Source organism: Triticum aestivum, chromosome 4A (assembly GCF_018294505.1).
Source record: "Triticum aestivum cultivar Chinese Spring chromosome 4A, IWGSC CS RefSeq v2.1, whole genome shotgun sequence".
Classification (NCBI taxonomy): Eukaryota; Viridiplantae; Streptophyta; class Magnoliopsida; order Poales; family Poaceae; genus Triticum; species Triticum aestivum.
Window position 1 is genome coordinate 737331498 of NC_057803.1, and position 72089 is coordinate 737403586.

Here is a 72089-nt window from a genome sequence, read left to right on the forward strand (position 1 = left end):
CTCCATCTCTCCCAACGGCAAGCCAAATACTCTGAACCAAACCGGGATCTCTTCGAACACATACTGCCCGATCAGCTTACTCGGCACAAAATCCACCATCACCACCAAATCATTATCAAACATCCACGGACCATCCTCCAGCGCTTTGCACTTCCCTGATTCTTGTTTGAAAGTGAAGAGGAAGATGTTCTTGCCCAGCTCTTTGCAGTCAACTCCCTTCAAAGGACACCAACACTTCCCTAACGACAAGCAGATCGCATCCGGGTACGCTGGTCTCTCCGACAACACCTTCCCAATCGCCTGGATTTCTCCCTTGTCCGTCCTCGCCCTCGCCGGCCACCTAATCTTCACTCCCTTTCTTTCCTCCTCCGAGAGCTTCATCCTCTCCATCAGACCCGCTTCCTCCTCCATGGCAGCCCGGACCAGCGCCGTGACAGAAAAACCCTAGATAGGTGTATTACGATCGTGTGCCCTAGGTCGCACACCAAAGGCTTATGTAGGGGGAGTAGGAATGCCTGCAGGGCAGGCAGATCGGCCGCGCCGCGGATCGGCGCACCTCTCGGCGGCACCCACTGGCGATTGGATCTGGCGCCGGGGCGAAACAGTGCGGGAATCAGGGGCAGCGAGTCGCCTCTGTGATCGCCGGACTCTCAAACCGTCACCACACGTGGGACGGACTAACTGTCGCGCCCGCACCGCTGTTCTTTCTACTACAGCAGCAGTTAGTTTTCATTTGCACCGCCGCGCCGCTGTTCGCTCATGTCGCTTTCCTTGGTTGCTCTGTCTTGCATGCATACACGTGACACATCCCATCAAAAGAGTTGTGCTTTATTTTGCCAGCCTAGACTCTGTAGGCATCGGTCGCTAGTAGCCGGCTTGATAAAAAAATTAAGAAAAAAAGAATAAAAAAAGAGTGAAAAAAGGAGAAAAAAAGAAAAAAGAAAAAAAGTGAAAAAACAGAGAGGTAACAGAAAAAAAAAGAAAAAACACTCCGGCCTGTTAGTATCTTTTGGAATATCTCTTTGTTGTCCAGAACCTTTACTTTGCTCATATACGTGGCTGCTGGATATTTTTTTCTTCGAAAAATGTATTTGGCAACCGTGTGGCAGATTGCGAAACTGCCACACGCATACAGCGCCGTCAGTTTCCTCCCGATCTCCTTCCTTCCCCGCACGTCCTCTTGACTTCTTTCCTTTCCCGCACGCCTCCCGATCTCCTTCCTTTCCCGCACGACCTCCCCCGATTTCTTTCTTTTCCCGCACGCGCTCCCCGATTTTATCGTGCACACCCGCTCGTGCCTTCCTAATTTTCGTAAACGTCAATTATGGCCCACGTGCCTTCCCGATTTTCAGCAAAAATAATGCTTGGACTAGGATTTGATCTCTGTTCTGTAGTTAATCAACAAAGGGAGCTAACCACCTCACCTATGACACTCATTGTTGAGCAAGCTAAGGGAAATACTGTTTTTGACATGTTCGTGGTAACTTTGATCATTGGAAATAAATTTGTTGAACCTGGCCCCCCGATAATTTCTGTAAATAGCACGATAACATTCACGCCATAGAACTGATAATTTAGATACAAACATCGTGGTAACTTTAACTATTGGGGAAGACAAATGAGAAAAGATACCCGATAATTTATGTGTAAATAGATGGTAATATACGCAGCGCACATCTGATAACTGAGGTAGAAACACCATGGTAACTTTGGCCGTAGGGATTTTTTTTGAAAAGATACTCCGGCATAGCACAGTAGTATACCTCCCTCCCCTGGCATTTTTACGTGTAAATAGCATGAAAACATATGCACTGCGATAACTAAACACCATGATAAGTTTTTGACCCGTGGGGGAGGGGGATTTGCTAAAACATACCCCTAATAAATTTTGTGTAAATAGCATGATATTTTAAGCACTACGGGCTTGATAGGTTACCTAGAATCACCATGATAACTTTTTGTCCCGGAAAAAAGTTGTTCAAAACATCCTCAATATTTTTTGTGTAAATAACATGATAATATAAGCACCGCATAACCGATAACTTGCAATATAAACATGATGGTAACTTTTTTATCAAAGGAAACTAAGTTGTTAAAAACATACACTTGCCTCGCGCGTGGGCCTCTTGGATGAAAGAACGCATGGCGTGCCACGAGAAAGTCACATAATGTTTAGTGTCATGAGGGGCACACGTGCTATAGGCGTGATAAGTTACGCAAAAACTTCGTGGTAATTTTTGACCTATGAAAAAAGCTACCGAAACACACCCAGATTTTTAGGTGCAAGTACCATGATAATATACCAACTGTAGACCCGGTAACTCATGTACAATCCCTCATGATAACTTTAACCAGGGGGAGGTTGATGTACATATACCCTGATAACTTATGTGTAAGTATCACGGTATTTTACACATCTAAGACCTTATAACTTGTGTACAAAACACAGTGGTAACTTTGAAGGGATGTAGTTGTTGAAGCATAGATACCTGGTACATTCTATGTAAATAGCACGGTAAGTTATGCAACACAGGCCTGGTAACTTGCATACAATACCATGGTAACTTTGTCCTGAGGAGAAATCATGTGGTAGACGTGAAGAAGTGACAGTTTTCTCAGGGGTGGGCGCCCGAGATGTGCGGGAGAAGCAGGTTTCTCGGACGAGCCTACATGATCGTTTGGGAGGAGGCGAGGTCAAAGGACGAGGAATCGTGTGGTACTTTGAAATGAAAAAAGTAGAGGTGTGGCAGTTTTGCTTATATGGCACACGTGTGCCAAATATCATAGTCCTTTTTTCTTTTCTTTCTCCTCTAGGTTGCCATACACTATCGATTATACCTCACTTATATCTAGCTATTTAGAGCTTCCATATTTTCATGGGCTTCCACTCATTTTATTCAGAATCTGGGATTAGATTGTTTTGTCTCTTACTAGTCGACTGCCAGCACTAGTTAGGAGTTTGAGCAATTATTCAACTTGCATTGCTTTTTGCTAAGTTGTGCCACTGATATTGTGAGTTGAGAAGCCTTTGCCAAGCTACACTTTTTCCTACCAACAAGTATATGTCTCTGTTCTACTGATTTTTGTTTATCGCTCCATCCAATCTTCATCGGTAGTTTGAAGCCAACACCAACGGGCCGATCACCACCTGTTGCATTGGTAAGAACAAGTAAGAATTTGATACTAACCCTGAGTGTGAGCGTTTTTCTCCACCACGTCCTACTAGTTGATAGGGTTTATACACAATGTGGTTTTTCTCTTTCGCTAACAATGGCATAGGAACAACCCAGACTTGAGGGCCTCACCACGGATGTGAAAGTCATCAGCGAGCGTCTCGCCCAACTTGAGGGTGCTTAGATTGTGGCCGAACAGAGGCTCAAAGCCATAGAGGATGCACAGGGTGTTGCGAACAAACATCTAAAGGACATTTTGTCACGTCTGGGTGAGTTGCAGACTGCACCCCCCGTCAACAACAACGTTGATCCTCGCAAGTCCACGGGTGGCGCCGCTATTTCACGAGCTCGGCGTGTTCCCATGGGTCATCCACAACACGCAGCTACAACCACTGATGCCACCACCATAAACCAGCACCAACACATTCATCCCCGTGCCAACGATGAATATGGGATAACTATGTGGATTATTCCGGTGACACCGAGGAGGACCAAGCGGTCGATCACCAGAATGACCGTGCTCATCAACAACTGTGTTTCAACCGTCAAGGTATGGCACGAGGTCCACCCAGGTATAATGTTCGAGATTATGACCACTCCAGTGCTAAAATTAAATTTACTATGCCTGCTTTCAATGGTAAATATAATCCAGATGTTTATCTTGATTGGGAACTTTCTGTTGAACAAAAATTTGCATGTCATGATATTCCCGAGAACCAAAGAGTTAAGGCAGCCACTAGTGAATTTACAAACTTTCCTTCCATGTGGTGGAGTGATATTGTCGTATTAATGCAAATAATATAGCTACTACTTGGGATGCTTTAAAGCGAGCTATGCGACAGCGTTATGTTCCTTCATATTATGCTCGTGATAAACTACATGAATTGCAACGTTTAAAACAAGGTAGCAGTACTGTAGAGGATTATTATCAAGAATTGCAAACTGGCTTAGTGCGATGTGGATTAGTTGAAACCGAAGATGCTATGATGCCTAGATTTCTAGGTGGTTTGATCGTGATATTCAGGATATCTTGGACTATAAGGAGTACAATTCTATTACTTGTTTGTTTCATTTTGCTTGTACAGCTGAAAGGGAAGTACAGGGACAACACAACAAGGGACGAGGTAACTTTTTTGCATGTCGCCGCTCATCATGGACACCCTCTCCTACTGTTCCGTCCACTATTGAGTTCTACACCACCTATCTTGAACAATGGTGTGCTCCCAACAAGTTCAAAATCTGCTCCACAGTTCTTTGAAGCTTCGAAAGCAATATCTCTAGCACCCACCACTTCATTTGGATGCACAAGGGACATGAAGTGTCATATATGCAAAGGTGGCGGGCACTTGATGAAGGACTGCCCAAATAAACGTACTTTCATTGTGCGGGAAGATGGTGAGTACTCCTCTGCTGGTGATTTGGATGAAGATACACGGGCTATGCTTGCCACTTATAGTGCAGGTGTCATTAAGCAGCATGACATAGAGGAGATACATATTAATGCTGAGATGGCCGATCAGTACCCAAGTCTTGTAGCCATGCAAGTACTTAGTGCCCAGGTGCGGCATACTGAGATGCCTCAACGTCATAATCTTTTTTAAACTAAGTTTGTTGTCAAAGGGCATTCTATTCGTGTGATCATTGATGGAGGAAGTTGCAATAATTTGGCAAGTATGGAGATGGTCGACAAACTTTGCCTCACCACTACACGACGCCCCCATCCATATTATATACAATGGTTAAACAATTGTGATAAGTTGAAGGTAACATGTCATGTGAGAGTACATTTTACACTCGGGTCATACCATGATTTTGTTGACTGTGATGTCGTTCCGATGCAAGCTTGTTCTTTATTGTTAGGTCGACCTTGGCAATATGATAATAGTGTTACCCATCATGGTAGAACAAATTCGTATACTCTCGTGTTTGAAGGGAAAACCATTAACTTTCTTCCTATGACCCCCCAATGAAATAATACATGACGAGAAAGCAAAATCAATGGATCGTACTATGCATAGTATGCTTGTTATCAATTCTGGGCTTTCTCCGTTGAGAGTTCTAACTTCTGATTTGTCGCATGCTCAGATAATTCATTTGCATCCCCATAATTTATATATACACTCTATGTGGGATAAAATGACTTGTTTACTTGATATTTTTATGCTGCCGCAAGCTGGAATTTATCATGATATTAGTTATGATATTACGCTTTTGCCTGCTCCTCATGAGCTGACGCCCGTGAAAGACCATATACATGCTACACCTATTTTTGCCATGCCCTATGATGCGTTTCAGGTAGATGAAAGTCGAGGACGATTTTATTTTCAAGGAAGAGAGGATGATGAGGACATCATCTACACGAATATCATCAAAGATATTAGGTGTACATTCATTGTTCAGGTAGCTTCTGTTGATAATCATATAATGTTATATTTTATTATTGGAAACAAAAATACTACACAATTTTATTTTCTGTGTAGAATTATTGAAGGCATTTGCAAACTAAATATGAAGATGAGAGATTATGTTGAGAATTACATGAGCCATGCAAGTGCACACGTTCTTTCATTGCTTGCATGGCCATCATTGATGCTGCACGTACAATCAACCAAGGCCCTACATACAGGCATCAGGAAGGAGGAGGCAGCCTTGTTTGTTTCAATCAGACACGTCTGTAGACGAGCCCATGATACGGTGCATGGAGCCGGCTACGAGGACAAATTAGTGCGTTCGTACATCAGTTCGGCCACGTCTTGTCAACAACCAAAGCAACCGTCACATCTTCCTGGGCTGTGTAGTTGGGCTAGATAAAATTAGGGTTTTGACTTGGGTTTTATTTAGAAAAGTTTAACTATTGCTATTTTTATTTGTCTTTGCTCGTAGCGGCTAGTGCGACTGACATGTTCTTTGATTTGTTTGCAGGAAAAATATTTCGTGGGTAGGTCGATCGCGCCGTTGGCTCGGTCAATAACGCCGTAGAGTTGGTTCAGTGATTGATGTTGATATCAGTCATTTACGGTTCTCCCTGTACGGTTGGTAGCCGGATCGTGAGGGTCAAGTCCCACACAAAACCGTAGTTATCTCTCTCTCATCGAAAGATTGGCCCCAATACACATCAAGTCTGAACTCCGATGATATGATTGCCGCATACCTACCAAGACATGACAATTTTTGTTCTTGTATACAAAAGAACCCATCCACTAATATCTGTTTCACTGACAGATCTGTAAAGTAGAATGCAACCGAACGTCATGGAAACATCCCTAAACATTCGGCCGGTTCAAGAATAGAAGCGAAGATGAGGAAACTAATAAATAGGCTAATATTGAAATTGGTGACAAAATAATCACAATAAATTTCTTATACTCATGCATTGTGTAGCATCCTCCATCAAGATATTTATAGATAAAACATGTACAAAAGCACTACAATATATATAGAAACGCCAGGTACACTGTGTGTGCAGGTCATCCAAACTAGATCCAACATAGGTCATGCTTCTCTTATCTCTAAACAAATGGAATAAAATACTCCATTGATGAAGGCATGCGATTTTTTTTTGTTTGCTGTCTTTATATTTAGATACACATACTTTATTTCAACAAAACAACATGGAATATTTTTTGAAAGTACAACATAATTTTCATGATGGAAGTTTGTATTGCTATGTGAATAAATGTAATTTAAAAAGTAGTTAAATTTTTCGATAATGAGATGTAAAAAATAAAAATGTTTAGTATAATAGTCCCACTTTGATATTTCCATCTGTAGGGTGGGTTCATTCGAAATATCTTATCTTTACATAATAATAATAATGATAAAGCAAATTGGGTTTCTGGTCGTCCGTAATCGCTAGCAATTTTGCATAAAAGTCCCTCGGTTTATAGGGAATTAACCCGGTCCGGTTTTAAGTGGATGTTCAGGAAAACGCTTCATTCTTGCAAAAACAACCCTACATTTGACTATATTCAACCAATGGTCCGTTTAATTGAGAAAACACACTGGGCGGTGCAAGGTGGAGGGCAGCCAGGCGCGTGGGAAGTCGAGAGGCCAGTAGCGACCATCGGGATGGTGGCAAGGTGGTGGCACAAATGTGTCAAGCGGCGGGCAGCGCACACGCGAGGTCGGCTGGTAGGAGGCAATGTGCAGAGAGCTGGGAGGAGATCAAGCGGCAAAAGGAAAATACATGCATGCTCAATTCATCCTGTACTCCTGTATGAGAGAGAGAGAGGCGGGGGGAGGGGTGGGGGGGTCCGTGGCGACTGTGGTGGAGGGACGCCCGCCATGGCCACTGGTGTCCTGGTGGAGCAGGGGCACGGCAGCGCGGGGTAGCGGGCGTCCCGGCGGTGGGCAGCGGGGGTGGGGGGTCCAGTGGCGATGGGCGCGCATGCGACAACGGTGGTGCATCCCGGGGTGGTCTTGTGGTATCAGGGTTGAGGATGGGGATGGATAGCTCTGGTGACGGTGCTCGTGGAAGGGAAATCTGAAGAGCGAAATTTCTAGAGAGAAGGCGTGTTAGCTACTACGCGCCAATGTGTAGTAGCCCACGGCGAGCGCAACTATGATTTTTCTTCGTGGTCGTGTAGTAGCTATGAGCCGAGGTGTTGACCGGAATTCTTTCTATTGTTTTGTAAAAAAGGTGGTGCAAACGGGGACGTGTCAATGTGCACACATGTGTTTGTATTTGTTTTCCGAACTACGTTGTCGAGTTCGGCGCTACATATTTTTGTTTTAATGTTGAATTTAACTACCCCTCTTCCGCAAAATAGAAGAATTTAACTACCCCTCACGGATTCATATTAATTAGCTATTAGAAGGCGAAAAATATATCAATCGATCTGGGATAATGACCATATCCCGAACTAAGTAAAAAACACACCCTCGGTCAGTTAATTGTTCTTCACATAGATCAATTGATTTGGGATCATATCCCCACTAGTGCAGAACCGAACTATAGCCCCGGTTCGTAAGGGGCATTAGTGCCGGTTCTGTAACTGGCACTAAAGGGTGAGGACTAAACGTCCCCCCCCCCCCCTAGTACCGGTTCGGCTCGAACCGCAGGTAAAGGGCCACCACGTGGCACGAGCCAGGGCCGGGTGTGGGGAGAGCTTTAGTACCGGTTGGTGTTACCAACTGGTACTAAAAATTTTGGGGGGTTTTGGTTTTATTATTTATTTTTCCTTTAATTCTGTGTTTTCCATTTAATTGTTTTTCGTTTGCTGGTATTTTACGATACTACATATTGTACACATTATGCATATATATAAATATAGTTTCTCGTAGAACCGATTATATATATATATATATATATATATATATATATCTCACAACCGCATCATTAATTCACACATACACATGCATATACATACATATACAGTTTTTCCTACATGTAGCCTTCAGAGCTAGTGGCATTTGACTTGGTGCCTTCGGAGCACGATGACAATTGGGAGTAGTTCATTGGGGCGGTAGCGGGTAGTAGAATTCCCCTTTGGGATCTATGACATCGTCGAGCAAAAATCCCGCTATTTCCTCTTGAAGTGCTCGTATGCGCTCCACTGGTAGGAGCATCACCCGCACCGATTCGAACTGTTAAGAAGGAGATCAATATGCATGTGTATTAGTTATGTGACTAGATATCGATAATGACGTAAAAATTATGAATAGTGTTCTGTCAAACACGTGTACTCATAGCTGTCTCTCAGTTTTGGTCCTTTCGGACGTCATCTTGCGAATGTTCTCGAAAACGCAGTATGCACAATGATCTCTCCCCTGCGCCTGCTTCAGGGCCTTTACGAGAATAGAATTTAATCAGATAATAATTAATCAAGCATGATAATTAATGGTATTGAAACTAGAATTAAAGAGATGCATGTTGGTAGCTAGATAATACTACTTAATTAATTATACCTTGGGCCAAAACCAATGCAGCCTTTCTCTCCATTCGCCTGGAACCTCTTTCGAATTCCTGAAATTTTCCCAAGCCTTGCCCGCCGGCAAAGAAAATGAATAAACGAGTTATTAAATAGTTAATATCAGGAAATGACGAACTAAAGAGGCCGACATATAGTTAATAACGATTGAAATTACCTGTCGACTATGCCCTTCACGGTTGTGTACTCTCTCTTCTCTTTAAGTAGTGAGTCCAGTACTTCAACTGTTCCTTCGTCAATTTTAATGATTAACAAGATCCAATAGTAACTGCATGCACACATGTTTGCATGTCTTAATTAAGCGGGCATGTGCATAACACTCATCAACTATCCTAAACCCTATACACTTAATTATTAACATCTAGCTAGCTAGTAAGTAAAAACAGAATTTTTAGTACAAGACAGTGTGACTCACGTGTAGTTGTAAGGAAGTAGTATATGTTCATTCGTATTGAGGCGCTTCAAGAACTCTAACGTGTTTTTCTCTACCTCTGTTTGATACCATGGTGTCCATGTTTCTTCATTAATGGTATTTTGGTCAATGAACCCAATGCCATAGCGTCCAGCTTTTTTTATTTCATACATCTTCATCATGCATAATATACCACAGAAAAGAATATAGTGAGGATAATTACAGGTAATGATCAATCAATGAGCACTACAGCTAGCTTGAGACTTGAATTACAGAAAAAAATCACTTACAGACAATACAAACTGACGATGGATTTGTCGAGTGCGTCTTGATGGAAGAACTGAAATAGTTCTGAATAGACAGAGCTAGCTTATGGAAGTAATACACTTCCTTGACTTTCACCATGAGGCCCTCTCGATTGCTACTCTGGGTAATTTTCATGTACCAATCATGCAATTGATACATTCTCGTTGGAAGGTTCTTGACCTCCTCGGGCCTTACCAAAGGTTGGCCACGGGAATATTTCCATTTTATCCCCTCCTCTTTAAGCTTAGGCATGGGCTCAATCTCGAGGAGTTGTCCAATAGTGATACCGAGCTATTCAGCGTTCCGTCTATGCTCCTTGGTTATTACCAACTGACCAGCTCCGGTACTCTCATGTGTTGGTACAACAAGCGAGGGGGTCGATTGCGCCGCCTGTTCTCCTAGCCGGGAAATGGTTTTCTCGCATTTTTGGCCAGCTGCTTGGCTCGAGCTCGAGCTCGACCCTTGTTGTCGTGCTCGATGTGCCTTCCTGATTTGGCGCTCATAGTCTGAGTCAACAGGCTTGGGAGCTGGTGGTCGCGCCATACGAATAAAGTGGTCAATCTTCTCCTCGGGCACTTTCTTCCTTGGCGGCGGTGCCGGTTTTGATGTGAAATGGGCCTCCACTTGGGCCTTCACTATGGCTTCGTTTTGCTCCTTGGTCATGTCGTAAGGCCTCTGCGGAAGAGGCGCGAGGCTTTTTGGACCATATTGAAATCGCTTGCCTCCGCCTGTACCTCCTGTACTACCTCGACTTGTAGCACTACGCACCATAACTGCGGCAGCTCTCTTCTGCGATTGCTGAGGTAGCAGAGACGGCTGACGTGGTGTCGGACTTGGAGGAGGAGTGGCACGCGTTGGTGGACTTGGAGGAGGAGGAGTGGCCTCACGCTTTGGCTGAGTTGAAGGAGGAGGAGTGGCCTCACGCGTTGGCTGAGTTGAAGCAGGAGGAGTGGCCTCACGCGTTGGCTGAGTTGAAGTAGGAGGAGTGGCCTCACGCGTTGGAGGAGCGTGAGTCGTCTGCTCCTCGTCACCTCCTGGAATTTCAAGCTCTAGCTGACGCGGTGTCGGTAGCCTTCGAAAGATGATGCAATCCTTTCTTCATAGGATGATACGATGTATGGCCTCTCCCAGTGTGTGCTCCTCGTCACCTCCAGGAATGTCAAGTTGTAGCCCTGAATAATGGTCCACCACCTCATCAACCACGACACGAGCATAGCCGGCTGGAATCGTTCTGCAATGGTAGGTTGCTCTGGGGGATTTGTATAAGCAACAGCGTCCGCCGCCTTCACGGATATGTTCTTTATTTTGAAGTGTAGCTCACAGTTAGTGTTCTCCATGATGTCATCCATAGGGTATCTATCCAGCAATGCGTCGCCCGGGGCAGAACCCACAATGCTTCTCGGTATGGGTGGGACGGTGCTATCCAATGCTAGATCATGCTCTAGCTGCGGCCGCTGCTGAGACCCCCTTTCATGGCTAAGTGAGTCGATCTGCTCCTGCTGCCTCTGCAATTTTAGTGCCAAGTCCGCGTGCGCTAATTCTAGGCCTTGAAGCCGTTCTGCTTCCTGCTTCCTCTGCTCGTCCTCCAGCTTCTTCTTCGTCTCCTCCCCCATCTTCCTTCTCGCACGACTTCTGTAGTCAGCGTTCCACTCAGAAAAGCCCTCATACCATGGAACAACGCCCTTGCCTCGTGTTCTTCCTGGGTGTTCAGGATTTCCCAGGGCACGCGTAAGCTCGTCATTCTCTCTGTTGGGCGTGAACACCCCCTTTCGAGCTTCTTCTATTGCTTGAACTAACTTTTCATCGGCTCCTTTAAGACATGCCTTCTTCGAAACCAAGCCTGTCTTCGGGTCCAACGCCCCCCATGCGCATAGAACCAACTTCTACACCTGGGGGGCTAACTCAATGTAACTGGAGTGACCTGTGCAGCCAGCATCTCTTGTTCAGACTTATACCACTTAGACATTGCCACCGCGTAGCCACCTGGCCCTAGCCTATGGAATTGCTCCTTTTTGCCGGCATTGGCCTTGTTTTTTCTGGACCATTCCTTAGATAATCCTGATTCCTTGAATTTCACGAAATCGTCCCAGTGTTCTCTTTGGTTCTCCAGTGTTCCCTTGAATTCTGGAGTCTTCTTTCCTGCTTTGACTTAGTCCTTCCATATAGTTTTCTTGTGGTTGTTGAATGCAATTGCCATCTTCCTAAGAGCAGCGTCCTTGACTTTCTCCACATCTGCAGCTGTGAAATGATCTAGTAGGGTGAAATGTTCCATGAGTTCTTCTCAAAGCGCTTTTTTTGCTCTGTCATTGACAAAAGTAAGATCTGGACGGGGCTTTGATGGCTTTTTCCATTCTTGAAGGGAGATCGGGAGTTTGTCCTTCACAAGAACTCCGCACTGACGAACGAACTTGTTCGCAATGTTCTTAAGCGCTAGTGGTTCGCCATTAGTTTTGATGGCATCTAGGTTGTACTTTACGCCTTGCTTCAACTTTTTTCCCTTGCCTCGCACTCTGCCTGTAGAAGATTTGCTCTTTCCGGAGGGCTGAAAAGAAGAAAGATCAATTCGTTAATATATCTTCAAATCATTTAAAACATGTGATGATCACTAGATGCATACTTATATAAATATACCTCGCCGGTCTCTGTTTTCTCAAGATCAACATTTTCTTCGCCATCATAATCATTAATTTTGTCACCATCATAATCATTAATTTCGTCGCCATCATAATCATTAATTTCTTTGCCATCATAATCCATGACTTCATCAATTCGGTCGTCGCGATCGAATATCATATCATCACCCTCCCCAGTATTGTTCAGATATTGGGAGCCGTCATCTTCTTCATTTCGATTATCTGGCGCGCGAGGGGAGCGTATGATATCGAACATGTACACTTCTCCCTCTCTGCCGGTATTGTCCGCCATAGCTTTTATTTAACAAATCCAGAAGAAATATAGAACAATTTAGTATTCAAATTACAATATGCATGCATGCAATCAATAAGAGGAAATCGTGAATCATAGTACATAATATGCATCGTCTCAAATAATATATAATCTCGAATACATCGTATCGAATATTATATATCGAATACATCACTACCTAGCTAGCTACTAAAGATCGAATACTACAGAATATTCTAGGCCACTAGCGGTTCCTGAGGCGTGGGCGGTGAACACCCAAAGAGAAGGAACCATCACATGATCATAGCTCCGGTCATATCCCCAAAGACCCTGCCAGGTATTGGAGAACCTGACGTCCATAGCAGCCATGTAGCGACGGACGTGCTCGTCCTCCTTCCTGACACGTCGACGCACCACCTCCGGCGGGCCCGGCTCCCTCCGCACCGAAAGTGGCCCACGGGAACGCCACCAAAGGAGCTCAGGGTCAACGACGGGACCCGGGTTCCTCACCAAGCAGCGAGCCCCTGAAGGTAGCACCTCCCAGTGCCAGCCCGGCGGAGCCCAATCCCGGACATGGGTCCTCTAAAGCAGGACGTCGTCGCGAACGGGTCGACGGCGAGGCTGCAGGCCGGGCATCGTCGAGACCAAATACTATACGCCGCAAAAGTAACATTTTTTAAATGATTGGATTGTGATTTCTTATATGCAAATTCTAAATTTGTATAACTAAAATTATAAAAAACTAAAAACTAACATTTCTATAACAATTTGAAATTAATCTAATTCATCTAGCTAAAACTAACATTTCTAACATTTCTATAACATTTCTAAAATTTCTATATACTATTTGAAATTAATCTAATCTAATTAAGTAATTCATCTAAAACTTTGTATCAAAAACAGAAGAACAGAAAAAACAAAAACTAAAAACAGAAAAATGTGTGTGTGTGTGTGTGCGCGCGCGTGTAGTGTGAGTGTGTGCGTGTGTGCGCGCGCGCGCGGGGCCGGCGGCGGAGGCACGGTGAATTGGAGGGAGGAGAGGCCGGGGGAGGGGCTCACAGCGCGCGCGAGAGGTCGAGGCGACGACGACGGCGAGGTCCAGGCGACGGCAATGGCGAGGCGATGTTGATCCAAGGCGACGGCGACGATGACGGCGAGGCGAGGGGCCGGACAGCGATGGCGCGGGACGGGGCGACGGCGCGACGGGGACGATGACGATGGGGACGGCGACGGCGCGGGACGGGGGGGGGGGCGACGAGGGGCGGCGGCGACAGGGCAGAGAAGAAGCAGAGGGAGAACTGACGAATTTTTTTGAAGTGTTTTCTTATATAGAACCTACTTTTAGTACCGGTTGGAGCCACTAACCGGTACTAAAGGTCTGTTTTGGCCAGGCGAAGCGGCGGGAAGCGCACCGTCTTTAGTACGGGGTGGTGGCGACAACCGGTACTAAAGGAACCCCCTTTTAGTACCGATTGTAGCCACCACCCGGTATTAAAGGGGGTGCGCTGGCTCCAGGCGGTGCGCAAGTTTAGTTCCACCTCACTAGTCGAGGAGCGCGAAGGCCAGTTTATAAGCCCCAGCGCGGGCACTGCATTGAGCTCCTCTCCAATCCAGGCCTTCTGGGCCTACCTCTTCTACTCTGCCCTATTGGGCCTACTGGGCTAGCGGGCCTGCATCCTGGCCCAACTACAGGTTGGGTTTCTAGTCGTATGCAGGCCGCTATGGCCTAGTAGGTGGGCTTTTTTTATTTAGTTTTTGTCTCAACAAAAATTATTTTTTTTCTTTTCTACTTTATTTATTTTCATTTATTTATTTCTGAATATTTTTTCTTTAGGTATAAAAAATTACAAACTTTCTGTTAGTGCGAGTAGTTTTCAAATTTGAATAGTTTAATTTTTTTTAATTTAGTGTTTGTCTCAAAAAAATTTAGTTTTTTTCTTTTCTACTTTATTTATCTTCATTTATTTATTTCTGAATTTTTTTTCTACAGTTACAAAAAATTACGAACTTTCTGTTAGTGCCAGTAGTTTTCAAATTTGAATAGTTTAAATTTGAATTATCTAACGAACTAATTTGTAGACGAAGTGCATGCATCTAGTTTTTGCACATAAAATTTATTCGCGTTTCAAATACCAAAAGACATAAGTACCCTCACTATTACAAAGATTCCCTCCGGTTTGTTCGAAGCGGCACTTTCCAGATATATAAGTCTGGAAAGTCACTACAGAAGAAAGTGATGACGGTAAAGTCTATCAAATGCCAGTGTGGGATCTTTGGGTGTGAAACTTTTTCTTCGCGTGTGTCCCTTTGCGCCATAACCATGGACAATCTTCATCATTTAACTGGATGCTCGGATCAATATTCACTTTGAATGGAGCAATTTCATTAAACTTTTCATAATCTTCTGACATGTCTGTCTTGTCATCCACTCCCACGATGTTTCTTTTTCCTGAAAGAACTATGTGGCCCTTTGGCTCATCGTATGATCCATTCGCTTCCTTATCTTTTCTTTTTCTCGGCCTGGTAGACATGTCTTTCACATAGAAAACCTGCGCCACATCATTGGTTAGGACGAATGGTTCGTCTGCATACGCAAGATTGTTGAGATCCACTGTTGTCATTCTGTACTGCGGGTCTTCCGTTACCCCGCCTCGTGTCATATTGACCCATTTGCACCGAAACAAAGGGACCTTCAAACCACCTCCATAGTTAAGTTCCCATATGTCCTCTATGTAACCATAATATGTTTCCTTTCCCGTGTTGGTTGTTGCTTCAAAGCGGACACCACTGTTTTGGTTGGTGCTCTTCTTATCTTGGGCGATCATGTAAAATGTATTCCCATCTATCTCATACCCTTTGAAAGTCATTATATTCGAAGATGGTAACTGGGACAGCAAGTACATGTCATTTTCAATATCGCCATCATGCATGGCACGTGTCTGCAACCAACCAGTGAAAGTCCTTGTATGTTCACATGTAAACTAGTCGTCAGACTGCTCCCGGTGTTTGGAGTGTAGAAAATTCTTGTGTTCCTCCATATACGGAGCCACCAAGGCGGAATTCTGTAGAACTGTGTAGTGTCCTTCAGTGAGAGAATGCCCGTCCATACATATTATTTGATCCCCTCCTAGCGTGCCTTCATACTGAGCAGGCATTCAGATAAGATTTCCTTCTCTTCTTTGGGAAGATCGTAGCTGGCCTGACCCTGATGTATGTCGTCTTTTCCATGCATACGTTGCTGGGCCTCACGTGCCTCCGGTGTATCTTTTGTCTTACCATACACACCCAAGAAGCCAAGCAGGGTCACGCAAAGATTCTTTGTCACGTGCATCACGTTGATTGTGGAGCGGACCTCTAGGTCTTTCCAATAGGGCAGGTCCCAAAATATAGATTTGTTCTTCCACATGGGTGCGCGTCCCTCAGCATCCTTCGGAACAGGTTGTCCGCTAGGACCCTTTCCAAAGATTACCTTCAAATCCTTGACCATATCATGTACATCAGCACCAGTACGATTGCGAGGCTTCGTCCGGTGATCCGCCTCACCTTTGAAATGATTGCCTTTCTATCTTACGGGATGCCTATAACTATCCAAATATATACTATCGGTATCATCCAAACAGTGCGTGTATCCATGGTATCTCTTGTTTTTCTATCCTGAAAGGTTACTGAGAGTAGGCCAATCATTGATGGTCACGAACAGCAAAGCCTTTAGGTCAAATTCTTCCTGTTTGTGCTCATCCCATGCACGTACACCTTTTCCATTCCATAGTAGTAATAGATCTTCAACAAATGGCCTTAGGTACACATCAATGTCGTTGCCGGGTTGCTTAGGGCCTTAGATGAGCACTGGCATCATAATGAAGTTCCGCTTCATGCACAACCAAGGAGGAAGGTTATACAAACATAGAGTCACAGGCCAGGCGCTATGGTTGCTGCTCTGCTCCCCAAAAGAATTAATGCCATCTGCGCTTAGACCAAACTGTACGTTCCTTGGTCACCTGCAAACTCCTCCCTGTACTTTCTCTCAATTTTTCTCCATTGCGACCCGTCAGCGGGTACTCTCAACTTTCCGTCTTTCTTACGGTCTTCTCCATGCCATCGCATCACCTTCGCATGCCCTTTGTTTTGGAACAAACGTTTCAACCGTGGTATTATAGGAGCATACCACATCACCTTCGCAGGAATCTTCTTCCTGGGGCGCTCACCCTCGACATCACCAGGGTCATCGCAGCTGATCTTATAGCGCAATGCACTGCATACCGGACACACGTTCAAATCCTCGTACTCATCACGGTAGAGGATGCAGTCATTAGGGCATGCATGTAACTTCTGCACCTCTAAACCTAGAGGGCAGACAACTTTCTTCGCTTCGTACGTACTCTCGGGCAATTCGTTGTCCTTTGGAAGCATATTTTTTTATCATTACCAGCAACTTTCCAAATCCCTTGTCAGATAGACAATTCTCTGCCTTCCATTGCAGCAATTGCAGTGTGGTGCCCTCCTTTTTATTGACACCTTCACAATTCGGGTACAACAATTTCTTGTGATCCTCAAACATGCACTGCAACTTCTTCTTCAACTGATCATCAGCGGCAATGGCCCAACCTAGATCATCAGCGGGCTCATCTGATGCCTCTTCTTGAGCTTCTTCCCGCATGGTCGGCTCAGCTTCTTCCCCCATTGTTGTATCATTGTATTCAGGGAACCCATGGCCAGGATAGCTATCGTCATCCTCTTCTTCTTCATTGTCTTCCATCATAACCCCTCTCTCTCCATGCTTGGTCCAAACATTATAGTGGGGCATGAAACCGGACTCAAACAGGTGGACGTGAATGGTTCTTGAGTTAGAGTAATTGTGACAATTCTTACAGCCAGCACATGGACAAGGCATAAAACCATCCACCCACTAGTTTTCCTGAGCCGCAATCAAAAAAGTATGCACGCCATCAATGAACTAGAGAGAGCATCGGTCATCGTACATCCATTGTCGGCGCATCTTTGATACGTCTCGAACGTATCTACTTTTCCAAACACTTTTGCCCTTGTTTTGGACTCTAACTTGCATGATTTGAATGAAACTAACCCGGATTGACGCTGTTTTCAGCAGAACTGCCATGATGTTGTTTTATGTGTAGAAAACAGAACTTCTCAGAATGACCTGAAAATCCACGGAGACAAGTTTTGGAAAATATAAAAAATACTGGCGAAAGAATCAAGACCAGGGGGCCCACACCCTGTCCACGAGGGTGGAGGGCGCGCCCCCTGTCTCGTGGGCCCCCTGACCTCAACCCCAACTTCATATATTCCGTTTCGCGGAGAAAAAAATCAGAGAGAAAGTTTCATCGCGTTTTACGATACGGAGCCGCCGCCAAGCCCTAATTTCTCTCAGGAGGGCTGATCTGGAGTCCGTTCGGGGCTCCGAAGAAGGGGATTCGTCGCCGTTGTCATCATCGACCATCCTCCATCACCAATTTTGTGATGCTCACCGCCGTGCGTGAGTAATTCCATCGTAGGCTTGCTGGACGGTGATGGGTTGAATGAGATTTACCATGTAATCAAGTTAGTTTTGTTAGGGTTTGATCCCTAGTATCCACTATGTTCTGAGATTGATGTTGCTATGACTTTGCTCTGCTTAATGCTTGTCACTAGGGCCCGAGTGCCATGATTTCAGATCTGAACCTATTATGTTTTCATGAATATATGTGTGTTCTTGATCCTATCTTGCAAGTCTATAGTCACCTATTATGTGTTATGATCCGACAACCCCGAAGTGACAATAATCGGGATACTTCTCGGTGATGACCATAGTTTGAGGAGTTCAAGTATTCACTATGTGCTAATGCTTTGTTCCGGTTCTCTATTAAAAGGAGGCCTTAATATCCCTTAGTTTCCACTAGGATCCCGCTGCCACGGGAGAGTAGGACAAAAGATGTCATGCAAGTTCTTTTCCATAAGCACGTATGACTATATACGGAATACATGCCTACATTACATTGATGAACTGGAGCTAGTTCTATGTCACCCTATGTTATAGCTATTACATGAGGAATCGCATCCGACATAATTATCCATCACTGATCCAATACCTATGAGCTTTTTACATCTTGTGCTTCGCTAATTTACTTTTCCGTTGCTACTGTTACAATCACTACAAAATTGTTATCTTTAACTTTGTCACTGTTACCTTTATTATCATACTACTTTGCTACTAAATACTTTGCTGCAGATACTAAGTTATCCAGGTGTGGATGAATTGACAACTCAACAGCTAATACTCAATAATATTCTTTGGATCCCCTTGTGTCGAACCAATAAATTTGGGTTAAATATTTTACCCTCGAAAGCTTTTGCGATCCCCTACACTTGTGGGTTATCAATCTTCATTACACACCACCGAATAGACCAAATTAATACAAGTTCATACATAAAGTTCATATAAAACACTTAAATGCAACATACAAATAACTCTTTAGCTAAAGAATTTAAGTGCCACAACAAATGCGATCAAGATCGCAACTAAGGTAACAATTGATCCAACAACATAATGATACCAAGGAACACTATCAATGGCATATTTTCGAATTTTTCTAATCTTCAACCGCATTTTCTCCATCTTGATCTTGTGATCATCGACGACATCGATGATCATGCAACTCCAATTCCATCTTCTCCCCTCAATTCTTTTCAATTTTTCTTTCAAATACTCGTTTTCTCTCTCAACTAAATTTAACCTCTCGAAAATAGGGTCGGTTGGAATTTACGGTTCACATACCTCCTAGATAAAAATATCTAAGTCAACTTGATGGGCACAATTTGTCATAAACACAAAATGCAACAAATAGTTTTAAAAGAGAATATACCACATCCGAATCATAACATGGACGAGGGTCGACGGGACGGATATCAAAACCATGGCACTATGTATAACAAACAACGTACGGGTAAGATAATTATACAAGTAACTATATATCTAAATCACACAAACATGATTTTTTTTATATAAAAAAGATAAGAACAAGAGGCTCACCACAAGGTGGTGCCAGCGACGGGTTGGTGCAGACGATCGACGGTGGTTACGACGGAGACAGGAAGGCACTAAGTAAAGCACCCCTACATATTCAAACTAAGAGTTATTTTAATCTCAAATTGCATATAAATCAAATATACTACCACATAATTCCTCCCAAATTACTAAAACCCACAAATTAATCACTATATAAAGCATTGCAAGAGCTAATCTAGCAATGAGAGATGAAAGGACAAAGTTGCTAACATTTGTGATCACTTGAATGGATGGGGGCCTTCAAATCTGGACAAAATTTGGGCAAAATGTGTGATGAGATCGAGGGGAGAAGAGGAAGAACAGAGAAGGGGAGAGGGGAAAGGGGGAGAACAGAGCGAGCCGGACGAAGGGTTTATATGTAGGATGACCTATAGTACCAGTTCGTGGCAAGAAACGGTACTAAAGGTGCTGGACGGGCCCCAGTCTGACAACATCCTGCCACCACACCCTTTAGTACAAGGTTCGTGGCAGTACTAAAGGGAGCGTCTTGCCTAGCCGTTGGAACCGACACTAATGGTCACATTAGTGCCGGCTCAATTTCAAACCGGGACTAATGAGCCGCACATTAGACCCTTTTTCTACTAGTGCCCATCTCTCCAATTTAGTCCAAAAATCACTGCCCTCAAAATATACCGTTTTTGTTAGCAGTGTCACATGTCCTGTAACCCATTTTCTTCATCGGGTAAACCACTATTCATAGCAACTGACATTTGCTCCATACCAAAGCACCTGTAATGATTAGAATCCATTCAACGACAACAACTGTAAGGCGCCATATGCAATTGTTGAGCCTGGACTGAAGCTGAAATCGTCCCTATTGATTGTGTTGAAATTGGGATAAGTAAATTGCAAGCAATTGCACGTTCTATTGCCTAGGGCTAGGACGACAACAACTGCATAAGCTATACAGGAAAAGCTCAACGTGCTATTGGTATTGGGCATTGTCATGCTAAATGGTTCCGATAGCTTCCTGCAACCAATTGAGCTTTCTTCCTCCAAGAGACGCACATCACATGTCTCTGTTATGCTCTAATGGTGATTGGGACGGTAATGGTCCATGCTATCGTCCATACCTAGGAAGGGGGCCCTTTGTTTTGGGGGCCCGGGGCGGTCACCCCTCTCGCACCCCCCCCCCCCCCCCGGTCCGACCCTGGCTAAGCCTGGTCGCCCAGTGTGGATCGAGTTGTGCACCTTTTGTCAAGCCTGTCCCCCTCGCTTGTTGTTGTTTCTTTGGGCCAGCCCATATCGGGGTTTCACCTCCTGAACCGGGTTTTTTCTATTTTTCCTTTCTTTTTTCTTTTGATTTTTTCTTCCTTTTCCTTTTTCATCTTTCTTTTTCGTTCCTTTTTCTGTTTTCTTTTCTTCTCTATTTTTTCCATTTTTATACTTTTATTCCAGTTGTGAAAGTCTTTTACATTCAGGAATATTTTTATAAAATTGCAAACTTTTTATGAAATGATGATATTTTTTTTATCAAAATCTCGATTTTGTTTTTACAAATTCGTAAACTTTTTTTTAGACTGTGAACTTTCTTTAAAAATCACAAACATGTTTTCAGATTCAATTTTTTTGAAATTATGAATATTTTTAAAATTAATGACCAATAATTTAAAATAATGAACAATTTTTAAATTCATGACATTTTTTTACAAATTTGTGAACTGTTCTTGAATTTACGAACATTTTTAGAAACTATGGCTATTTTTCGAAATCATAAAAAAATCAAATTGATGAACATTTTTTAAATTTGAGAAATTTTATTTAATGAAGTCGTGAACATTCTCTTCAACTGTGAATATTTTTCTAAATCACGAATATTTTTCTGGATTCATGATTAATTTATTCAAACTTTGTAACTTTTTTTCGAGTTTAGAACTTTTTGATATCCCGAATTATTGAAAAAAGGGAAAAGAAGAAGAAACAAAAAGGCGGCGGCCCAGATGGGAGCCGGGGGGGGGGGGGGGGGGGGGACGCGCTCGCTCCATCGGCAACGTGTTATGCGCCCAATAGGTGCTCCCCTGCCTATCCCGACATAGTGCCAAACGGGACCTCCTATATGGTGCGTGACGCGCTGGTGAACATGTCAGCGTGCACCCCTACGCTCCCATGCGCCCCTAGTGGGCCGCCCATGAGAGGTGCTGGACCACCCTGTTTTTATTTCGTTTTTTATTTTTATTGCATTTTGTTTAATTTTTATTTTATTTATTTTTCCTCTTCAAAATATTTCATAATTTATAGAAGTTCCAAATTTTACCAAAATTGATTTCTTTAAGAAATGTTCGTGATTTTAAAAGAATGAACACTTTTCAAAATTTAATGAATATTTTTTATTTTCATGAAAAAATTTGTATGAGTATTTGTTCATAATTTTGAGTATTTTTTATTTGATGAACATTTTTAAGCTTGATGAACATAATTTGTATTCACAAATATTTTTTTGAAAAATGTATGAACCAATTTTGAAATTGATGAATTTTTTTGAAATCAATAAACAAATTTGAAATTGAATGAACAACTTTTGAATTCTATTAACAAAATTTTAGTTTTTAGGAAAAAAATTGAATCGTTGAACATTTTTACGCATTGATGAACATTTCTTGAATTCGATACAAAAACTGTTAGCAACTTTGGAAAAACAAAATTCGAAAAAAATGAAAAGGTAAAAAGATAAAAAATAAAAAATAAAAATGCAGATGGAAATAAAAAAGAAAATTAAAAAAGAAAAGGAAAAACCTGGTTATGGGCCAGCCTATGTGAACGCCCAGCGCCCGAGGGGGTGCGCGCCAGATCGCTCGCGGCGCCCTAGGCGCCATAGAGGAAACCCCACGCCAAACACCACACCGCTGGATTAATCATCAACCAATAATCTCACATATCCAACTCTCGCTCTCTCTACCTGCTGCCGGCCTGCTTCTCATTATAAAGGCCGGAGCTAGCTAGGTTTGTGTGACATGTGAGAGTAGTGAGACACATCCTCCTACTTCTCTGCCATCTCCACGTTTTGACTTGAAGTGATGGGGTTCCCGGCGGCGGTGTACTCAGAGCTGCCAAGGCTGCTGTTCAATTTGACTGAATCTGGTCATAACAGTGCGTGAACAGTAAACTTTTTTGCAGACCCAGAATTTATCTTTTTTGGTGAGAGCTACTCAGATGTCGAAATGAGTTGAAATTTGGAGCGGACCTCATGCATCAAATTACCCACTACACAAAAATTTGGTTCTTTTCGAATTTTCTAGTATTTGTTTTGATTTTTTTCTGAACGCGGGTGCAGATGAGCCCCGGAACAGAAACTCCGCGTCCCAATTTTTGTTCTTTTACAGAGAGAACTCATGCACTAACAAATGCTTCATTGCGAGATTTTTTTTCATTTTGTAGGGAGATAGTTTGTATTCCATCATGTATTCGTTACATCATTTATTATTATACAAAAATTAAATTCGATACATGGCAATGGTTTTAGAAACTAGACACTATATTAAATTATTTAGACGACATATGAAGTACCCCTCCATGTCGAAATACTTGTATCTAGAATTAAAATATGTTTAGATAAATCCATTTGAGCGACAAGTACTTCCGGATGGAGCTAGTATTATGTAACCAAACATCGATCAGACATCATTAAACAGTAAACACCATGGATCAATAATAGTAGAGGATGACCTAACTAATAATAGATAAATAGTGAAAATAGAGATGAAATAAATAAAATCTATTTCTTAGACCCGTGGATCTTAGAATCCTCTATCAAGATATTTATAGATAAAACACTCACAAACACATATAACATGCAATAATAAATATAAAATGTCAACCACAATGCATATGTAGACCACCCCAAACAAACCCGAAATATGGTTGGGTTTGTTATGTCTAAATAAATGGAACTAATTATTCCACATATGGATACATGCGATATTGTCATTTACTGTGCTTTGTTTATACTTAGATCACTAAAATTTATTTTGACAAATAACCTAAACATATTGTTTTTAATAACACATTTTCCATTATAAAAGGCCTTTCTACTTTCCTTATTGCATTTATAATGAGGGAAGCTTGTATAGTGTGGAATTAATGTTTGAGCTTAAATATTGCTACTGCGACTACGGGGTAAACATTGTTAGATATAATTAAAACACTAGTTACATTTTTGTGATAATGAGATGTAAATAAGTAATAATATTTAGTATAAATTGGAGCAATGACCATATGATGCTTTACCCAATACACACATATACCACACAATCAGCACTAAATATTGTGACACACCTCTCTGAGCTATTCATTCGTACATATTAACAAATCTGTGAGGCGTAAATTTCTTGTTTTATGCATTGCTAAGGTGTGAAAGCATGACGATTGATTAAGTGACTGCCATTATAATAAACTTCATTATTTTTTTACGAATAAATCAATTGAGTACTTCATAGTTGCAGAACTATAGATCTGACATCACTAAAAGACATATTAATTTGACTCGGCCAGTATAAGAACAAACTGATGGTAATCGGGGTCACCCGATTGTTTTGAATGATTATATCATGGGAAATGAATCTAGTACTACTCACAACTGCAAATAATAATAAAACGAGTTTAATTCTTCAACCAACAATTTTGTTTGGGCCTTACTTAGACTAAAGAATCTTAATTGTTTATTATAATTGTTCACATTTGTTTCTGTTGTTTTGTCTTTTTTGAAGTGGTTAACTATGAAAAAATTTCTTGAATCAGTGACTTGGATTTTTCTTGATCGCCCTAGACCTTGTTGACTTGTTTGGACTTTTGTTGGCCTGCCATTTAGGACCAGTGAGACTGTAGGTAGGATTTATTATTTTCCATCACCATTTATGTATATATCCCATGTATACGAACTACATATAATAGATGATAACACGCACGTTATTTCGGGGATTTTTTTGCAATATATTTCAGTTAGATTTGGTGTATGAAACATGAGAACTATAACTAAAAATATGCATGATTTAGTGTGTTTTATTATTGTTTCTTTGTAAAAATTTACAATATACAATATAGAAATAACATGATAGCATGGAAATTCTCATGCATGTTTGCAAGTTGAGGTAACCTTTTTCCTATGCATGGTTGCATCGTGAGGTGGTTTTTTTTTCACTCATGTTGCATGCTGAGGTGTCATGCTTGTATGTTAAGAGAAATGTGTTAGTTGGGGCTAGCTATTTAGATGTAGAAGATTCATCTAGACAAGGAGATGACTGAGAGAGAAGCATGAGCTTGCAAAGTTGAAACATCCAGGTGATATGATGTCGGCACATTACGAGTGAGTGAACATCAAGGTAGATAATCCAATTTTGAGCAAATGACTTATGAACCTTTGATCTGAAGATTGGCACCAACATGATTAATTGGGAGAAGAAACAATTGTTTAGTGAGTTTGTATGGCTAGAGGAGTTTAAGCAACTTTAGTGAAGAAGAGAAACATCAATAAACAAAGGTGAGAAATTTATTGTTATAAGTTTGATTCAGAATAATATTTTGCAGACATAAAAGTAGAAATGAAGCATTTAAAAAAATGTCAGAGTTTAGAACAAGAGCACACAATAGTACAAGTTGCCATCAATCATGAAGAGTTTATATCTGAAATTTTTCCCGATTGGGAGTACAAGTTTAATAAAATAGCAATGTCATGTGAGGAAAACGGTAATTCGTAATTGCCATAATGTTTGTGCTATCTAACTACACTATGGTTAATAAGAGAAGTACAAGTTAAATAAATTCAGGAAGAACACTTTTGTAGAAAGTTTTCCCCCCTCTATCAAACAAGGAGTGTGCAACTAGCTTAATATAGGAAGTGTTAGTTTATTAAAATAGGAATAACACTTGCGCAGAGAGAAAAAACTTACTTATTGGGATGGGGAAAAAACTCGTTGGGAGCTATCGGTTGTTAAGCAACTTTTGGTGATATGCTAGAGTGAGCTAACTTCCAATACAAACAATTATTTAAGAATTTAAAAGTTACATGGAATCTGTTACAGTTGCTCTTACCGAGCTTAATTTTTCATGGTTTGAAAATCTAGTTTATGAAGGTGGTATCTTGTTTATTTTAGATAAACAACACAAGTTTAATTTTGTCATCATTGTCTAGAGGTATATATAAATGATCTCGAGGATTAGTTAAGGCCTCTTTGATTCATACACATCAATAGAATTTAGTTCTTTTTCCTAAGGAATTGAGATACATGTCATCTCATTTCCATTAATTTTCCTGTTCCTAATATTCCTATCCTATGAGTGCAAAGGAATTCTTAGAGGAAACTTATATAGGATTTGATCCTCTGAATCAAGCAACTAATGTAAAAAAATCCTAATCTATACCTATACTAATCTTGACTTCCCGTAAATTCTCACGTTAATCAGATTTTACGAGCCGTTCATCTGGTGGGACCGAATTATTACGGTGTAGATTAATCGACATATATCTCAACTTTGACAGTTTGAAAAAAAAATTCAGTTTTTTTTGTGCGAATAAGAAAATTTGTTATTTTAACAAAACAAACCGTGAAAATGAACAATATCCTTACACGGCCGTAAAAGATAGAATTTAGCGACTCCAAAATAAAAAAAATAGAAGCTAGCCAATCGGCCAAAAGAAAAATTGCTAGAGAACAATCCTTTCACGGATGGAGGAAATAAAACTCTTAATAAGCCTAAAGAGATAAGGCCCACAATGCTACTCCACGGTCTTCTTTCTCTTCCCTAGAAAAAACAACCTGAAGTATTCCTACGCCATTGACTCTCCGTCTCTGTTCCTTCTTCAAAACAAATCTGTCCCAATCAAACCTGCAAACAAATTCACCCCGTCTCTGTTTTCCTTTCCTTTCCCCAGCACCACCCCAGCCTATCCACCACCCCGTCCCAGGCATATAAAACCTAATCATCAGCTTCGTTCCTTTGCGGGCGGGTAGTAACATATCTTCTATGGAGAATCTTTCCATGCTATTGCTGGCATGACCTTGCGAAGCGTGAAGCATCTGTCCATGTTGCATCATCGTTGCGTCGCACCCGATTTATGACCTGAGTTCTTTCTATCTTCAAGGCCACCTGCTGTGCGTGATGGCAACATGGCAGCACCTCGCGCAGGATCTGTACAACAAGATCTGGACCATGGCGACTTTGTGGGACAGATCCTAGCCTCTCCTGCCCCTCTGCTGCCATCGCGTCATCGATCGAGGAGTCGTTGTCCCCACTGCGTAGGAGGTCGAGATGTTGTTGACATGGTTTCTTGCATGGTGGTTACCGACCAGTTGCTTGACGCTCAAAGGCTCGAAGGCAAGGGGCGACTGTTGGTGCTACACCACGACACCTGAGGCGTGAGGCAAGATGCAAGACTTCATGCATATACACATCACAAAGTCCAGAGCTAGATACTACCACACTGTTAGGTATGTATATTTCTTTCCATAGACCCTTCGATTTCTTCTGATGGCTCTGAGATCTATGACTTTTATTCATCTTTTCCTTATTGTGCAACCCCGCAGGAGACATTATTTATAAAAGTGGTGTGTCCTGTATATACTAGAGAGAAAATTACTTATGGATGTGACTCTGCAACCACTAACAAAGTTTTAAACAAGAAATTTACAGTTCTTCCAGGACGTGGTCTTTTTCTTGCCAGCAATACATCAATGAATTTTGACACTGGCTATTCAGAACGAACAATCTAGGACAAGCAGCCGCTAAACCATTTTGTTTTCTCCAATTATACTTGGATCTGATTTCTTTTAATCACATTCTATTCCTAAATCATATTGAATATATGGCTTATCAGAACTGATGTGTGCCTAATGAATATACAAGAATGGATATATTAAAGAATATATGTTCAGAATTTCTTTGTTGGAAGCTAATTTAGGAACGAGTGACATATATGTTCAATCCATTAACAATAATATTCCTGCATGTCCAAAACGGTGTCAAATATGAATCTCTCGCCGATCTCTCTCTTATTCATCTCACAATCTCACACCGCCGCCGACTTCTTTCAAATCGTTAGGTCAATCAAGGTTGTCTTCAACACATGGATCTCTACGGGCATACTTCATGCATGATAGCATCAGGGAGGAACCAATTTACCTTAAATTATAGTTCCTTCATTGTATATATGTTCGAACTTGTGACAGCCTAGCAGCAACAGACGTGTCATATGTTGCTCCACCAAGAGTCATGGAGCTCAGCGATAATCGACGAACCTTGTTTTTGCAAGAATGCAGTAGTCTTGCCATTGATACGTCTCCAACGTATCTATAATTTATGAAGTATTCATGCCATGTTTACAATAGTTTTATATAATTTTGGTATGATTTGATTAGAACTAACCCGAACTAACGCTGTTTTCAGTAGAACTACCTTGGTGTTGTTTTTGTGCAGAAATAAAAGTTCTCGGAATGCGCTGAAAATCAACGGAGATTTTTTTTGGGAAAATATAAAAAATAATGGAACAAAAATTTACCTGAGGGGAGTCCCATGGGCTCCACGAGGGTGGGGGTGCGCCCGTGTGCCTCGTGGACTCCCTGTGGGGCCCCTTGACATGTCCTTGACGCTAACCTCTTCTATAAATATCCAAACCTCCAGAAAATAACCTAGATCGGAAGTTCCGCCGCCGCAAGCCTATGTAGCAACGAGAAATCAATCTAGGCCGTCTCTGGCACCTTGCCGGAGGGGGCCATCATCACCGGAGGCCATGGGGAAGGATCTCGGAGGGGCCATCATCGCCATGAAGGCTAAGGACCAGAGAGGGAACCTCTCCCCATCCAGGGGGGAGGCCATGGATGAGGAAGGACAAGGGGGGAACTTCTCCTCCTCTCTCTCGGTGGCGCCGGAGTGCCTTCGGGAGGGGAATCATCACCACGGTGATCGTCTTCATCAACATCACCATCATCATCACCATCCTCATCTCTTTTACGCGGTCCACTCTCCCGCACCCCGCTATAATCCCTACTTGAACATGATGCTTTATGCCACATATTATGATCCTATGATGTGTTGCCATCCTATGATGTTTTGAGTAGATATCCTTTGTCTTTGGGTTGATTGATGATCTAGATTGGTACAAATTGTATGTTTTATTTTGGTGTTGTCCTATTGTGTCCTCCGTGTCGCGCAAGCGTGAGGGATTCCCACTGTAGGGTGTTGCAATACGTTCATGGTTCGCTTATAGTGGGTTGCTTGAGTGACAAAAGCATAAACCCGAGTAAGGGGGTTGTTGCGTATGGAATAAAGGGGACTTAATGCTTTAATGCTATGGTTGGGTTTTACCTTAATGATCTTTAGTAGTTGCGGATTCTTGCTAGAGTTCCAATCATAAGTGCATATGATCCAAGAAGAGAAAGTATGTTAGCTTATGCCTCTCCCTCATATGAAATTGCAATGACGACTATCGGTCTTGTTAACGATTGCCTAGGATAATTCCGCACACGGACCCATCCAGTGGCGATTCTACTAGGGGGGCTTCATTAGGCTGAAGCCTACCCTCCAAAAATCCTATTTCAACTAAATATACTACTTGACAATTATACCGAGGTGTTTTACATCCAATAATTGCAATACATTGCTAATTAGACCTAGGAACTTGCTTTGAGCCTACCCTTCATTTCCGTGCTAGATTCGCCACTGGACCCATCATTATTCCACACTCGCTGTTTATAATACTTAAGTAATATATTCTAACTTTATGATAACAGCACCTACTTTTATATTTTAGCTCTCCGATACCATGCAAAGTTATCCTCTTCATACCCACCACATAGTTGTATTTCTCGTTTCTAGTTGTAAGTAAACGTTCGGTGTACGTAGAGTCGTATCTGTGGCAGATAGGACTTGAGAGAATATTGATCTTACATTTAGCTCCTTGTGGGTTCGACACTCCATACTTATCACTTCCACCTTTGGAAATTGCTACAATGATTCCCTGCACTAGGGGATTATTAGCCATATTCACTACAGGAATCAGCTACTTTGCCATCAGCCACAGCGGACGGCAAAGGCATGGATGGCGGACGGCAAAAGTGGACGGCAAAGTACGGGACGCCTAAGAGCTACATTGCCGTCTGCTTCGGGCGGCTGACGGCAAAGGGGCCTTTGCCATTAGCAGCGGACGGCAAAGAATGCAGACGACAATAAATGCGCTGTTACTCCGTTAGGTGGTTAACGGCAAGCCTTTGCCGTCGGCCGCTGACGGCAAACTTCGGAAGGCCTTTGCCGTCCGCCGCTGTAGGCAAAGTTTTTTTCTCTTTGCCGTCAGCCACTGTAGGCAAACTGACCAAATTGGTCATCCTCCCAGGAAGCACAGTTGCCTGCCACGTGGCCTCTTTGCCGTCCGCTGCTGATGGCAAAGAGCCCTTTGCCGTGAGTGGCAGACGGCAAAGATCCTGCATATTGGCTTTTTTTCCTGTTTTTTTTAAATCCAACAATTTTCACAGCAAATATATATGACATATATAGATATATTTCATAGGGCTATTTAACAACACATAAGTTTCATCGTACATACATATATAGTTCCATCCACTCATACATAGCAAGTTGCACACACACATAAGTTGCAACCATTAGGAAGTTGCACATACATATTACAATGCAAAGTTTCATCAAGATAGAAAGTTCCATCGTAGCAAGCTAGAAGAATACTAGAAGAGAATGAAATTAAAAACAAGCACTCCATCATAGCAAGCTAGCTTCCGAGAAGTGAATGAAATCTGCAAAATAGCAAATAAGAAAGTTAGGAAAAGGTGACTAGAAGAAGAAGACTAGAAGAAGAAGCACGCCACCGTTTGTGAGGTAACTTAGGTGAAATGGATCGTTTATGAGCTAACTTAGGTAAAATGCATCATTTTAGAGCTAATGTAGGTAAAATGGATTGTTTATGAGCTAACTAAGCTAATTATGCCGTTTTTTATATAAGTAAGGTAAGTACATGTCATTATTGAGCAAACCTAGTTAACTAAGCATATTATAACTAACTTAGGTCATTTTGGAGGAAACAAAGTTAAGTATAGATCGTTTTAGAGCTAACTTAGGTAAAATGGCTGGTTTTGGAGGTCAGTAAGCTTATTAAGTGATTTTGCAGGAAAAGAAGCTAACTCTAGGTCATTAAGGTAAGCATATTGGATGAAATAAAGCTAAGTCTAGGTCTTTATGCATTTGTTAAGCAAAAAACTAGAAAAACTTACCTTGATCATGGAGGTGTGGGAGCGGGCTGGCTCATGCCAGTAGCTGGAGAAGGATCGTGTGATGCTTGTGTGGAGTTACGCTGCGCCAAAGATCATTTCCAATGTTTCGTTAGCATGACGACACTCAAATGTTAAGACTAGCAAGTAACGTCCATTCAAATTAAACTCACCGTGGTCTCAGGAGCAATCTCTGGATCAATGTCTATGGAGCCACGGGACCTCCCGCCACTAGATATCATCACCTGCTCTGGATTGTAGGGAATCTGGCTCGGGTTAAACTCCTCCCATTTCCTCGCCTTCCCCTTGACTTGCTTGTAAGAGGCAGTGTGGGCCATGGCATACAGGTCGTACCCCTCTGGCACCTTATCCGTCTTATTGTAGCATGCCTGAAAGAGAGAAACAAAGTAAATTAGTAATTAAAGGGCTCAAGCTAGCATGATGAATGAATTGCATTAATCATGAAGCAAACCACATACCCAATTCTGCCCGAACTGATATAAGCTGGAGCTACCTTGATGGTGAGGCACACCTTCAATTTGGGCACATTTGTCCTTGGCCTCAGTCGGCTCCCCTTCCATCTTTCAACACCTGACATGACAAAGCGTAAACGAAATTAGTACAACATAAAAAAATACCGACATGAATAATAATATGTATATCACTTAAGTGTATCATCATCAAGTACAACATAAAAAAATTGAATACCTGACAGTACTAATAATCTCGATCAGTATCATCAATAAATGCATAATCATCATCATCACTATAATCAATGACGGGCTCATAGGGTTCAGTGGCATCAACATGTGGAAGGCCACCTTTACGTAATCGGTCAAGCATTGAGAGGTCGTCCGCAGCAGTAACCTCTTCTTGTTCCGGCTCTTCTTGTTCCTCCTCTGGGGTGATGTCGGATTCACTGTCGCTGTCTACTTCAATGTTTTGGGGTGAAGTATACCGGTTCTTGAAACGCTTTTTGGAAAGACGTGTCTCTTGGAAAAATTCTCCTTCATATGTGTCTGGGTTAATGTGAGGTTCATAATCCTCTTCCTTTGGGGGAGATAGTCTAGCACGTGGCGGCACTTCATAAACGACATCCCAACCTTTCAGATTTGGATTAGTTTGGCAGGCCAAGGGTAGATAGAATACTTGGGTCGCCTGTTGAGCCGTAATATAGACATCAGGAACATCTAAATGGGTGCTTTGGTTGATTTCAACTAACTCTATATGTTCATGAGTCCTTCTATTCTCCTTCGGCTGAAACCAATAACATTTTAAGACTACGACATTCGGTGGGTTTTCACCATAGAATAGAAGTTCATAAATTGCTTCAACTCTCCCATAATACTCGGTACCTCCTTCGCCGATAGCAGATACACAACAATTTGTAGACTTTCGGTCGGCCATAGATAGCTCTTTGCCATAGGTACGAAAACGATACCCGTTGATGTCGTATTTGTCAAATGAACGGACCTTATAGTCAAAACCATTAGCGACTTGTCTCAATTCGGCGTCCATAGACACTGAATTAGCCTACAAGTTTAATTTGAAGGATTGTTGCATTACGCACAAATTAGTGAATGAAATGAAATTGTCTAATAGAATTTACCGTTTGTTTGAACCAATAGATGAAACCGGGATAGCCGCCTCCTTGCTTTGCGAGAAGCTCATACTCTTCGACGGAATCCTTTTGGATCATCGCTCCATACGAGAATAGGGAGACGTATCGACTGTATGAAATATCCAGGAATAAGAGCAGTTCAAAGGAAATAGAAGTTGCGAAACAATGTACCGAGAACTTACTCGATGTACGGGAGACACATATTGCTTACGCATACTGATGATTCAAGACACATATATAACTAGCTATCAAGTTTCATCGGCACGAACACCGGAACAGAGCAAATAATTAATGGGGGAGGAGGACATGTCATTTGTGCTCACCCACGAGCGAAGGGGCAGAGGTCGTCAAACGCATGGCGAGGTCGTCGAACACCAAACCTCGCAGTGGTGAAACAACTGCACATTTAAATCAACCCGATCAACACAATTATATATGATGTTTTTCATAACAAAATCGAAAAATATATGACCTAACTAATAATTCACAAATATAAGACCCTGTCGGCCTCGGGGGGTCGGGTGTCGGGGTGTCTGGGTGTCGTGTCGGGGTCGGGGTGTGGTGTCGGGGTCGGGGTGTCGGGGTCGGGGTGTCGGGGGGGGGGGGGGGGGGGTCGGGTTGTCGGGGTCGGGGTGTCGGGGTCCGGGGGGTAAGGGGGTCGGGGTGTTTCCTTCTATCCTTCTTCTTCTTTCTTTCTCTTCTTCTTCTTCTTTCCTTTCTTCTTCTTCTTCTTCCATCTTTTTTCTACTTTTTTACTTCTTTTCGTTTCTTCTTTTCTTCTTCTTCTACTTCTTCTACTTCTTTTCTTCTTCTTCTTTTTTCATCTTTCTACTACTTCTATTTCTTCTAATTCTTTTCTAACACTAACACTAACACAATCTAGCACTAACAATTAAACAGCAAAAAAATGAAAAAACAGAAGAAAAAAAAGTAGTAGTCCCTCACCGGAGCAATGGGACGGTCGGCGGGGGGGGGGGGGGGGGCACCGGGCGGCGGGGGCGGCGCCGGGAGGCGGGCGACAGGGCGTCGGCGGGTGGGGTGGGAGGGCGAAGGGGTGGTGGGGGGCGGGGGCGGCGCCGGGCGGCAGGGGCGGCGCCGGGCGGCGGGGGACGGGGGCGGCGCCGGGCGGCGGGTGGCGGAGGGGTGGTGGGGTGACGGGGCGTCGGCGGGTGGGGTGGGGGCGGAGGGGTGGTGGCGCGACGGGCCAAGGGTGCGGGGGCGGGGGCAGCGCCGGGCGGCAGGGGCGGGCTAGGGCGGGCCGTCGGGGACGAGAGAGGAAGAGAAGGAGAGTAACGGGCGGGGGGGGGGGGGGTGGCGTCCGTTAGATACTCGGCTCTTTGTCGTCCGCCACTCTTTGCTGTCCGCCGTTATCTCTCTTTGCCGTCTGCTAGCTGACGGCAAAGAGGTGAGGTGTTAAGTTTTTTTTAAACGGGCGGGTGGGTGGGGGCCACCTCCCTCTTTGCCGTCAGCTGGCGGACGGCAACGAAATGGCGCATGGCAAAGAGCTTCTTTGTCGTCTGCCATTTCTTTGCCGTCGGCTTTTCGGTAGCGGACGGCAAAGATCTGGCAGATGGCAAAGTAGCTGATTCTAGTAGTGATTCTCATAATTGCATGCCACACTTACAAAATTATCTTCTACACACTTGCTTAGGATCAAATCAAGCATCATGTCGTGTACTGTGCAAGACAACACCTCTCCATACTCAGTTTGCAACGGCAGAATCATTCTTCTATTGACGAGCTCACTGAAATAACTCCTGCCAACATCCTCCAAATCTGGCCCATGCAAACTGCTGACAAAGCCTTCAGCCATCCATTGTTTAACTAGCTGATCTCGCCTTATGATGTGGTCCTCAGGATACAAACCAAGGTACAAAAAACATGTCCGAAGATGAAGCCGGAAGATGTGTGTAGCTAAGGTTTAATATATTTTTTATCTCTTTCAGTGAAGGATTTGGGGCAGATTGGGCACACAAAGATTTTCTTATGCTCCAGTGTTTCTTTGATCTCACTTGGGTAGCTAATAGGCTAGCTATAGTGATTATTGCAACTGGCAATCCGCCACACTTCTTGAGAATTTCAGCTGCGACATCTTTAAGATAGGGAGGACAAACAACTTCGGCCCCAAATACTCTATCCGAGAATAACATTCTTGAGTTTTGTTCATGGGTAGATATCTGGTGATACGATACGTGAGGTGCTCCCGTGATACAAGACTAGGTGGGCCGTTCGATCTGGACTGGTGGTACAGGATTGAGAGGGGTCTCTTGGCGTTGCAATGTATGCAAAAAACACCCTGGTCTATTCCGTAATTCAGCGACGAAGTGCATATCCATTCTCTGTTCGCTTCTTCCCTGATACAGTTCGCACCGCCGCCGCCGCCGCCGCCGCCTAGGGCATGTCTCCTGCCGCCGCCGCCACGAGCATGCCCCATCCACTGTTGATAGCCCAAATCCAGCACATCCTATAGAGCTCGCACGCGTGCTGATTCCTTGGCTCAGATCTGGTCGGTTTCATAGGAGCCGAGATGGACCTTCCCCTGCCGTCGCGGGATCCGGAGACCCTCGGCAAGGACGATCAGGTAAGAGACAGCGCCTCCTTCGCCGTATGCATCTGGTCCGTTTTCTCGCAAATGAATTTTTGATTTTGCTTATTATTTGACTAGCAAAAATGCCCGTGCGTTGCAACGGGTAATGAAACTATCATCATAGAATCTCACCATCCCCGTTATCCTTCCACCATTTCCCTATCATCATGCAAGACGCCCTTATGATTTCACCATCATCGTTGCATGAGCCGCCCCATATCATCGATGCACTCAGGCCACATGTGCACATCCGCGACGCTCATGCTGCCTAGCTCCTTCGCCTCATTTGTGACTATCACCACTGCCTCCACATCCTCCAGCTCGCCGTAGGCATCCTAAGTGGCGGCAGCAATTGGGTTGGCACAACCAGAACCATAGAAACTTAGTTTGGAAGGACAGAGAGCCAAGGGTTCGTAGGGTTAGGGGTGTCGATTGTGATCATCGTCGATTGATTGCAGCCATTGTTTCCTTTTTTGTGAAGAAAATGGTGATCGTTTGGTTTGAGATAAAAACCAGGTGGGGTCACCGAGGGAAAGGTGTAACATGCGAGATGAGGATGACGTATATGAATTTTAGGTATGAGCAATCGAGGCTTGCCCCAGAAACAATCCTACCATTTTTTGTACTCGCTTTGTTTACTTTTATAAGACGTTGTACACAATTCAGACATCACCTAAAACAGTTCAATGTCAAACTGCCTGAAACGTCTTATAAAAGTGAACGGAGGGAGTAATAAAAAAACAACTTTCTTTCTACGTAAATAGGAGAATCACGTCTGGATCCATCTAAAAACAGAATCACGTCGTTGAATCATTTTTTAGTATTTTTTAAATCATGTTTTAATTTTATAAAATGTTCGTGCTTAAAAAATATTCAAAATTCGAGTACAATACCTCCTATTTTTAAAAAAAACATTGTTCATATTTTACAGAAAGTCCAAATTTAAAAACTTGTTTCTTTTTAAAAAATGATCGAGTTTAAATTTTGTGTTCACAACTTTGCAAAATATTCACGTATGTGTTTGGATCAGGTGCTGCTGCTTGTATTGTTTAATAATAAATCAAGATTTGGAAGCTGACACGCGAAGTTGTCTAGTGTATTGGATAACACGTCCCAGTTACCTCCTCTACCACCCCGGTACGATTTCCTGATGTCACACTTTTCTTTCTTTTTTTATTTTTTGACAAGAGCACACTTTGGCGCTGTGGTATAGCGTCCGCCAATGGGCCGGCCCATCTCGGCTTGCTATGGCGACGTACGAATTTTTGTTACAGTTTTTGTATCGGACCGGCAGACTAAATTTTGTACCACCTCGAGTAGCCACAATTTAAAATATGAAACGACACCCAAGCGGGACGAAACCAAGAATATCACCTTGCTTTAATAGTAGGTATAGATATAGATATAGATTTTAGGACTGGATGTCCGCGCTGCGGGAGTCGGTGTCGTTCGGTCGATTCCTATCCGAGTCACTCGAGTGGGATACGATGAGGCATGCCTTGCCGGCACCGACGGCTACCATATTGCATGACCAATCGCTGCCGGCAGCTGGCCTCAATCAAGATGTACATGTCAATTTCTTGGTGCCGACCACAATGGTCGGAGCTCAATCTGCCTCCTCCAATTGTGGTGTTGCATGCATTGGCGAATCTGGAGCAGGCGTGAGTTGTAGTCCATGCTTGCCTGCTGCCCGGTCCTCAACTAATGTTGAACGAGCTGCATTGCATTTGGTTAGTTCATCCTCCAATTTCATAGTATCATGTATTGCTCGCCATAATGTAGTCCTGGAAGTCTGCTATGATGTGCCTAAAACTATGAACTGAAACTAGTTGCAACTGTATGACAACAAACGAAAGAAGCGAAAAAATTATGGAAGTACAGCTACATCTAATGTTAGTTGTGGTTATGGAAATTTCATGTCTCACCATGCAATACCAGTAGATGTTTAAGTTCAGAGCAGATATATGCATCAGTATTTTAATCTTTGCAGAATTAGAAAATTGCTTGCCATGTGGACAAAAGTTCTTGTTCAGTCACTCTGTTACAACATATTGCTAAACATGAAATCTAGCAGTGTTTAAATGTTGTCTGTGGCTTCCTCTCCTTAGCTGAATTATACACATAATCTTTCTTATAGAGTGTAATAGAATCTTTCTACATATAGTATAGTTGAAAATCACATGTACAGACTAGCACAAGTTCAGATCAAAATGTATTATTAGTCGAGTAAGTGAACATTTAGACTATTGCTAGGTACTGTCTATAGATTGAGTGATTCACTGAATTCATACCAGACGAGGCCCAAGAATGTTTGGCTAACAAAAATCCCAGTTGAATTCTATGTCAGCCTGAGACAACTGAGTACTAGAAATCTATGCAGCTGTAATAAACTAGCTTACTGACCATTTATATTCAGCTGGGATTTAACAAATGTTATGGGTAAATACGCTATTAGCACTGTTTATATTCCTAACAAATAGAACAATGACATGGAGGGTGAGTAACAAACTGTTCGTACTTAGCACACTGAACAATGACGGATACTTTCTTGGTTATCTATGTACCAATAGTGTAATACTCACATACAGGTTATTGCCATTTCGAATTTATGTCACTGCTGCACGTAGCGTCACATGCCTTTATGTCACTGTTACTGGCTGACATCCATATTTCATTTGCACCAAGTAGTCGATGATGGAGCCAATGGAGAGCATTGGTCAGAGCGTAGGATCTACTACTCCAGTTTTGCTTGAAGATGATGCCAATACCAATTTCAAGGTACATAATTTGGTCAATTAAATAATTATTCCTTGCTGTACCGTATCATTTATTTGTTAATAGCCTGATAGGGCAGGAAAAGTGCTTAGTTATAATGTATCTAAATTTATTTGTTTTTCCTTCTTTGGAAGGATGGAAATGAATTGGCTTCATGCAGTGGAGATAGTTACACTACACCAAGGAAAACAAGAAGCATGCCGATCCGCGTAAGTATTGTTTAATGTTCAATATAGAATTAGCAAGTTTTATCTTCCAAAATGATAATTGTGTTGTTTTGGTCCAGGGTTCAACATATGAGCCAGAGTGTGATGAAAGCTTGCAGCCCACAATTGGCATGGTCTTTGATAAATGGGAGCATGGTGAGATTTTCTACAAACATTATGCTCATGAGGCTGGTTTTTCGGTTCGGATATTTACACAGCATAAAGGGGATGGTGGTGTACCAGTGTGGAAGCGATTTGTTTGTGCAAGGCAAGGATGGAGGAAGGAGAAATGTGTACCGAATGATCATGTCAAGAAGTCCAATAGGAAAGTGAAGATAACTAGGTGTGGTTGTGAGGCTATGATTGGCTTAAAGAGAAGAGGTGATGGCAAGTATGTAGTCGCCCGATTCGTGCTTCAACACACACATCAGCTTGTCTCGCCGAGTAAGAAACAGTTCCTGCGATCTAATAGAGAAGTCAGTAGTGAATTGAGGAGCACATTTTTCACTTGTCGCAAAGCATTGATGGGCCCTTGCCAAACATATCGCTTATTGAGTGCACAAAAGGGCGGGCAGGCAAATATTGGATGCACGAAGCGTGATTTACAGAATTATGGTCGTGATATCGCTGAGATAATTAAAGATGCAGATGCACAAACAATCATTCATGCTATGAAGAGTAAGCAAAGTATCAATCCAACTTTCTTCTTTGATTATGAACGAGATGAAGAGGACAAGTTAACCCACATTTTTTGGGCTGATGGTACATGCAGAAAGAACTATGCACTATTTGGTGAGGTGATGTCCTTTGATTCCACATATAGTACTAATCAATACAACCTAGTTTTTTCCCCTTTCACTGGTGTGAACCATCACAAGGCATGTGTTACATTTGGTGCTGCATTTGTATGCCATGAAAAGGTTTGGTCGTACAAATGGTTATTCAAGACCTTTCTAAAGGCAATGGGAGGTGTTGCACCTAAACTTATCATTACGGATGAGGACCAAAGCATGAAAGCTGCAATCAAAGAAGTATTCCCTCAAACTGTACATAGACTTTGCATGTGGCATATTCTCTACAAAGTACAACAGTATGTCGGTCATGATTTATTCAATGATGAAGATTTCCGTAAGCAATTTAGTGCATGTGTTTGGGGTTCAGAGACTCCGGACGAATTTGAGGAAAAGTGGTCGGCAGTAATTTCACACTATGGACTAGAGAGCAATACATGGTTGACTGGCAAGTTTGGTATTCGTCAATCATGGATACCTGCATATTTCAAAGGTGTCTTCCTTAGCGGGTTATTGCGGACTACATCAAGATCTGAGAGTGAAAATGCTTTCTTTGGTCACTTTGTGAATCGTCGACTCTCTTTACTTGATTTTTGGATAAGGTTTGAAACTGCCATTGAAGAGCAGCGCCAAAAGGAATTGGAGGATGACAATAACACAATTCATACGCTTCCCGTATTAGAGACCACTTGGAGCATCGAGAGTCATGCTAGGGATGTCTATACTCATACTATTTTTCATCTATTTCAAGATGAGGTGATCGCTGCTAGGGACAGGCGTGATGTACTTTCAATAGAACAAGTTGGTGAGGTACAGACCACTCGTATCTCTTATTTAAGTGGTAAAGTTAGAAAGGTGATGTACAACACTGCGACAAAGATTGCACATTGTTCTTGTAAATTGTTTGAATCTATGGGTATACCCCGTTCGCACATCATCATTGTCCTCAAGAGAGAGAAATTCAAAGAGATCCCAAGGCATTATATTCTTGATAGGTGGACAAAAATGGTTACAAAGACGAAGGTACTTGACTCAAATGGAAACATACTTCAAGGGTCAACTAAATCACTTTCGCCCACCATTAATCAACTATACTCAGATACATACACTAAGTTCAATATGGGCATGATGGCTGCCAAAAATTCCGAGGAGAAGATGAAATATTTGCATAAGGGTACTGCTGATGTTGTTGACCATGTCTTGAATATGGGAACAGGATGCCAACAGACGAAGGTCCAAGAAATTGAGTCATTTATTGGAGTATCGTTTCCAAGTGAGATCACTATTCACCCACCATCTATAGCACACACAAAAGGAAGTGGCACAAAGAGGAAGCAGGGTTCACACCCAACAACAAGTGGAAAAAGGAAAAAAAGAGGTGAATATAACTCAATTGATTGTGAGCATGTCATGGTCTGGTAGTTCAACGAATGATTTTTTACATGGTCTTATAGGTCAAGAAGCTTTAAAATAGATCAGAGGGATAAGAAGGTGCACCAGTCTCGAAGGTTATTTGGCATTTCCGATATTTAATGTCGTATTGTTTTCTTGAAATGTTTTTAGGTCCTAGTTTTTATTTTATCATGTAGTTGTGCTTTTGTACCTTCCACTCGATGGTGTAGGAATAGGAATTCATCAAGTGATCTGTAGCAATATTGTTTCATTTAGCTATGTTAATTTGTGAACTATATCATCTTGTGAACTATATTAAGTTCATGTTAATTCCAAGACAAAGATGCCAGTGTATAAAGCTGCTCAATTTTTTTGAAGGTATATGTTGCTGTTTCCTTTGATATGAATTTTTATACACTGTTTTTGCTAGGGACATCTTAACTTTTCATGTAACCAGCTTGTACTAATTTGGACATATTTCTGAATGCAGGATAAAACCATTGCTTAACTAGGTGACTCTTTAGGGGGGGGGGGGGGAATGTTCCAATCTATGATGTGCATGCTTTCAACATTGAGAAACATGCAAAATGACCAAATGGCTAGGTCTAGCGATTCCGGAGCAGAAACAGCTTCCTTTTAGTGTTCTTGCTGTGTAATTAGGGGAATCGTCTGCGTTAGCAGTTGACAAGAGTTGTAATATATGCCTTTTAGGTTTAGGAGTAGCACCCTGTTTAACTTAGCAAATCTGAACTATAACTGTTACATATATGTGCAATTTCATGGCAAGCGTTGCACTGTGTTTTGTCAATCTGGAAGATTGTACCGCTCTGGTTTGCTTTACTGGACAACAACAAGCTTTTATATCTGAAGGCATTACTAGTATTGTGGAATCTCTTTTATTTTGCCAAGTTTTGTTTCTTATATTTGGAACCAGAACAGTTAGTTTTGCTTCCCTTTGTAATAGAACAAACTGTAGAATGTGGCAAAGGGATGTTTGTTCTACTGTGTTGGAACTTTGGAAAATTTTATGAGTGTTGCTTGCTTGTAGGAATATGTGCTGAAAGTGAATACTGTTGATTTTACGAGTACGGCGTTTTGGGTCATACGAGCATATGATCTCATTATCTAGACCATGGGACAGCTATGTGGATCGGTGCCCAGATCAATAAATGCTTTCGATATGAGCACAAGATAAGCCAGCATTGCAACCGCTTTTCTGTAGCGTACAAGTACAGCGTATCCCCGGCTAACGTGGGTTTCTGCAGATCCGTTTGTTTCAGATGGTACATGAGGTGCCTCGCACCTGGACCTTGGTACATAATTGTTTTTCACCTTCGGTTCGGTCACCACATTATTACTGCCCTCGCCTGAACGGCTTGGTCACATGTAGGAGGGATTTTTAGAAGAACAGGGCCCAGCCCCGATTCCATTGCATAGCAAAGAAATCACAGCGTACAACACTGCCAGAGTTCAAGCAGGCTCCAAATTGCAAATATTACAGAACAGGAAAAGGAAAGCAGGTAGCTACCTAGCTAAACAAAGAAAATAGCCTCGGGCTCAGAGAAACACCCGCTCAGCAGGGAACTAGCCGCCACCTCTACTGAAAAGGAAATAAAGCTCAGGTAGGAGGTATTGGAAGAACAAAGAGAAGGAAAATAGAGGAGTGGTCGCGAATCCATAGATTTCCCTGTCAGATCCAGTTTGCAGTTTGGCCTAGTATTGTTCTGTGAATTGAGAAGTTTCTCTGGTCTTCTCTACTTTTTGGTTTCCTCCGTAAACCGTATCACACTGCCAATGTTCGATGAGGTAGTGGATCCGGCGGCCATGGATCTGGAGGAAGCGGGCGAGGTTGACATCAGACGGGAAGCTTCGGACCTGGATTGGTCAGCAGCAGCGCTAGTTGTGGGAGAAAATCTCCGCGAGGAAGATGATAACAGGGGCTGTTGACTGGCAGAGTCCGGCGAGTCGGCCATTAAGCCGGATTTGCAAGCGGCTGGTTGGATTAGCATTTTGGTAAGAGTGAGAACGTGTTTACGGAATGAATATGTGTTAGACCAGTAGAGACGAGGCACAGGATGACCTGAGAAAGACCATAAAGATTCAGAATTCCACAATGAATGTAGACCAAAAACGGTCCTATATGCAGCACCGGTCTGGACCGTGCCTGAACAACTGTTGTTTCTACAATAAATGAAGATCAGACGTGGGGTACAGCATACTGTTTCAAAACCAGACCGAAATAAAATACGGATGGGAATACATGTGGGAATCCAGATCCCAAAACAGAGCAATGGAGCGGATAATATGATCATATGCACCTATGAGCCATATCAAGTTTTCGTGATTTTACTGGTTATATCTATATGTTCTGACGATCATTCTCACCTGGGGTTAGTGATTGCATTCTTTAACAACATATTTCCTAAGAAACGGTGGCTTGAAGGAGAGACATGTGACAGGAGTTTTGACCGACACATACTTCTTTTGGGGGCCAAGATGCAAATGTTACTGGGGCCATATGTAAACAGCTGAGCAAACTGATCCAGTCCATTCCTGTATATCTAACGCTCCATACAGCCTTGTATCACCGTATCACCTAATAGATGGTAGCACTAGATATTTTCCCTTTTGTTCATTGAGAGGCTTCATTGTGTAAATGCATTCATGGTCACAGCGACATGCCACACTAGCCACATCTTCCACTAGTGTGGTTACTAATACTCTGCTCCCATTACCATTATCTGGAAAAGCACAACTAATAGTATTCCATGCTGATTGATCTCACAAGTCATCAACTACAATAAGGTACCTGTTGAAATGTTTGCACATGTTATATTATTGCAGAATACGACTGTAAGTTGAAGACAGAAACAACAAAAATTAAAATGAACTAGATGCAACTAAATTTGTGGCTCATATGGCTGAATAAGCATGATCACATAATATTCAAGCCTGAATAATAATGCCTGGTCGAACAACATTCATTGTCATTTGGCCCCTTTATGCCTCTAATATCTAGCCACCTAGCATTTCTTTTCCTAAAAGACTTGTATTCAGTTCAGCCTCCCCACCCCCTTACCATTTATTACAATGAATGAAAAAATGTACAAAACTAAAACCAAATATTCTGGAGATATATTTCTGCTCTATATGATATTTTCTTTATAGTTTTGAATCTCACAAATATACAAACAGGAAAATAATCAAACTTCCCACATGTATTGGGAAAAATCATATCTGGAATATCACTGCCCAATTACTTTTTACTTCAAATTTAAGATGAGTAGCCAATGCAAGTGACTATCAGAAATTAGTAATTACCTTTTATTTGCAAAATACTGCCTTAGCTCTTCAATGATGTCGTCAAATCCGTGATCGTTAGAACACTCATTTATCCCCAATTTCAATTTTAGGCGATTGAGAAGTACTCTCATATAAGGCCTTACTGAAACTGAAATGAATGCTATACAGTCAAAATTTCCCTGATCTTGTCATACACATGTTTGGCAAGTGTAGTTTTACCCAGACCTCCGGAACGCACAACAGAAACAACCTTGAGTTTTTGATTGTACCGCAAGAGTCCTAAGCTCTTCCATCTGGTTGGAAATCTGAGGAAGCTCGCACAACCTCTTGTGAAGTTCAGCAGCCTCCCAGAAAAAGCCTACCTCCACATCGTCACCTCTAAATTGGCGGATGAAGTCATCAATGCAATTCTCCATGTCATAGGAAATCTCCCTAAGACCATCCCTCCAATTTTTTACCCCTTGAGCAAGCTCATTCATGAGCTCCGGCAGTTCCAAAGTAGCATTTATCACGCTCAACTCCTTCTCGAGGAACGATGCGTGCTTCCTCACCTCTTTGCGCTTATTGTACTCGTCACTGATGAAAGTGGTAAGCTTGCCACTGAGGGTGCTCATCACCCCAGATCGCCACACTCATGGTTAGTGCCCTCCTCTTCTTCTGTTGGCCTACTTTGCCATCCTCCCGCTCCACCTCCTGTGACGATGTTTGAAGTTGGGTTGGTGCAACATAATCATCCATCAACTTTAGTTCATCCGCCTGCTTGGAGAAGCTTATCTGCAAAAAAATAAATGAAAACAAGATTAGGAGAAATCACTAAATAGCATAGCCGCCAATGGTAAGCTTGCCATCGAGGGTGCTCATCACCACAATAGGCAAACTCATGGTGATGCCTTTCTCTTGTTCTCTTGTCTCACCTTGCCATCGTCCTTCTCCACCTCTAGTGCCGATGGTTGCAGTTGTGATGGTGTGATAGAATTATCCATCAGCTTGCCACTAGCGATCGAATTACCCATCAACTTCAGCTCATCTGCTAGCTTGGAGAAGCTTATCTGCAATAAAAATGAAAACATGTTTACGAGAAATTGCTAAATAACGCGTATTATTGTACTCGTTGCACATGAACGTGGTAAGCTTGCCATGGAGGATGCTCATCACCCTAGTCGCCACACTCATGTTTGATGCCTTCCTCTTCCTCTCCTGGCTCTATTTGCCATCGTCCTGCTCCACCTCCAACGTTGATGGTGGCAGTTTGGATGGTGTAACAGCAGAATTATCCATTAATTTCAACTCATCCGCCAGCTTGGAGCGAATGCTTGTCTGCAACAAAAATGACAAAAATGGCCATGACACATCACTAAATAATTACAGAGGTAGATACATTTACTATTGAGTGATTGTACCTGCCCTTCTGTTGAGGTACCTACATCACTTGTAACAGGCCAATTTGAAATTTCCGCGTCACCCAGTATTCTATCCCTGGGTAATAGTTTGTGCATTCTATCCCTATCTCGGCACATGCCTTTACTTGTTCCAGTGATGTGTGACTATTTGATGTCCCAAACATGTCCGTCCAGCTTTCAACTACCTGCAATTTGACAAGCATGGTTAGTTATAAAGAGGGACGACATGCATTTAGAATAGAAAAAAACACGCAGCAGCATTGATTTAGGACTAGAGACCCCTGTTTTTTGTCTAGTCGATGAGTCGTAAAAGAAAAGTCGACTCAACAACATGTCGACTAGTCGACGAGTTGCGACTAGTCGCAACTGCATGCTCGACTATTCACGAGTCGCTACCCCAGACCGACTCGTCAACTCGAAAACCTTACTAGAGACCAAATGCAAGGATACCTATTACAAACAATTTTGAATTTCTCACTTGATTAATTTTGTGTTATTAATCTTTTCATGCACATAATGCACATAATTTTGTGTTATTAATTTTTAAAATTTTGCTACAAAGACAACATTCAAATCTTGTCATATGCAAATTCTAATATTAATTAGATACACCGATTGAATATACGTTGCATTTTTTCCAACAAGAATGTAGTTTCTTCTAAACATGTTGTATACTATTTTCTGTGTTGAAACCTCACATATAATATAATTACCTCCTTAACAGTGGAACACTCTTTATGTCCCATAAGGATCTCCATTATAATAACACTCAAACCATATATGTCTGTCTTGAACGCGATTTCTCCGCTAATTAAGAATTCTGGTGCCATATATCCCCTGCACAAAATTTTGGTGTAGTTTGTTCTATTAGTGAATAAAGTGTATGCAAAAAAATTGGTAGATGACTGATAAAAATATTAAGTTCGCAAGGAGAGTTGCTAGCCTACATTGTCCCAAGCTTGTGATCAGTAATAGCCCGACTCTGGCTTCCACTTAAGCGTCGTGATAGACCAAAATCCGCAATTCTGGGCACCATGTTATCATCCAATAGTACATTCTGAGGTTTGAGGTCCATGTGAATAATACGCTGTTGGTGAAGATAGTGTACGCCCTCACAGATTCCCTTGATTATTTGGTAACGTGTGGTCCACTGAAGTCGACAAGATGCATCTGCGAAGAGTATACAATACAACAATAGTTAGTACTATGCAGTGGGATAACAAGTTCAATCACAAGGGCCTTTGTGAATGATTGCCTAATTTTCAAAGACAATATGCCAACAAGTTCGAAGGAAGTTTTCAAAACACCCATCTCATTGCCCAAACGTGGGTATGACGGTTGGAATAAAAAACTACCACTTCATTCCGAAATTCAGGTACAAAGACAGTGGGCTTGCCAAATATTTGGCTTGGAAAATTGAGATGCTCTGAATTTTCTTCTGGACACTCGATTAACCTCAATCCACAACAGAAAAAGATGTTTGTTAGTGCGCTCTTCTCTCTGAGGCAAACAGGATGAGAAATCGAAATATGCCCAAACCGAAGAGTGCATGTTCTGCAGTGGTCTAAGAACAGAGCTGAAAACTACTCCCTCCATCCCACAATATAAGAGCGTTTTTTACACTAGTGTCGTGTCAGAAACGCTCTTATATTATGGGATGGCGGTAGTACCATCTAGTGTGCAAAAAGAATTAACAAAGCTCAGAAGAGCGGCAACTAATAAATACTCTGGACTGTAGTTGGTAGATATTTACTACTACTATATAGTAGAAATGCAAGGAAAGCTATAAGGCTAGTCTGATTTTGCCGGAGGGATAGTCAGGAAGGCACCCTTTGGGCATGTACTCGAAGCAGAGCAGCCTATGCCGCACATCTGCCAATACACGCTTCCCATCGTATGGCATCCGCACTTGCTGCGTCTCAGAGCAGTACCCGAGAGATCGCACGGTATTCTTGTGCTTGACCCCAGCGAGACAGGTGACCTCGCTCACGAAATTCTTGTCCAGGATCTCGTACCTCTCGAAGAGCTGCTTCACGGCAACAGTGCCACCACTTGGAAGCACTCCCTATAGCTCGCATGAATCATCTCAGCTCTAAAAAATCTTTTGATTTTGACTGTACTATCTCGTTAATTCAGAGCGGAGGGTCTGCCTGTGTTTACCTTGTTTTTTTTTTAGAAAAGGAGGATGACCCCCGGCCTCTGCATCTGGGAGATGCATACGGCCACTTTATTGATTATTCTTGAGGATCTTACAAAGTATTACAACAATGTGCCTGAATCCACCATCTTGGCAACATATGCCGCTACTATCCAAAATGATGAAGGGGTGCTAGCTGGGCCACTACCCAAACCACTCACATAAGCCTAACATCAAAAGCCGGAAGCCGAAACACTCATTCGGAAGCCCAGCCGAGCCACATACCGGGACTGGGGCACAATCCGGTCAGACGCACTCGGGTGTCGTCGCCGCCATCTTCCACAGGTCCGTCTTCAGATCATATTGAGGCTTCTACCTTGTCTGGCCACTCTGCCATCGACGTCACCATAACGCCAGACAGCAACCTCCTCCTACGCGAGTCCATCTCCGTGCATCGGACGACGAGCCTCCACAGCGCCATGCCGCCAATATCCGCCGCCATCAATGTGTGAGATGAAGCACCGCTCCATCATCCCCCCAGCCATCACTTACTCCAAAACGATGCCCCCAGGAGGGAAAGCGATAAAACGCCATCATCGTCTGATCCGGAAGACCCAGATCTAGGGTTTCCCCTGGAGCATCCCGAGCCTGATGACGCAGACTGCAACGACGATGCCTCGGCAAGGGAACGACATCAAAGACGCCGCCATCGTCCGCCATGACCGTAGTTGGCGCGATTTTCATTGGTTGTTGCTCCACCAGACGTGCGCCGCCGACGTCGCTGGTCCCTTCAACCGGAGCAAACTCCAAAACAATGCCCTAAAGAGGGACTACGACGCAAAAGCACCGCCATCGCTTGATCCCAAGGAGATCTAGGGTTTCTCCCGGAGTTGCTCGCGCTGACAAGGACAGGACAAGGGTAGAATCCCGCGGATCTGCCCAGCTGCCGACGAGTCGCACCCACCACCGTGCCGACGGCAGACCAGCGATCAAGGCCCACGCTTGGGCACAAGATCCGGCCGCGCCGCCGCGAACCGATCCGGTCACGCCGCCGCCGTCCCTGGCGGCCGTGACACACCAGATCGCGAGGCCTCCTGCCGCGGGGAAGCGAAGTCGCCGAGGCGCCGCCACCACCCGCCATGGCGTCCGGCCCGCCGCCGCGCTCCGGCCCGGGGGCGCCGGCCCGCGCCAGCCCCACCCGAGCGAGAGGGCCCGAGTCCCAGCCGCGCCCTTGGGCGGCGGCAAGGGAGGAGGAGGAGGAGTGGGGAAGGTCCGGCCGACAGGATCTGGGGGCCTCCCGGTCGCCCACGCGGGGGGCGGCTCGGGAGGGGGAGGGGGTGCTCTGTCTCTTCCTAACCTAATAGACCGTTCCAAACCCACCCCTACCGATCTCTCGAGCGTCGGAGAAATCCTCTGTGATGGACATGGGAAGAGAGAAGGGTAGATCGACTAGATCCACGCTCTCGTCGAGCAACGCCTTCTCCAAGGCAGCAAGTTTCTCACCGTCCGCCATGTCAGTGTTGGACACGACTCCCTGATCAGAGGAAGTTAATAGGACTAGCAAATATGCCCGTGCGTTGCAACGGGAGAAAACAATCAGATTATGCAGATGTGGTAGAGATAAAAAAAAGTCTGAATCAATTGCTAGGATGAGATAAGGATTTTCAAAATTTATTTAACAAACTATGTTTGAGTGATGTCATGATGAGAATGGACTTTTAAGAAGTCATTTCAAAAACTGAAAATGTGATGGTCTCATCCTGACTTGATTTCCTAAGCGCCACAACGAAATATTTTTTGGCTGAGCAAACTACATTGATGGACCCCTCCCGGAACTAGAATGATGCATGTGTCTTGCCTTGACCTAGCATACCGGTATTTTCAGTAAAATCGGTACCAGAATAGCTGTGTATGAAGGTAAAAACTAACCCACAGAAAGTTGTGTCAATTTTTCTTTTTGGCTCATCACCATACAGAAAATGGAAACCCTTTTTTACCCGGCGCATGAGGGACTAATAAAATCATAAAACGACCTCTATAGATCCCCTAATAAAACTTCTACCTAAGCGATGGTTTGTTTTGTTCGTTAACTGCAAATCTGTTTTATTATTATTTTTTGAATATTTTCTAAAATTACATGGACATTGTTTTTAAATTCCCGGATATGTTTTGACTACACAATCATATTTTAAAATCATGAACATTTTTTGTTTCATGATTTTTTATAATATGTGAACAATTTTTCGAAATTACGAACATTTTATGATTTCCCAAATATTTTTTGTATTTACAAATATTTTATGATTTCTCGATATATTTTTCAGTACTCGCAACTTTTCAAAATTTGGATTTTTTGGAAATTTTGGATTAGTTTAAAGAAGAAAAAACAGAAACAAAAATGAGAAACGAAAAAGAAAAAAAGATAAATAAATAAAATGGGGCGGCAAGACCAACATATGGGCCAGCCACTGCGCTAGTTATACCTTCGCGAGTTATTAGTGTATCAGTTTGTACAAGAATCAAACCCCGCAGCGATTAAAAAAAAAGTGAACCATTTTGTACATTTATGGGTGGCGTGGTGGGTAATTTGGGTCAAGTTCGGGGTAATTCTAATGACGTACAACCCGAAGCACTATTTGCTTTATTATTAGGGAAAGATTAAGTGTTCTCCAAAACCATGATTAACTAAGTTGTTCATTAACAGAAAGCATCAGGGGAAAATGGGGTCAATTTTTTTGCTATCCCCTGATTATACCAATGGTACAGTATGAATCTAGCACTAACTAACAGAGGATTAGTCTCCATCACTATCATACAGCAGGAGCTCTGCATTTTCATTTCAGTAAGGGAAAAACTGTATAAGTCACCATCTTCATGTCTTACCTTTCTATTTTTCTCTGTTGAGTATGAAGTGCATCATAGGTCCTCAAACTATTTCTAAGGTGTCACGTAGGTCCTTGAACTATGAAAATCGTCATCTAGGATGCACTTCACTCTTCTCTGTTACAGAGGCGGCGCCGGCCTTCTTCCGCGTGACCAAGAGTTCACTCATTTTGCTCCGTATGTAGTCCATATTGAAATCTTTAAAAAGACTTATATTTAGGAACGGAGGGAGTACTACCATTGCTAACAAAAAATATTCCATTGAAAGCTACTCCCTCCGTTCCATAATATAAGAGCGTTTTTGACACTAGTGTAGTTTGTAGTGTCAAAAACGCTTTTATATTATGAGACAGGGAGAGTAATTTGGCAGGCCAGTAGTAAATATATGTTTTTCGATACTTACGAGGGGGATTGCTCCCCACAGCTAATTCTATTAGTCTTTCAAAAATTCTGAAGTATGTGCACAAAATTCAGAAGAAGATACTGTGAAGTATGTGCACAAAATTCAGAAGAAGATACTGCGAAGTAAGTGCACAAAATTCAGAACAAGGCACAATCATGGTGGAAGTACTTTAAGCCAGCTCGGCACAATCATGGAGGGTAAAGCATACAGTGAAGTATGTGCACAAAATTCAGAAGAAGAAGGCATCACTCATGGTGGTGGTGGAAGTCGCAGCAGGAGGAGAAGGCTAATGCCATCTCACAGCATAGCACCCCCTCCAAACAGTGTATACATGTATGATGTATTGCCTCCGTTCCTAAATATAAGTCTTTCTAGAGATTTCGATGTGTACCACCACAAGACACATCAGTATTATATTAGACCCCCCCACCCCTGGCCCCCGCGCCGCTCCCTCCCCGAGGCGACACGGGCGGCGGCTCCCACATCCCACAGCCTCTCCCCTCCAGACTCATCCCCCTCGCTGACGCCGGTGGCCTCCGGCAGGCAAAGCCTGCGCCGAACCGGCGGCGGCGGGGCGTTTCTCTGGCTGCTGCTCGCTCATGTGGTGGGGATATGGCGTGTGGTCGGCGGCTGTCCGGCGATTGGCTCCGGGGCGGCGTCCTGACTCGTGGTGGAGGAAGCCTCCTACGCGGTGCGGGATCCAGTCGCGGCGGTGGGCGCGCCGCTCCAGGCGAGCGGTCGGGGTCGTGGCGCCCGTGCGAGCCCGATCTAGACCCTGGCGGCTGCAGCCGACACGGACGGCGGTGCTGGGTTGGAGGGAGGCATGGCCCCCTGCTGCGCGTCCTGGAGGGGCCCTTGCTGCGCTCCTCCTGCTTGGTGCCATGGTGGTGCCAGCTGGTGTTTCGACTGACGGGCTGCGGATCTGGCAGCTCGTCCGGTGAGTTGGGGTAGGGTGCCCCCCCTCCATGCTCGGGATTCCTCTCTGGCTGTGCAGTGTGCGGTGGCCGTGCGGTTGAGGTCTTCGGTTGCCGGGGCGGCGGCCCTGGATTTGGTGGTGGCAGCTTTGGCCAGGGGGCGGTGTTTGCCTGGACGTGGCACATCGAGGGATATCGCGGCCAGTGGGAGTCAGACGGCGGTCCTGGGTGATCTACAAGGTTTGGTGGGTGGCGGATTGTGGCCGGCCGGTTCGGGCAGTTGCTTGTAGAGCTTCACCGGGAGAAATCCTATCTCTGGCCTTTGTTGGATGCATCGACGACGATGCCTTTAGGCGCCGCACTCTTTCTTGGAAGGGTTGCTGCAGTATGCTGCTTCTCCCCTCTCCCTGCGCCCTTTGCTCCGGAGGGAAACCTCAGATCCGCGGGATCAGGCGATGAAGGCGCCTTCACGTCTTCTTCCTCCTTGGGGGCATCATCTCGGGGCCGGCTACATCTGGAGATCGGTGGTTGGCGGCATCTTTGCCGCGGTGGTTGGCGGCACCTTCGCCGCGTGGTTTGCTAAGGAGACTGTTTCGGGGACGCTGATTTCTGTTTGGCAACGATGATGGCGTCGAGAGGAGCTTGGGTCGCGGCTCGTGCTTTGGTAGTCGGATCTTCCCGGCATGTCCGAGGTGCTCTTCCGTGGTTGCTTGGTTGCTATGAAGTCGGAGCTGCGGTGGAGCGAGTCCAGGTGGTGACGGTGACAGCGCTCGGTGGTCGTTGCGGTGGGCACGGTCGGCGCAAGTCCTGCACATTTCCCTCGCAATGCTCGTCGTCAAAGTCGAAGTTGTCGGTTGTTTGTGCGTGTGGCCATCTGTTGGCATGTGCCGTCATGGCTTGTGCAGCTGTTCTGCAGCTCTGTGTTCCATGTCGGTGGCCAGATTGGCCGGTAGTGCCCATTTGTTGGCTAAGTTGTGTCGGTTTTTGCCCGGTTTTCCGTCAATTAAGCCGGCAATTCTCACTCTTCTTAATCAATGAAAATGACAAGTCTTTTGCCCCGTTTCAAAAAAAAAAAACTATATTACCAGGGCTTCAATATATGGCTGCTAAGAGAACACAATGCTAAACGTTTAAACCAACAGACAAGCCTATATCTTATGGTCACAACATATCTAACAAAGTAAAGGCCATGTCCTGGCACCTGCCAAGATCCTATTTTTCATATGTGAAACATATAAGCTTCTAATGATACGTATATTTGGTTTATCACTTCAAAAAACCAAAAAGGACCAAACAAACACACTCCCAGGTTCCGTAAAAAAAAACACTTCCAGCAGGAAATGTTTGGTCAAAGCTTACAATATTTTGTTGACATTGATGCAATTTCCCCGTTATTAACAGATCCAGGGCTCTACTGAATTCATTAGCTATAGCAAAAATACATAAAAAGAACCTGCTCAAAGGTCGACTAGGCAACACACTAGTAACCAGTATGACTGAACGTTCTAGTAAACTACCCTGGTCGACAATCTGCACCAAGATTTAGGATAATCGTAATAACTGGCTATTATGGATAAGAAGGCTGATTACAGTATAATTAAGCCCTCTGCAACTAATACATGTCCAGATTAACAGCACGCCAGTGCTAGGTAAATAAGACCAAGAGTAACAATTTCCTTTGGAGATGACATTATACATAATCTGTAGGTTTAGCAGGCATTTGCTGTGAAATGCAAATCAAGCAAACAGGAGTGTGAGCACCAGCTAAATTATTGGCAAGCAGATTCCAAAGTACATGGACAACTACTTTAGCCGAGAAACTACTGCCCATCTGCATCCGCTAATGGCTCTGAGAATAGAGGAACATAGGGTAGAAATCGTTGTGTGCTGTTCTCAAGATTAATGATACAACCAACTTTCTGATGTCGCATATCATACGCTGCCAAGGTAGCACCTCCAAATGAAACCAAGAAAATGGTGTCGGAATCTGGATGAATGTCAACCACCTTATACTTCATCCTAGTCATGCTCGGAAGCTTATCCATGTTGGCGGTATGCTTCAGGACGAATTTTTTGCTATCACAATCCTTGAGGCAGCAGAGTGTCATCTCAGGAACTAGGATTTCATTGTTAGCTACAGCATAGTGTAAGCATCCCTGGGACAATCCAATCGTACAAAATCTCGAACAGTACGGCACATGGATAGTCTTCCACTCTTTCCCCTCCATGTCCACCCCCACCAGCACATACTCGTTGCTGGTGTTGATGTGTTGCAGCTCGCCAATCACATACATGATACCGCCGACAAAGACACATTTACTAATGAAGAACGGCGGCACTTTCTCAAACATCCCACTATCCCCGCGACTCCAGGCTCCTTTCCGCGATGAGTAGATGCTCACTCCTGTCATATAATTTGCCAGATAGTCCTCCTCAAAATGAAGAACATGGAAATGCGACGAGATTGCCGGATCAAAAGCCAGAGCTGCAGTAAGGCTATATCTGATTTTTGGCGCAGGAGGCTTAGGGGGCAGCTCGACCCACCTTGCAGTGGCGGGATTGCACACCACAAAACGGCAATCATCCTCTGCCCAAGACCAAGGGGCCACCTTGTTCTTGTTGCTGCCGCGGTAGAGGAGCATGCCATTGCAGGCGCCCACCAGGGACATGTCCTTGTACTTGGTAGGCTGCAGGTAAGGGAGGGAAGGGTCGAACGGGGCTAGGCTGCCCGAGACGCTGGCGAAGTAGTGGCGGTGCCCGCTGCTGTAGGACGTGTAGAGGAAGCCTGCGAGGGTCTGGGGCAGCATCTTGCGGTTGGCAGGGTCAGCAATGAGGTCGCGCCAGGCCACCGAGACGCACTTAAAGCGATGGACAGATTTGACAGGGAGGCGGGAGAGAATTTCCAGGATGAGGTCGTCGGTGAAGAGGCCGGCTGCCTCCGTTGTGGCCCTCACATGGGTTTCCAGCCTAGACTTGATGTTCCTCACAAAGTTGTCCCCTGTCCCCGCTCCCTCCATGGATCGGAAGCGGGAGAGCATATGATGCAGGGATCTGCAAATAGAGAGAGGAAATCATAGATCTTGCAGGTAAGAGTCGAACCGGGTGCATATATAGTCGGTGGTGATCTTTGGGTGGTGTGGTGAGTCGAGGAAGATAGATACTACGTACCTTGGATTTGGATGAGGGCAGCGACGGCGGCCAGCGAGGGAGGATTCGATTCTGACGGGAACGAACCAAGACGGGACTCTCTTCAGCGGATCCCTTTTCGTACTACTGGCCAAGGGTTTAGTTTAGCTGGCAAAAAGAAAAAAACTCCCGACATATCGCTTCGTCCTCTAATGTTTTGGTTTTTTAGGGAATCCTCTAATGTTTTGGTCCTCATCACTAAAAACTCTCAACTCTCCCTAGGCCCAAGCCCATCCGACTATTTCCCGCTTTAAGCGGCCTGTTAACGCGCTTTTAAAAGAAAGCGAGAAGAAAAAGGTGGAAAACCGGATTGGACGAATCAACGAGACACTGCTAGCCACTAGGCCAATACCAACTTCGTGTAAACTACTAGGGCGTGTCCTACTTGTGGTTAAAGGAGTCTGTTTTATATTGGTTTATTTTTGTATTCTCTTTTTTTCTTTTTCTTTCTTCTCCGTTCCTTGGTTTTCTTTTTTCTTCTCCATTTTTCTATTTTTTTATTTCTGTTTTCGTTTTCACTATACATTTTCGTATATTTCAAAAAAAATATTAATAAGTGATCAACATTTTCAAATACATGTTCAACATTTTTCAAATACTCGTTCAACATTTTTTAATACTTATTCAACATTTCAAATACTTGATCAACATTTTTAATACTTATTCAAAAAATTAAATATTTGTTCAAGATTTTTTAAATACTCGCACACTGTTGCGTCGAAGGGTTAAACCCTAACCGTAGAAGCCTAAACCCAGAATTCAAATCGTGGAAAAGAGAGAGTACGGAAAATGGATGGATAACTTACACCACACCTCCGAGGAGGAGTCAAACTGGTGGCTGCCCGTCGGTTTTGCCTTCACCGCCTCACCGCCTCGACGTCGGTTTTTTAATCATCGTTATCTAATGAAATGAATATGCATCAACAATACCATTTGATTGTTTGATGCACAAACCACATGGAAGGAAAATTAGAGACAAATTCATTGCAAAGCCCGACCTAAATGCGTATATGCTAGACAGAGAAAGCCACTGGACAGTTTAATCACTGAGGAGCAGTCATAAGTTCGAGAAGAACAATATTACCTATAACGAGTGAACCACAAAATGGTTATTTTTCTTTTGAAAAGATGAAGATTCTTCAGTTGCGCAATTTGTTTCACATGATGATATGCTCTCACATAACTTTCATCTACCTCTGTTGATGGAGGCAAGTGACGAATTTCAGCAACTAAAGGAATCTATGGAACTGATCCATCTTGAGCCTCTTGTCCCTGGCTTCTAGTCGATCGCTTGAACACAAGATAGAGATGTTGCGACGTCGGCACTTCAACATCGGTGATGATTTTTCTTACATGCTTTGTAAATGTAACACTCTATTCTATTTATTTAGTAATAGCAAGACAAAAAGAACAGGTAGTCTTCAAAAGCAAGAACTACAAACCACTATTGGCCGATTCCACAACTGCACACAAATATTCAGCAAAAAAACATCAAAGAAGGGATTAACGAAAAAATTAGGTAATGACACGATATTACTACTATTTTAGACTGTGTCTTCTCACCTGATAGTGTTGGTACACAGTTTGGGATTACTGGAACGGTGGGCTCTTCTAAAGGCGACGTTCCACTACTTCCTTCCATTTTCAGTTCGAGATGCAGCAACAAAACAGCGGAGGACGAACGTAGTACTAGTCGACGAGCTTTGATCTATCCATCATATGCAGACCAAAAATTGCATTTCACTCCAAAATCCAAATATCTGACTTCTTAATCATCTCAAAACATAAAAATCTCTGTAAGCTTCCAAGATACTGTTACTCACGATTAAACTATATACCTTCACAAAATGTTCATATGACTGCCATTCATATCATTTCCAAAGATCCAGAATTTTTTAATCTTATCATAGAGGATACAACAGATGCTCCAAGCACTATTTTAAAGCAAAGAGTACTTTCAGATATCTATGTCAAAATATCATGTCCTCCTAAATAAAGTTGATATGCTACAGAATTGTGCTTGAAGTTTGCAGTAAAAGTTGAACCAAAATGATTTCTAAATAATATTATGTACTGCGAGTACTCTTTACGCCAAAGAAGTTTGAAGTACTAATAATATGTATGTCATAGATGACATGTCGAAGCACAAGTATTCGGTACTTTCAGACTTTCACACTGTCCAAGTTACTCTAAAATTTGGCACTTTCAGGCTGTCCAAGCACAAGTCCGAAAGTTTGAATTTTGGTACAAGCAAAAGTAATTTTAGATTGTCATCTTTGCGAATGTTATCTTTCAGACTGTCAGTCTGAAAGTATGAAGTTTGGTACGAGCAGAAGTACTTCCAGACCGTCAAAGCACAAGTCTGAAAGTATGAAATTTTACTCCATAGAGTACTTACAGACTGAACTCCAAGCACAAGCCTCTTCACGGAATACTTGGCACTTTCAGTCTGAACTCCAGGCACAAGTCTCTTTACAGTGTAAAATTTTGTCCATAATATTATGTTCTTGTTTGCGAGGAGTAGATGACATGCACAATTTGCAGTAAAAGTTGAACAAACGTGATTTCCTAAATAAATGCTACAGAATCAAGTATGAAAATCAGTATCAACCTTTCAGACAAGCATACATGAAGACTGGAGATTTCTTCTACGACGTTCCCAGATGGCGGAGTTAGATGAGGGGGTGCAGGCGACGTGTGGAGAATGGGCTCATTGGGGTAGGAGAAAGAATGGAATGAGAGTTTTCTATGGAGGTCGCAGCAGAGTACCTTGGAAAACTTGCCCGCACAAGGTCTCAGCTTCGGACAGAGGAGGTCCGCCGGGGCAGCCAGAACGCCGGCGACAAGACGGTCGTGGATGGATCTGGACCTCCACCAGGCGCAATCGCCCAGCTAGGCACCGGATCTGGCCCGCCGCCACCGTCGGCAAGCTGGAGCTGGCGGCTACGCGTTGGGGATTTGAGTTCGCGTTGCTGTGTTCTTAGGAAGAAGAGAAGGCCCAGCCACGTTCCTGCAAAACGAGTAGAAGCAAGGGAGTTTTCTGCAAAGAACCAAGTACCTGTGCGCTCAAATCCGTCCACTAGAATCTGGACCGTTCATCCAGGATTAGAAGGCCCAGACTTGTTTTTTCTATTTTTGCACCGGTGCACCTTTTTCTATTGTAGTCGCTCCCCTTTTATATCAATATTTATTGCATTATGGGCTGTTATTATACATTATATCTCAATACTTATGGCCATTCTCTCTTATTTTACAAGGTTTACCATGAAGAGGGGGAATGCCGGCAGCTGGAATTCTGGCTGGAAAAGGAGCAAACGTTGGAAACCAACTCTGCACAACTCCAAAAATCCTGAAACTCCACGAAACAAATTTTTGGATTTTATATGAATTTATGAGCAAAAGAAATAGGCCAGTGGGCCCACACCCTGTCCAGGAGACAGGGGGCGCGCCCCCCTATAGGGCGCGGCCCCCTATCACCTGGGCCCCCTAGTGGGCTTCCGGCGTCCATCTTCTGCTATATGAAGGGTTTTGTCCTGGAAAAAATCGTGGGCAAGCTTACGGGACGAAACTCCGCCGCCACGAGGCGGAACCTTGGCGGAATCAATCTAGGGCTCTGGCGGAGCTGTTCTGCCGGGGACACTTCCCTCCGAGAGGGGGAAATCATCACCAAAGTCATCACCAATGATCCTCTCATCGAGAGGGGGGCAATCTCCATCAACATCTTCACCAGCACCATCTCCTCTTAAAACCCTAGTTCATCTCTTGTATCCAATCTTGTATCAAAACCATAAATTGGTACCTGTGGGTTGCTAGTAGTGTTGATTACTCCTTATAGTCGATGCTATTTGGTTTACTTGGTGGAAGATCATATGTTCAGATCCTTTATGCATATTATTACTCCTCTGATTATGAACATGAATATGTTTTGTGAGTAGTTACGTTTGTTCCTGAGGACATGGGTAAAGTCTTGCTATTAGTAGTCATGTGAATTTGGTATTCGTTCTATATTTTGATGAGATGTATGTTGTCTTTCCTCTAGTGGTGTTATGTGAACGTCGACTACATTACACTTCACCATGATTTGGGCCTAGAGGAAGGCATAAGGAAGTAATAAGTAGATGATGGGTTGCTAGAGTGACAGAAGCTTAAACCCTAGTTTATGCGTTGCTTCGATAGGGGTTGATATGGACCCATATGTTTAATGCTGTGGTTAGGTTTACCTTAATACTCCTTTTTGTAGTTGCGGATGCTTGCAATAGTGGTTAATCATAAGTGGGATGCTTGTCCATGTTAGGGCAGTACCCAAGTGTCGGTCCACCCACATATCAAATTATCAAGGTATCAAACGCGAATCTTACGAACGTGATGAAAACTAGCTTGACGATAATTCCCAATGTGTCCTCGGGAGCTCCTTCTTCATTATTAGAATTTGTCCAGGCTTATCCTTTGCTACATAAAGTATTGATCCACCTTGCTGCACTTTATTTACTTTATTTAATTTTTCCTCGTTACTATTTATCTTATCACAAAACTATCTATCACCTACTATTTCAGTGCTTGCAAAGAAAACCTTACTGAAAACTGCTTATCATTTCCTTCTGCTCCTCGTTGGGTTCGACACTCTTACTTATCGAAAGGACTACGATAGATCCCCTATTCTTGGAAGGGTTGTTGCAGTGTGCTGCTTCTCCCCTCTCCCTGCGCCCTTTGCTCCGGAGGGAAACCTCAGATCCGCGGGATCAGGCGATGAAGGCGCCTTCACGTCTTCTTCCTCCTTGGGGGCAACATCTCGGGGCCGGCTACATCTGGAGATCGGTGGTTGGCGGCATCTTTGCCGCGGTGGTTGGCGGCACCTTCGCCGCGTGGTTTGCTAAGGAGACTGTTTCGGGGACGCTGATTTCTGTTTGGCAACGATGATGGCGTCGAGAGGAGCTTGGGTCGCGGCTCGTGCTTTGGTAGTCGGATCTTCCCGGCATGTCCGAGGTGCTCTTCCGTGGTTGCTTTGTTGCTATGAAGTCGGAGCTGCGGTGGAGCGAGTCCAGGTGGTGACGGTGACAGCGCTCGGTGGTCGTTGCGGTGGGCATGGTCGGCGCAAGTCCTGCACATTTCCCTCGCAATGCTCGTCGTCAAAGTCGAAGCTGTCGGTTGTTTGTGCGTGTGGCCATCTGTTGGCATGTCCGTCATGGCTTGTGCAGCTGTTCTGCAGCTCTGTGTTCCATGTCGGTGGCCAGATTGGCCGGTAGTGCCCATTTGTTGGCTAAGTTGTGTCGGTTTTTGCCCGGTTTTCCGTCAATTAAGCCGGCAATTCTCACTCTTCTTAATCAATGAAAATGACAAGTCTTTTGCCCCGTTTCAAAAAAAAACTATATTACCAGGGCTTCAATATATGGCTGCTAAGAGAACACAATGCTAAACGTTTAAACCAACAGACAAGCCTATATCTTATGGTCACAACATATCTAACAAAGTAAAGGCCATGTCCTGGCACCTGCCAAGATCCTATTTTTCATATGTGAAACATATAAGCTTCTAATGATACGTATATTTGGTTTATCACTTCAAAAAACCAAAAAGGACCAAACAAACACACTCCCAGGTTCCGTAAAAAAAAACACTTCCAGCAGGAAATGTTTGGTCAAAGCTTACAATATTTTGTTGACATTGATGCAATTTCCCCGTTATTAACAGATCCAGGGCTCTACTGAATTCATTAGCTATAGCAAAAATACATAAAAAGAACCTGCTCAAAGGTCGACTAGGCAACACACTAGTAACCAGTATGACTGAACGTTCTAGTAAACTACCCTGGTCGACAATCTGCACCAAGATTTAGGATAATCGTAATAACTGGCTATTATGGATAAGAAGGCTGATTACAGTATAATTAAGCCCTCTGCAACTAATACATGTCCAGATTAACAGCACGCCAGTGCTAGGTAAATAAGACCAAGAGTAACAATTTCCTTTGGAGATGACATTATACATAATCTGTAGGTTTAGCAGGCATTTGCTGTGAAATGCAAATCAAGCAAACAGGAGTGTGAGCACCAGCTAAATTATTGGCAAGCAGATTCCAAAGTACATGGACAACTACTTTAGCCGAGAAACTACTGCCCATCTGCATCCGCTAATGGCTCTGAGAATAGAGGAACATAGGGTAGAAATCGTTGTGTGCTGTTCTCAAGATTAATGATACAACCAACTTTCTGATGTCGCATATCATACGCTGCCAAGGTAGCACCTCCAAATGAAACCAAGAAAATGGTGTCGGAATCTGGATGAATGTCAACCACCTTATACTTCATCCTAGTCATGCTCGGAAGCTTATCCATGTTGGCGGTATGCTTCAGGACGAATTTTTTGCTATCACAATCCTTGAGGCAGCAGAGTGTCATCTCAGGAACTAGGATTTCATTGTTAGCTACAGCATAGTGTAAGCATCCCTGGGACAATCCAATCGTACAAAATCTCGAACAGTACGGCACATGGATAGTCTTCCACTCTTTCCCCTCCATGTCCACCCCCACCAGCACATACTCGTTGCTGGTGTTGATGTGTTGCAGCTCGCCAATCACATACATGATACCGCCGACAAAGACACATTTACTAATGAAGAACGGCGGCACTTTCTCAAACATCCCACTATCCCCGCGACTCCAGGCTCCTTTCCGCGATGAGTAGATGCTCACTCCTGTCATATAATTTGCCAGATAGTCCTCCTCAAAATGAAGAACATGGAAATGCGACGAGATTGCCGGATCAAAAGCCAGAGCTGCAGTAAGGCTATATCTGATTTTTGGCGCAGGAGGCTTAGGGGGCAGCTCGACCCACCTTGCAGTGGCGGGATTGCACACCACAAAACGGCAATCATCCTCTGCCCAAGACCAAGGGGCCACCTTGTTCTTGTTGCTGCCGCGGTAGAGGAGCATGCCATTGCAGGCGCCCACCAGGGACATGTCCTTGTACTTGGTAGGCTGCAGGTAAGGGAGGGAAGGGTCGAACGGGGCTAGGCTGCCCGAGACGCTGGCGAAGTAGTGGCGGTGCCCGCTGCTGTAGGACGTGTAGAGGAAGCCTGCGAGGGTCTGGGGCAGCATCTTGCGGTTGGCAGGGTCAGCAATGAGGTCGCGCCAGGCCACCGAGACGCACTTAAAGCGATGGACAGATTTGACAGGGAGGCGGGAGAGAATTTCCAGGATGAGGTCGTCGGTGAAGAGGCCGGCTGCCTCCGTTGTGGCCCTCACATGGGTTTCCAGCCTAGACTTGATGTTCCTCACAAAGTTGTCCCCTGTCCCCGCTCCCTCCATGGATCGGAAGCGGGAGAGCATATGATGCAGGGATCTGCAAATAGAGAGAGGAAATCATAGATCTTGCAGGTAAGAGTCGAACCGGGTGCATATATAGTCGGTGGTGATCTTTGGGTGGTGTGGTGAGTCGAGGAAGATAGATACTACGTACCTTGGATTTGGATGAGGGCAGCGACGGCGGCCAGCGAGGGAGGATTCGATTCTGACGGGAACGAACCAAGACGGGACTCTCTTCAGCGGATCCCTTTTCGTACTACTGGCCAAGGGTTTAGTTTAGCTGGCAAAAAGAAAAAAACTCCCGACATATCGCTTCGTCCTCTAATGTTTTGGTTTTTTAGGGAATCCTCTAATGTTTTGGTCCTCATCACTAAAAACTCTCAACTCTCCCTAGGCCCAAGCCCATCCGACTATTTCCCGCTTTAAGCGGCCTGTTAACGCGCTTTTAAAAGAAAGCGAGAAGAAAAAGGTGGAAAACCGGATTGGACGAATCAACGAGACACTGCTAGCCACTAGGCCAATACCAACTTCGTGTAAACTACTAGGGCGTGTCCTACTTGTGGTTAAAGGAGTCTGTTTTATATTGGTTTATTTTTGTATTCTCTTTTTTCTTTTTCTTTCTTCTCCGTTCCTTGGTTTTCTTTTTTCTTCTCCATTTTTCTATTTTTTATTTCTGTTTTCGTTTTCACTATACATTTTCGTATATTTCAAAAAAATATTAATAAGTGATCAACATTTTCAAATACATGTTCAACATTTTTCAAATACTCGTTCAACATTTTTTAATACTTATTCAACATTTCAAATACTTGATCAACATTTTTAATACTTATTCAAAAAATTAAATATTTGTTCAAGATTTTTTAAATACTCGCACACTGTTGCGTCGAAGGGTTAAACCCTAACCGTAGAAGCCTAAACCCAGAATTCAAATCGTGGAAAAGAGAGAGTACGGAAAATGGATGGATAACTTACACCACACCTCCGAGGAGGAGTCAAACTGGTGGCTGCCCGTCGGTTTTGCCTTCACCGCCTCACCGCCTCGACGTCGGTTTTTTAATCATCGTTATCTAATGAAATGAATATGCATCAACAATACCATTTGATTGTTTGATGCACAAACCACATGGAAGGAAAATTAGAGACAAATTCATTGCAAAGCCCGACCTAAATGCGTATATGCTAGACAGAGAAAGCCACTGGACAGTTTAATCACTGAGGAGCAGTCATAAGTTCGAGAAGAACAATATTACCTATAACGAGTGAACCACAAAATGGTTATTTTTCTTTTGAAAAGATGAAGATTCTTCAGTTGCGCAATTTGTTTCACATGATGATATGCTCTCACATAACTTTCATCTACCTCTGTTGATGGAGGCAAGTGACGAATTTCAGCAACTAAAGGAATCTATGGAACTGATCCATCTTGAGCCTCTTGTCCCTGGCTTCTAGTCGATCGCTTGAACACAAGATAGAGATGTTGCGACGTCGCACTTCAACATCGGTGATGATTTTTCTTACATGCTTTGTAAATGTAACACTCTATTCTATTTATTTAGTAATAGCAAGACAAAAAGAACAGGTAGTCTTCAAAAGCAAGAACTACAAACCACTATTGGCCGATTCCACAACTGCACACAAATATTCAGCAAAAAAACATCAAAGAAGGGATTAACGAAAAAATTAGGTAATGACACGATATTACTACTATTTTAGACTGTGTCTTCTCACCTGATAGTGTTGGTACACAGTTTGGGATTACTGGAACGGTGGGCTCTTCTAAAGGCGACGTTCCACTACTTCCTTCCATTTTCAGTTCGAGATGCAGCAACAAAACAGCGGAGGACGAACGTAGTACTAGTCGACGAGCTTTGATCTATCCATCATATGCAGACCAAAAATTGCATTTCACTCCAAAATCCAAATATCTGACTTCTTAATCATCTCAAAACATAAAAATCTCTGTAAGCTTCCAAGATACTGTTACTCACGATTAAACTATATACCTTCACAAAATGTTCATATGATTGCCATTCATATCATTTCCAAAGATCCAGAATTTTTTAATCTTATCATAGAGGATACAACAGATGCTCCAAGCATTATTTTAAAGCAAAGAGTACTTTCAGATATCTATGTCAAAATATCATGTCCTCCTAAATAAAGTTGATATGCTACAGAATTGTGCTTGAAGTTTGCAGTAAAAGTTGAACCAAAATGATTTCTAAATAATATTATGTACTGCGAGTACTCTTTACGCCAAAGAAGTTTGAAGTACTAATAATATGTATGTCATAGATGACATGTCGAAGCACAAGTATTCGGTACTTTCAGACTTTCACACTGTCCAAGTTACTCTAAAATTTGGCACTTTCAGGCTGTCCAAGCACAAGTCCGAAAGTTTGAATTTTGGTACAAGCAAAAGTAATTTTAGATTGTCATCTTTGCGAATGTTATCTTTCAGACTGTCAGTCTGAAAGTATGAAGTTTGGTACGAGCAGAAGTACTTCCAGACCGTCAAAGCACAAGTCTGAAAGTATGAAATTTTACTCCATAGAGTACTTACAGACTGAACTCCAAGCACAAGTCTCTTCACGGAATACTTGGCACTTTCAGTCTGAACTCCAGGCACAAGTCTCTTTACAGTGTAAAATTTTGTCCATAATATTATGTTCTTGTTTGCGAGGAGTAGATGACATGCACAATTTGCAGTAAAAGTTGAACAAACGTGATTTCCTAAATAAATGCTACAGAATCAAGTATGAAAATCAGTATCAACCTTTCAGACAAGCATACATGAAGACTGGAGATTTCTTCTACGACGTTCCCAGATGGCGGAGTTAGATGCGGGGGTGCAGGCGACGTGTGGAGAATGGGCTCATTGGGGTAGGAGAAAGAATGGAATGAGAGTTTTCTATGGAGGTCGCAGCAGAGTACCTTGGAAAACTTGCCCGCACAAGGTCTCAGCTTCGGACAGAGGAGGTCCGCCGGGGCAGCCAGAACGCCGGCGACAAGACGGTCGTGGATGGATCTGGACCTCCACCAGGCGCAATCGCCCAGCTAGGCACCGGATCTGGCCCGCCGCCACCGTCGGCAAGCTGGAGCTGGCGGCTACGCGTTGGGGATTTGAGTTCGCGTTGCTGTGTTCTTAGGAAGAAGAGAAGGCCCAGCCACGTTCCTGCAAAACGAGTAGAAGCAAGGGAGTTTTCTGCAAAGAACCAAGTACCTGTGCGCTCAAATCCGTCCACTAGAATCTGGACCGTTCATCCAGGATTAGAAGGCCCAGACTTGTTTTTTCTATTTTTGCACCGGTGCACCTTTTTCTATTGTAGTCGCTCCCCTTTTATATCAATATTTATTGCATTATGGGCTGTTATTATACATTATATCTCAATACTTATGGCCATTCTCTCTTATTTTACAAGGTTTACCATGAAGAGGGGGAATGCCGGCAGCTGGAATTCTGGCTGGAAAAGGAGCAAACGTTGGAAACCAACTCTGCACAACTCCAAAAATCCTGAAACTCCACGAAACAAATTTTTGGATTTTATATGAATTTATGAGCAAAAGAAATAGGCCAGTGGGCCCACACCCTGTCCAGGAGACAGGGGGCGCGCCCCCCTATAGGGCGCGGCCCCCTATCACCTGGGCCCCCTAGTGGGCTTCCGGCGTCCATCTTCTGCTATATGAAGCGTTTTGTCCTGGAAAAAATCGTGGGCAAGCTTACGGGACGAAACTCCGCCGCCACGAGGCGGAACCTTGGCGGAATCAATCTAGGGCTCTGGCGGAGCTGTTCTGCCGGGGACACTTCCCTCCGAGAGGGGGAAATCATCACCAAAGTCATCACCAATGATCCTCTCATCGAGAGGGGGGCAATCTCCATCAACATCTTCACCAGCACCATCTCCTCTTAAAACCCTAGTTCATCTCTTGTATCCAATCTTGTATCAAAACCATAAATTGGTACCTGTGGGTTGCTAGTAGTGTTGATTACTCCTTATAGTCGATGCTATTTGGTTTACTTGGTGGAAGATCATATGTTCAGATCCTTTATGCATATTATTACTCCTCTGATTATGAACATGAATATGTTTTGTGAGTAGTTACGTTTGTTCCTGAGGACATGGGTAAAGTCTTGCTATTAGTAGTCATGTGAATTTGGTATTCGTTCTATATTTTGATGAGATGTATGTTGTCTTTCCTCTAGTGGTGTTATGTGAACGTCGACTACATTACACTTCACCATGATTTGGGCCTAGAGGAAGGCATAAGGAAGTAATAAGTAGATGATGGGTTGCTAGAGTGACAGAAGCTTAAACCCTAGTTTATGCGTTGCTTCGATAGGGGTTGATATGGACCCATATGTTTAATGCTGTGGTTAGGTTTACCTTAATACTCCTTTTTGTAGTTGCGGATGCTTGCAATAGTGGTTAATCATAAGTGGGATGCTTGTCCATGTTAGGGCAGTACCCAAGTGTCGGTCCACCCACATATCAAATTATCAAGGTATCAAACGCGAATCTTACGAACGTGATGAAAACTAGCTTGACGATAATTCCCAATGTGTCCTCGGGAGCTCCTTCTTCATTATTAGAATTTGTCCAGGCTTATCCTTTGCTACATAAAGTATTGATCCACCTTGCTGCACTTTATTTACTTTATTTAATTTTTCCTCGTTACTATTTATCTTATCACAAAACTATCTATCACCTACTATTTCAGTGCTTGCAAAGAAAACCTTACTGAAAACTGCTTATCATTTCCTTCTGCTCCTCGTTGGGTTCGACACTCTTACTTATCGAAAGGACTACGATAGATCCCCTATTCTTGGAAGGGTTGTTGCAGTGTGCTGCTTCTCCCCTCTCCCTGCGCCCTTTGCTCCGGAGGGAAACCTCAGATCCGCGGGATCAGGCGATGAAGGCGCCTTCACGTCTTCTTCCTCCTTGGGGGCAACATCTCGGGGCCGGCTACATCTGGAGATCGGTGGTTGGCGGCATCTTTGCCGCGGTGGTTGGCGGCACCTTCGCCGCGTGGTTTGCTAAGGAGACTGTTTCGGGGACGCTGATTTCTGTTTGGCAACGATGATGGCGTCGAGAGGAGCTTGGGTCGCGGCTCGTGCTTTGGTAGTCGGATCTTCCCGGCATGTCCGAGGTGCTCTTCCGTGGTTGCTTTGTTGCTATGAAGTCGGAGCTGCGGTGGAGCGAGTCCAGGTGGTGACGGTGACAGCGCTCGGTGGTCGTTGCGGTGGGCATGGTCGGCGCAAGTCCTGCACATTTCCCTCGCAATGCTCGTCGTCAAAGTCGAAGCTGTCGGTTGTTTGTGCGTGTGGCCATCTGTTGGCATGTCCGTCATGGCTTGTGCAGCTGTTCTGCAGCTCTGTGTTCCATGTCGGTGGCCAGATTGGCCGGTAGTGCCCATTTGTTGGCTAAGTTGTGTCGGTTTTTGCCCGGTTTTCCGTCAATTAAGCCGGCAATTCTCACTCTTCTTAATCAATGAAAATGACAAGTCTTTTGCCCCGTTTCAAAGCCCCGTTTCAAAAAAAAACTATATTACCAGGGCTTCAATATATGGCTGCTAAGAGAACACAATGCTAAACGTTTAAACCAACAGACAAGCCTATATCTTATGGTCACAACATATCTAACAAAGTAAAGGCCATGTCCTGGCACCTGCCAAGATCCTATTTTTCATATGTGAAACATATAAGCTTCTAATGATACGTATATTTGGTTTATCACTTCAAAAAACCAAAAAGGACCAAACAAACACACTCCCAGGTTCCGTAAAAAAAAACACTTCCAGCAGGAAATGTTTGGTCAAAGCTTACAATATTTTGTTGACATTGATGCAATTTCCCCGTTATTAACAGATCCAGGGCTCTACTGAATTCATTAGCTATAGCAAAAATACATAAAAAGAACCTGCTCAAAGGTCGACTAGGCAACACACTAGTAACCAGTATGACTGAACGTTCTAGTAAACTACCCTGGTCGACAATCTGCACCAAGATTTAGGATAATCGTAATAACTGGCTATTATGGATAAGAAGGCTGATTACAGTATAATTAAGCCCTCTGCAACTAATACATGTCCAGATTAACAGCACGCCAGTGCTAGGTAAATAAGACCAAGAGTAACAATTTCCTTTGGAGATGACATTATACATAATCTGTAGGTTTAGCAGGCATTTGCTGTGAAATGCAAATCAAGCAAACAGGAGTGTGAGCACCAGCTAAATTATTGGCAAGCAGATTCCAAAGTACATGGACAACTACTTTAGCCGAGAAACTACTGCCCATCTGCATCCGCTAATGGCTCTGAGAATAGAGGAACATAGGGTAGAAATCGTTGTGTGCTGTTCTCAAGATTAATGATACAACCAACTTTCTGATGTCGCATATCATACGCTGCCAAGGTAGCACCTCCAAATGAAACCAAGAAAATGGTGTCGGAATCTGGATGAATGTCAACCACCTTATACTTCATCCTAGTCATGCTCGGAAGCTTATCCATGTTGGCGGTATGCTTCAGGACGAATTTTTTGCTATCACAATCCTTGAGGCAGCAGAGTGTCATCTCAGGAACTAGGATTTCATTGTTAGCTACAGCATAGTGTAAGCATCCCTGGGACAATCCAATCGTACAAAATCTCGAACAGTACGGCACATGGATAGTCTTCCACTCTTTCCCCTCCATGTCCACCCCCACCAGCACATACTCGTTGCTGGTGTTGATGTGTTGCAGCTCGCCAATCACATACATGATACCGCCGACAAAGACACATTTACTAATGAAGAACGGCGGCACTTTCTCAAACATCCCACTATCCCCGCGACTCCAGGCTCCTTTCCGCGATGAGTAGATGCTCACTCCTGTCATATAATTTGCCAGATAGTCCTCCTCAAAATGAAGAACATGGAAATGCGACGAGATTGCCGGATCAAAAGCCAGAGCTGCAGTAAGGCTATATCTGATTTTTGGCGCAGGAGGCTTAGGGGGCAGCTCGACCCACCTTGCAGTGGCGGGATTGCACACCACAAAACGGCAATCATCCTCTGCCCAAGACCAAGGGGCCACCTTGTTCTTGTTGCTGCCGCGGTAGAGGAGCATGCCATTGCAGGCGCCCACCAGGGACATGTCCTTGTACTTGGTAGGCTGCAGGTAAGGGAGGGAAGGGTCGAACGGGGCTAGGCTGCCCGAGACGCTGGCGAAGTAGTGGCGGTGCCCGCTGCTGTAGGACGTGTAGAGGAAGCCTGCGAGGGTCTGGGGCAGCATCTTGCGGTTGGCAGGGTCAGCAATGAGGTCGCGCCAGGCCACCGAGACGCACTTAAAGCGATGGACAGATTTGACAGGGAGGCGGGAGAGAATTTCCAGGATGAGGTCGTCGGTGAAGAGGCCGGCTGCCTCCGTTGTGGCCCTCACATGGGTTTCCAGCCTAGACTTGATGTTCCTCACAAAGTTGTCCCCTGTCCCCGCTCCCTCCATGGATCGGAAGCGGGAGAGCATATGATGCAGGGATCTGCAAATAGAGAGAGGAAATCATAGATCTTGCAGGTAAGAGTCGAACCGGGTGCATATATAGTCGGTGGTGATCTTTGGGTGGTGTGGTGAGTCGAGGAAGATAGATACTACGTACCTTGGATTTGGATGAGGGCAGCGACGGCGGCCAGCGAGGGAGGATTCGATTCTGACGGGAACGAACCAAGACGGGACTCTCTTCAGCGGATCCCTTTTCGTACTACTGGCCAAGGGTTTAGTTTAGCTGGCAAAAAGAAAAAAACTCCCGACATATCGCTTCGTCCTCTAATGTTTTGGTTTTTTAGGGAATCCTCTAATGTTTTGGTCCTCATCACTAAAAACTCTCAACTCTCCCTAGGCCCAAGCCCATCCGACTATTTCCCGCTTTAAGCGGCCTGTTAACGCGCTTTTAAAAGAAAGCGAGAAGAAAAAGGTGGAAAACCGGATTGGACGAATCAACGAGACACTGCTAGCCACTAGGCCAATACCAACTTCGTGTAAACTACTAGGGCGTGTCCTACTTGTGGTTAAAGGAGTCTGTTTTATATTGGTTTATTTTTGTATTCTCTTTTTTTCTTTTTCTTTCTTCTCCGTTCCTTGGTTTTCTTTTTTCTTCTCCATTTTTCTATTTTTTTATTTCTGTTTTCGTTTTCACTATACATTTTCGTATATTTCAAAAAAATATTAATAAGTGATCAACATTTTCAAATACATGTTCAACATTTTTCAAATACTCGTTCAACATTTTTTAATACTTATTCAACATTTCAAATACTTGATCAACATTTTTAATACTTATTCAAAAAATTAAATATTTGTTCAAGATTTTTTAAATACTCGCACACTGTTGCGTCGAAGGGTTAAACCCTAACCGTAGAAGCCTAAACCCAGAATTCAAATCGTGGAAAAGAGAGAGTACGGAAAATGGATGGATAACTTACACCACACCTCCGAGGAGGAGTCAAACTGGTGGCTGCCCGTCGGTTTTGCCTTCACCGCCTCACCGCCTCGACGTCGGTTTTTTAATCATCGTTATCTAATGAAATGAATATGCATCAACAATACCATTTGATTGTTTGATGCACAAACCACATGGAAGGAAAATTAGAGACAAATTCATTGCAAAGCCCGACCTAAATGCGTATATGCTAGACAGAGAAAGCCACTGGACAGTTTAATCACTGAGGAGCAGTCATAAGTTCGAGAAGAACAATATTACCTATAACGAGTGAACCACAAAATGGTTATTTTTCTTTTGAAAAGATGAAGATTCTTCAGTTGCGCAATTTGTTTCACATGATGATATGCTCTCACATAACTTTCATCTACCTCTGTTGATGGAGGCAAGTGACGAATTTCAGCAACTAAAGGAATCTATGGAACTGATCCATCTTGAGCCTCTTGTCCCTGGCTTCTAGTCGATCGCTTGAACACAAGATAGAGATGTTGCGACGTCGGCACTTCAACATCGGTGATGATTTTTCTTACATGCTTTGTAAATGTAACACTCTATTCTATTTATTTAGTAATAGCAAGACAAAAAGAACAGGTAGTCTTCAAAAGCAAGAACTACAAACCACTATTGGCCGATTCCACAACTGCACACAAATATTCAGCAAAAAAACATCAAAGAAGGGATTAACGAAAAAATTAGGTAATGACACGATATTACTACTATTTTAGACTGTGTCTTCTCACCTGATAGTGTTGGTACACAGTTTGGGATTACTGGAACGGTGGGCTCTTCTAAAGGCGAGGTTCCACTACTTCCTTCCATTTTCAGTTCGAGATGCAGCAACAAAACAGCGGAGGACGAACGTAGTACTAGTCGACGAGCTTTGATCTATCCATCATATGCAGACCAAAAATTGCATTTCACTCCAAAATCCAAATATCTGACTTCTTAATCATCTCAAAACATAAAAATCTCTGTAAGCTTCCAAGATACTGTTACTCACGATTAAACTATATACCTTCACAAAATGTTCATATGACTGCCATTCATATCATTTCCAAAGATCCAGAATTTTTTAATCTTATCATAGAGGATACAACAGATGCTCCAAGCACTATTTTAAAGCAAAGAGTACTTTCAGATATCTATGTCAAAATATCATGTCCTCCTAAATAAAGTTGATATGCTACAGAATTGTGCTTGAAGTTTGCAGTAAAAGTTGAACCAAAATGATTTCTAAATAATATTATGTACTGCGAGTACTCTTTACGCCAAAGAAGTTTGAAGTACTAATAATATGTATGTCATAGATGACATGTCGAAGCACAAGTATTCGGTACTTTCAGACTTTCACACTGTCCAAGTTACTCTAAAATTTGGCACTTTCAGGCTGTCCAAGCACAAGTCCGAAAGTTTGAATTTTGGTACAAGCAAAAGTAATTTTAGATTGTCATCTTTGCGAATGTTATCTTTCAGACTGTCAGTCTGAAAGTATGAAGTTTGGTACGAGCAGAAGTACTTCCAGACCGTCAAAGCACAAGTCTGAAAGTATGAAATTTTACTCCATAGAGTACTTACAGACTGAACTCCAAGCACAAGCCTCTTCACGGAATACTTGGCACTTTCAGTCTGAACTCCAGGCACAAGTCTCTTTACAGTGTAAAATTTTGTCCATAATATTATGTTCTTGTTTGCGAGGAGTAGATGACATGCACAATTTGCAGT

General features: G+C 43.4%; 4 protein-coding genes and 1 pseudogene across 4 annotated transcripts; 1 reads left to right on the forward strand and 4 right to left on the reverse strand.

The window, feature by feature from the left end:
• Positions 1-27917: 27917 nt before the first annotated feature.
• On the reverse strand, positions 27918-48717 carry LOC123084465 (serine/threonine-protein kinase 4-like; annotated as a pseudogene).
• LOC123088459 (protein FAR1-RELATED SEQUENCE 5) lies at positions 35058-41240 on the forward strand. Its single transcript, XM_044510669.1, has 7 exons — positions 35058-35194; positions 36616-36930; positions 37889-37978; positions 38110-38184; positions 38262-39263; positions 40427-40480; positions 40855-41240. The coding sequence occupies exons 1-6, from the start codon at positions 35141-35143 to the stop codon at positions 40439-40441; spliced, it is 1551 nt and encodes a 516-aa protein (XP_044366604.1). The 5' UTR covers positions 35058-35140; the 3' UTR covers positions 40442-40480; positions 40855-41240.
• A 4507-nt stretch (positions 48718-53224) lies between the features above and the next one.
• On the reverse strand, positions 53225-54421 carry LOC123083495 (F-box protein At2g23160-like). The gene has a single exon (XM_044505528.1). It carries the CDS (start codon positions 54419-54421, stop codon positions 53225-53227), a length of 1197 nt encoding a protein of 398 aa, XP_044361463.1.
• A 6276-nt stretch (positions 54422-60697) lies between these two features.
• LOC123083496 (F-box protein At2g23160-like) lies at positions 60698-61894 on the reverse strand. The gene has a single exon (XM_044505529.1). The coding sequence runs from the start codon at positions 61892-61894 to the stop codon at positions 60698-60700; it is 1197 nt and encodes a 398-aa protein (XP_044361464.1).
• Positions 61895-68179: 6285 nt separating this feature from the next.
• Positions 68180-69376, reverse strand: LOC123083497 (F-box protein At2g23160-like). The gene has a single exon (XM_044505530.1). It carries the CDS (start codon positions 69374-69376, stop codon positions 68180-68182), a length of 1197 nt encoding a protein of 398 aa, XP_044361465.1.
• Positions 69377-72089: the final 2713 nt, after the last annotated feature.

Coding starts and splice junctions, on each gene's coding strand:
- LOC123088459 (XM_044510669.1), top strand. CDS start 35,141: ATGGACCTTCCCCTGCCGTCGCGGGATCCGGAGACCCTCGGCAAGGAC. Junction 35,195..36,615: donor CCCTCGGCAAGGACGATCAG/GTAAGAGACAGC, acceptor TATAGATTTTAG/GACTGGATGTCCGCGCTGCG. Junction 37,979..38,109: donor ATGCCAATACCAATTTCAAG/GTACATAATTTG, acceptor CTTCTTTGGAAG/GATGGAAATGAATTGGCTTC.
- LOC123083495 (XM_044505528.1), bottom strand. CDS start 54,421: ATGGAGGGAGCGGGGACAGGGGACAACTTTGTGAGGAACATCAAGTCT.
- LOC123083496 (XM_044505529.1), bottom strand. CDS start 61,894: ATGGAGGGAGCGGGGACAGGGGACAACTTTGTGAGGAACATCAAGTCT.
- LOC123083497 (XM_044505530.1), bottom strand. CDS start 69,376: ATGGAGGGAGCGGGGACAGGGGACAACTTTGTGAGGAACATCAAGTCT.